General features: G+C 42.2%; 1 protein-coding gene across 2 annotated transcripts; it reads right to left on the bottom strand.

Moving 5' to 3' along the window:
* Positions 1-870: 870 nt before the first annotated feature.
* Marchf6 (membrane associated ring-CH-type finger 6) lies at positions 871-58950 on the bottom strand. Of its 2 annotated transcripts, XM_048368038.1 has the most exons (26): positions 58718-58950; positions 47775-47871; positions 47017-47090; positions 44211-44354; positions 41493-41565; positions 38968-39136; positions 37466-37655; positions 34112-34173; positions 33522-33554; positions 29797-29848; positions 28928-28986; positions 27542-27622; positions 27237-27305; positions 27088-27162; positions 26404-26538; positions 25587-25706; positions 24551-24651; positions 23561-23698; positions 19673-19874; positions 17778-17847; positions 16586-16767; positions 14389-14523; positions 12146-12235; positions 10536-10668; positions 7698-7833; positions 871-4313 (listed from the first exon to the last, which is right to left on the bottom strand). In XM_048368038.1, the coding sequence occupies exons 1-26, from the start codon at positions 58734-58736 to the stop codon at positions 4223-4225; spliced, it is 2730 nt and encodes a 909-aa protein (XP_048223995.1). In that variant the 5' UTR covers positions 58737-58950; the 3' UTR covers positions 871-4222. The 2 variants fall into 2 exon arrangements, with proteins under 2 accessions (XP_048223995.1, XP_048223997.1); XM_048368040.1 differs by lacking the exons at positions 871-4313; positions 7698-7833; positions 10536-10668 and adding an exon at positions 11079-11100 and having other exon boundaries at positions 12126-12235; positions 58718-58899.
* Between the last annotated feature and the right edge of the window lie 1998 nt (positions 58951-60948).

Below are 60948 nucleotides of genomic sequence, written 5' to 3'. Positions count from 1 at the left end.
CTCATATATGATATAGACCAACTTAATTTTGTGCTCAATGTCCAATGACTCCACATTATTTATCAAGATCTTTGCATCTGTCAAAAACCATTTGTCTACACATATAGGTCAATTCTGCTCTTCTGCTCCATCAGACACAGGCAGCCACAGAAGGATCTGATTAACGGATCAAAGAACAGATGGGCAAACGAAGGGGTTCTGGGTAAGCAGCATCTTTTTCCAGCTTGCCTTAAGAATTACTAAGCCAAGTGGAGAAGTGGGAAAACATGGGTCTGAAAAGAAAGACATTTCAGAAGGGCATCAGGCAATGTAGTGTGCAAAGGGGGCCTCTACCGTGGGTCTCAGGGAACTGCTGCATACAGGCGGGGTTACCTATACATCCAACAGTAACCAAGGAAGCAGCTGGGCCTTGCCTGGCTCCTTGCTGAGTCGTTTCTCATGGCCTTTCACTTGAACCTCTTGGGTCTCTGGCTGTCCAGTTTCCTGAAGATGACGACAAACCTCACTCGGTTGCAGGACAGGCTGAGTGCACCAAAAGCCAGATGAGGACATGACGCTTCACTAAGCCCCCGACACAGTGGCTTCCCTGACCACTGGTGAGCTTGCACAGTATGAAAACTTGTACTTAAAATTGAAGGAGGGACTAAATTATATGCAAGTTGTTTTATGTAATAATCTCTGTAATTTTGTTTTGAGATGGGGGTCTTGTGGTCCAGGCTTTGCTACCAACTTCTGGAGTCACATAATCCTCCTGGCCTGGGCCTCACCAGGAGCGGAGACTACAGGTGTACGCAACGACACTCAAGACTCACATTTCTGTAATTTTAAAACCATCTTGAACAGCAAACCAATTAAAAAAAAACTCGGCTATAACTACAACTAACATTCACTTTATTCAATTTTGTTCTCTCCTCTCAGAAGGCAACAGATGACCACATTAAAAAGGGAGCATTTTTAAATATATACACATAAAATTGGTCTGGGTATCTAAGATGTTTGATGTAAAAGCAAACTGACATTCCAAATCACTAAATGTTCTAGTGAGACTCTACACAGTCATTCCTACGCCTTAGTTATTACATTTTCGTCTAGCATACTCAATTGCTTTCATGACTACAAAAAGGCACTCAGACAAAACAAGACAGGAATAGAAACATTACCTCTATATCTATCTACATACAGAGACATAGTCTTCATGTTATTTTTAATGCCAAAGGTATCATTGGGGGGTTATTTAAAAGAAGCCCTTACTCATGATAGTTTTTTTAAAAAACTGGCATAGAACAGTAACAGCTGGAGAAAAAACTGACAGGTGGAAAACTTAGTGAGTAGATAGGTACAAGACAGCTTATCAAAGAAGAGCAATCTCCACAAATGAGGCTTTTTAATAATACTCCAGTGGTAAGACACTTTAGGGTTTGTCCTTTCTTGATAATAACTGAGTAACATCCTGGAGGGGTACTTTAATTGAATTTTACAATGTAAAAACAATGTATCACAGTAAACAACTTGATAACCCTGAAAATGAAAAGTAGCTTGCTTGTGAAATTAAGTGCCAGTCGTTAACATAATGGCACTAGTCTAGTTTGTGTTTGTATATGTGCACAAACATAATACAGTATAGAAATGTCCAGTGTTTTTGTTTTGTTTTTACAAAGTCATCAATTCAATTTAAATTCAAGAATTATTCTTTAATAGTATTTTGCCAATACAGAAATGACATACCTGGGATCAAATCATTGGAGAGAAAGTTATTCTCTGTTATTTGTATGAGGAAAAGAAAAAGATTCCAGTAACAGCAGTTCTATTAAGTGTTGAAATAAAAATAACTTCTTTACATGTGGAGTTGAGATGTCTCCTTTGTTTCACCAGAGAATAGGCAACAATAAAAATCAAAACCTAAAAACATGGAGCTCTAAGGTTATACAAACACTTCAATTGGCATTTTGCTCCTTTTCGTCTCGACTATTAGTACTTTATAGTTTAAAAATCAAACATAATTTCCTAATAATGAACAACTGCAGGCTTCATACCGTGACCATTTGATAACTGGACCTGAAACCCACCCTAAAGGTTGATTTGTCTTGAGTTTCTACACAGTAAACAGAAAGCAAAGAAGTCGTCTTTTCTAGTCGATAAGCCTCCTGCAGACGGGTTAGCCTAATGGAAAAGTGGGGTGACCCTGCCACGGCTGCTCGTCCTGTGTGGAGAAGGGCAGCACGAGCCCCTTCTCAACGGTGGCGTCTGAACACTCAGGACTGCCGGGTGGTGGGCAGGCGTGCTTTCCTCCTCACCAGAGGAGCCATCTTTCTGAAAACAGCAGGACGGCACACGACGCCTCGGGGCATTCTTCACTAAGACAACACAGAGCTATCTGCCAATGGAAAACGCAATGTCTGGTAAGGATTCACTTAAAATGTCACAGCACAAACAACTTTTAACTTGTGGGATCTGCCTAGAGCTCTGTTAATGCATTCTACCAACTTTTTATCAAGACTTAGAGAAATCCTTTAAAATTCCATTCAAAAAGCGAAATTAAGCCACCTGCCCAAATCACTGATTTTCAAAGAGATCAGCTTATATGGACATACACCACCAGGCATCACATCTAAAACGCTGCTAATCGTCTGCAGGGGACGACATTTCTGAATGAAGGCAGGGCTGGCTAGCAAAGACCTCATTCCCAATACAAGACAAAGGCCACTAAAAAGTGACATGGTGTTAAGTAACACTGACTCCTATGTCAACCATTTTCTTATATACTGATGTTCAAAACATATTTTAAAGCATTTGCTTATTGCTTAGGGAAAAATCATTTTTTAAAAACCCCACGTTTCCCTCATTTTTAGCCTGTAATACTATATGGAAATCCATTTATAGTTCCTGAAGAGCCACAGTGTCACTCACAAACCAACACTATCCTTTCCTTCATTATATCACTGAATACTTAGATCATGTGCTAAGCATTCCAGTCCTCTACTCTTCAAACCAGATTTTAGCACTCAGCCCTCTTGAGATTGTATAGCACAGTCTCAATGAATACATTCCTATGTTAAAAGGCCAGCTCAGCCAACTTCCTTCTGGGGAAATAAAACAGAGTTGGTTTTTATTTGCGGTTTTATTCTGTAAACAAAAAGCTGTGGAAACTTTGGGATCACTGGTGCAAATACAAGAGAAACGTCCTCTCCTATTTGCCCTCCCACTACTTCACTAAGCAGCAGGGCAGGGCTCCAGCCTGACTTCTCTAGTTCTATCAAGACCACAGCCAGGATCAGTACTTCCTAGGAATCCAAGCACTGCCCCATCCGGCCAGGAGTGGCGTGACTGGCCCTGTCACGCTTGAGATTTACGATCGTGCACGCCTGCCTGTTTCGGTGGCTGCTAACAACAAAAGAAGGAGAGCTGCATGGAAGGAGGAGGGAAACTAATGGAAATCTCCACTTGTACTTTTTATCTTCCTACGTTATAGACATGCCCCTAACAAGCACAAAACCCAACTCCCAATGCCGATCATTAGGAATATTAAATTATCAAAATGTAAAACAATTTCTTCACCTAGCACAAGATACTATACAATATTACAAACACAGACACATGAAAAAAAATCAGGCAGTAGAAAATGTACAACAGCTTTGGTGTTATACAAAAGAATTTCCCCCAAACGACTGCCAGTGAAGCACAAGGTTCACGTTTGCTCACCACAGACACTCACTCCCCACGGCAGAGCTCTGCTCGCTTCCATCTAGGTCCTCGGTAAGGTCTGGACAGTGGAGAAAGAACAATGGACAGTTCACCTGGGATTGCTACACCACCACCCACCGCTCCAGGGCGCCAGTGGCAAGTCTCGCCTGTGCACAAACTGCTCTGTGGCACATTTCCTGTCGAGATCACAGCAGGTCCAAAATAAAGTGACAACCAGATTTAATAAATTAATATACATTTTGTTTAAAGATGTACAATGCACATTCTGTTTAATCCAAGGTTTCGGGGCATCGGGGAGCTTCTATTTACACATATACAGATCTCAGACAGCAGTGATGGCGGCAGGTGCAGGGAGAGCAGCGGAGCCTGACAGCTGCTCTCTGAGTGCGGAGGACGTAAGTCAAGTACACGGAACTTAAAAACAATGCTGAGAGATCACGGGGGAAATCTCCAAAGTGAGAAGTCCACAAAAAAGGACACGTAAAGGCAAGGGGAAGGTCAAGGAGTTGAGACAACCACTTTATTCTTGGGATGACTGTGGAGGTGGTGCGGACGTGCCTTGCTTGCCAGATTTCCGTTCATAGTTCACCAGGCGTTGCCCAACAAGGTATCTAGGTGATAAAAACAGCGAGGTCACCTCATGGAGGCCTTTACTACAGAACAGTGTTCCAAAGGGCGGCCAATGAGCTTGGCTTTTCTGCATAATGAGCTGGCTCTGCACTTGAACTATGCTCTGTCCCCAGCACCCACACCATTTTATTTTTTTTTGCAGTACTGAGTAAGGGTCTTGTGATGACTAGGTAAGTACTCTACCATTGGAGCCACACCTCCAGTCCTTCTGTCCTTCTCCATTATTTCTCAAATAAGAGTCTAGTGTTTTTGCTGCTGATGCTGTCATGCCCACCCCGCCCCCCGGCTGCCAGCTTATTTCTTCTGCTTCCCGGCTGAGATGATAGGCACATGCACACAGACAGCTCTCGGCTTTTTCTTTGTTAGGATCATAAGTAGGCTTTGCCCTAGCTGGCCTTAAACCAGGGTTCTTTTCATCTCAGCTCCCTAAGTAGCTGAGATTACAGCCATAAGCCATACATCTAGCCTTTTCTTTGTCTTCTTTATTGTTGGTTGTAGGGCTTGAACTCAGGGAGTGGGCACTGCCCCTGAGCTCTTTTGCTCAAGGCTAGAGCTCTACCACTTTGAGCCACAGCTCCACTTCCAGTTTTCTGGTGGTTTATTGGAGATGAGTCTCATGAATTTTCCTGCCTGGGTTGACTGAACAGCAATCCTCAGATCTCAGCCTTCTGAGTTGCTAGGATTACAGGAATGAGCCATCTGCACCTGACCTTTCATTTGGTTTTTAAGGTAGGGAATCACTAGCTTTCTAGAGTTGGCCTCAAATTTAAGGTCCTCCTGCTCTGCCTTCTGAGTAAATGGAATTTAAGTGTGCCACAGGCATTACCCCACCACCACTCTGGTTTATTTAGTGTGTGTGTGCGCGCACGCATGTACACACTGATACGGGGCTTAAATTCAAGGCCTGAGCTTTTAGGCTTAAGGCTAACACTCCACACTTGAGCCACAGAGCTCCACTTCCTGCTTTTGGTGGTAAACTGAGGTAAGAGTCTCAAGACTTTCCTGGCTAGGATTCATATTTTATAAACCCACATTAAATGTGGAGAAAATGGACAGGGTTATCAGTAGGATAGGTAGTGAAAAAAAGTAAGACACAAACTGGTTGTGGAGAAAAGGAGAAATCAAGGGCAGATCTCAGGGCATCAAGGACGGTGAGAGGCAGGAGGTGACGGTTCATCAACACGAGCTAGGCGAGGTCGCGAAAGGGGTGGGGCTGGGAGAGGAAGGCGGGAGTTGCTGACTGGGATGATGGTGCTGATGCGGCTGGGCATCCACAAGGAGATGGACAGGCCCCCGACCGGGGCGGGGGGATGTAAGCAGATGGCCGGGGTGCTGGCTGGCCCCCCGGGGGATGGCAGGGGACCGGGCTGAATGGCGCCCATGTGAGAGTGCAGCACGTGGAGGCGGGGGGCGGGGGGCGGGGCGGGCTCAGCACACCTGTGCACAGCGCCTAGGAGCCGCGGGTTATCACCCGGCAAGGGGACGGCAGCACCCATCTCAAGGAGCGGATGCAGGCGCAGCCCAGCTTCTCTGGCAGGCCTTGTGCCCGGACACCCTCGGTCAGCACCCAGAGGCCTCCAGTGTCCTATTTCACCTTCTACGGAAGCACACGAAGCCCCTGCGTCTTTCTGTGTGACCTGGGGCTTAATCCCTCTCTGTCTTGTTCTATTCAGGTTTACCATCCAATCCCACTATCCTCCAATGAACCCGTTTCAAACAGGAAACACTCGCTGCTTCATTACACAGCCATAAGGAAAAATGAAATCATGTCATCTAAGGAAAACTGATGCAATTAGAGGACATCATATTGAGCCAAACAACTAAAACTCTAAAAAAAAAAAAATCCTATGTTGCTGCTCATGTGTGGAAACTTCACCTAAAAGACATGCATATGTCTCTATATATCCACGCATTATTAATATGATAAACAGAGTATGAAGCAAACTAAGGTACTACTTAGGAGAATGGACTAAGAGGGCAAATGACTGTAATACTGCAAATAAAAATGCACCACCACAGACTCAATAAAGGTTGCTGATCAGGAGGAGGACGGGGAGAGACTTGATGGGTAGATCCAAGTGACAGAGGGTTGGGTTGGTAAGAGGACGAAGGAAGTTGACTATTATTTTTAAAATGTTATTTGTAACTATGAAAAGTGAACATTTTCTGGGGTTGGGAACTTTTTCTGAGAGGAAGGATGGGGCAGAGAGAGTGGCATGGGAGGTGAGACTGACAGAAACACAGTGTAACACCTGTCTGCAGACCTAACGGCTTTAAAAGGATAAATGAGGGGCTCGGAATGTGGCTTAGTGATAAGAGCGCTTGCCTAGCATGCACAAAGGCCTGGGTTCGATTCCTTAGCACCACATAAAAAGAAAAAGCGGAAGTGGTGATATGGCTCAAGTGGCAGAAGTGCTAGCCTTGAACAAAAAGCAGCTCATGGACAGTGAGTGCTCCGGCCAAGTTCAAGCCCCAGGACTGGCAAAAAAATAAAATACACACAAATGAAAACAACAAAAAGACCACAGGGGTTTTGTAAATGTTTTTTGACGACAATATCTGACTCACTACACATAGCTGACACAAATGAATTCATCAAACATAGCGAGTTATGTCACGCGTGTGGACAGCATTGTGGAGAGAAAAAAGGAAAGAAATGGAAAGCACATAGAGGACCGTCATGCTAATTTGCCCAAGAGCAAATTAATTTAATAGTAGAGAAAGGAGACTGAAGACATCCCCCCTCTCTCCACTCACCCGCACACCAAAGGCAAGCTCAACAGCAGACACAATGGTATTAGATGCCAAAGAAAAGCATGCTCTGAGCTTCAGGAAAGAGCTGGAAATCAAGAGTGGGAAATGTGGGCGCTAGAAGGGTATCACTACTGAAGGGTGAGAGGGGCCGATGCCAGCCAGGACACAGGTGTGAAGGAAGCAAGCAGGCAGGGCGTGGCTCCTGAGAGCAGGCGGCAGAGTTTTCAATGATTTTCCCAACACAGTACCCACGGGCGTTTGCAGCCACTTTAGCGCCTTTCTGTGCAATCGAGGAACCTGGTAGTTGCTAATGGTAACATCTAGTTTTTACCTAAAATAACATTATATGTTGTCAGTCTAAAACAACCAAAATCAGGCTGAGAAGTGAATGGGCAGTCCCTCAATCTTCCTCCCCAAGCCAGCTAAACAGAGAGAGCTTCCTGGCTCTGCCGCTTGAGCCATTCGGAGCGCTTGCCCACCTGTTACTGAGTCCTACGCGCTGCCTCGACCCATCTCCAGACCCTCTCATGCCCACCTACCACGCTAAACACAGACACAAGAAGTGAGAGGTAATACCCACACAAGAGTGGCAAAATGAATTCGAGACTTACTTGTCATTTTTAATATGTTCATAAAGGCGCTTAAATTGGCGGACCTGGAAGGACAGGATTCCCATCAGTACCACAACCATGAGTAAAAATGGGTAAATCCGCCGGTGGACTAAGTTTTGCATTTCCGCAGTAACCCCTGGAAAAACAAGGAAAGGAAGATTGTAAATATTATGCTGACATGGTATGAATATGCGTCGTGATTCTCAAGGGTCCAATAATCGCTGCCCAGCACCGGTGGCTCATGCTTGTAATCCTAGCTGCTCAGGAGGCTGAGACCTGAGGGTTACAGTTTCAAAGCCAGCCAGGGCAGGAAAGTCTGTGAGACTATTATCTCCAATTAATCACCAAAAAGCCAGAAGTGGAGCTGTGTGGCTAAAGCATTAGCCTTGAGAAAAAAAATTGGCTCAGGTATCACCACAGCCTTGAGTTCAAGCTGCAGAACCAGTACAAAGAGAAAGAGAGAGAGAGAATTTCAACAAGAAGCTCCATCACTTTGAACCTGGCCCTTGGCGGGGGGGGGAAGGGGGGTCACCACCGTGGGGCTTGAAATTGGGGCCTGGGCGCTGTCCCTGAGCTCTTTTGCTCAAGGCTAGCACTCTATAATTTGGAGCCACGGTGCCACTTTCAGTTTTCCGGTGCTTAATTGGAGATAAGAATCTCAAGGCTTTTCCTGCCCAGGCTGGCTTTGAACCTTGATCCTCAGGTCTCACCTCCCGAGTGGCTAGGATTACATGCCTGAGCCACCAGTGCCTGGCTGAACCTGACCTTTGAGTGCTTCTGTAAAACACTTGAGAGCCAAAAAACACATTTACTACTCTTTTTCCAACAGAGCTCACAATGAAATTTCTTTTTTTCTTTTTTTTTGGCCAGTCCTAGGCCGTGAACTCAGGGCCTGAGCACTGTCCCTGGCTTCTTTTTTGCTCAAGGCTAGCACTCTGCCACTTGAGCCACAGCGCCCCTTCTGGCCATTTTCTGTATATGTGGTGTTGAGGAATCGAACCCAGGGCCTCATGTATACGAGGCAAGTACTCTTGCCACTAGGCCATATTCCCAGCCCTCACAATGAAATTTCTAAAGTGCAAAAATGAAAAAGTTTAGGTTTGGAAGCCTAAAAAGTAATTCTTAACTCTATATACCATCAATGTGCAAAATACACTATACATTAATGAGCAGAGTATAAAAAAGTAGCTCATTCCTACTACAGCTGTAACAGTAAACTAGAAAATAATCTACCTTTATTTAAAATGTCTTTTCCAATGAGTCTAAAAGATTACTTTTAATAAAGTGGTCTGTCAAGTAAGTAATAAGCAACTATGCAGTATATTTTAATAGGATGCACATATCACTTGATAGTGACAATTCAAATGCAATGAAAATCTGATGTTTTGATTCACAAAGACCAGAAAACAATGTCACTTGTTCACTGTAGTCCCCTGCTCTGCAGCAGACCCAAGGACAAATGCCAGGTTTTGCTTATTACAAAGGTGCCTAAAGCTTGCTACCTAGCCAGTGTCTATTTGCTGACAAAGAAGGGGGTTGTTGGAAGTTATACCAATGGTGACCCTAAAGACTTTTATAGGGTAGTTAAAGGTCTATTTCTTTACCTGGAAAATGTACATAATTATATCCATGCCACAGTAAAGCTTGCTAAGTCTGTCATGTGGTTAAATGAGAGAGAAAAGACATTTTTTGGGTGGCTCACACCTCTGAGATCTGAGGATTGAGGTTCAAGGTTACTCTGGCAGGAAAGTACATGAGACTTATCCAACTAACCACCAAAAAACTGGAAGTAGAGCTGTGGCTCAAGATGGCAGAGTGGTAGCCTTGAGTAAAAGAGCTCAGGAACAGTGGTGGCCAATCCCCACAACTGACAAAAATAAAAGGCAGAAAAAACGAAAGACAAATGTAAGGAAGAGTGATGTAGGGAGAAGCATGTTGGAGTAGATGTCATTTGGTGTGTGTTTAACTGAAAGTCAGAGTGCAACAGAGTGAGATATAGTTAGGTATAACTGGAGCCAAGGTTAAAGCAAGAGGGGGGCCACAATCTATGCTAATGAGCTAGATTGAATTTTATAGGCTACAGAGGAACAAATGAAAAACTTTTCACCAAAAAAAATATAATGAGAGTAGTTTGTCTGAAAGGCCATTAAGGCCACAATGTGATCAGTAAGTTAATGGGGTAAGTTCAAAGGCTGGAAGTGGAGACCAGAGGCTGTTCACCTTAAGGTGAGAGAAAAGCCAGGACAAAGGTGCCAGAGGTCAGAGCAGTGGGACTCCTAACAGCAGGAAGTGACATGGCAATCTTCAAGGTTTCTCCCTTGGGCAATTTGTTGGACAATAATGTAGTTCTTAAGAGAGAGAAATCGGGAAAAGAAAATCATCTATGAAGCGATTTTGGATATATGCTAGGTTTAATGTTCTTTGAAGATTCTTCAGGGCCAATGAATAAGAAAGAGAACCAAATTAGTCTCTGCTCTTTGGTGTTCCCTTTTGCCGACATATTTTAAAAATTAAACCTAACAATATTTCACTTAAGTTTACGTGACTACTGAACTAGTAAGGAGAAAATGTGAAGGAAATCGGATTCTACCTATAAATGTCATTACTTTCTCACCTATCTAGAGCAAAAATTGTACCAAAGAGCTTTAAGATCCTTCTAATCTTATCCTGTGTGGTCAAATGTAAGAAAGGAAGTTATTTTAAAGGTACTCGTTTCTGGTGTTTATTAACAAAAAATAAGGTATCTGGAATCAAACAGCCATTGTTTTGCTGAGTGACAAGAATGTCATGATGCCAATAAAAGCTCTCTTTCAAAGATTTGCAAGCAGTATTACCTACCTAGTAGAGGGACAATGCCAGAAGCGATGACATAAGGTACACAGAGGGAAAGCAAGAGCACAGAGATCACTGGAGCTGCCAATTTACGAATGATATAGTGAAGGTCAATGTTCCGGATGCCATTTGCATAGACCTGAAACAGTGAAGAGAACAAAAGATTAAAACAAAGACACAAGACAAATCCTTAGGTTAATATAGCAATCTACTGAATCACAGCCACAAAGAACTAAATCAACCTGAAAGGATTCAAACTGGTTATTTTTCCTAAATCAAGGCAAATTCTAAGGCCCAAACTTAAGCCTTCAGAGGTGCATGTATCTGTTATCCCAGGGAAGTGGAGATTGGGAGGATTGAGGCTAGCCTGAGCTAACTTTAGCCAGATCTTATTTCAACAAATAAGCCACAAGTGGGATTATGCCTCTAATACCAATTACATGGGGGGAAAAACAACAACAAAACAGGTAGGGGACCACAGTTCAGGGCAAAAAGTACAACATCCAATAAAACTTAAGCTGGTATGATACCCAAATTGTTTTATTTTGTTTTTAAAGAAAATTATTAATTCACTAATACTTTATATTGTCTTTCTTTTTTGGTACTCCTGGGGAGTGAACTCAGCGCCTTTTTCCTAGGCAGATACTCATACCATTTGAGCCAATCCTCCAGTCCTTTTTCTTTTTTTTTTTTTTTTTTTTGGCCAGTCCTGGGGCTTGGACTCAGGGCCTGAGCACTGTCCCTGGCTTCTTCCCGCTCAAGGCTAGCACTCTGCCACTTGAGCCACAGCGCCGCTTCTGGCCGTTTTTCTGTATATGTGGTGCTGGGGAATCGAACCTAGGGCCTCGTGTATCCGAGGCAGGCACTCTTGCCACTAGGCCATATCCCCAGCCCCCTCCAGTCCTTTTTCACTGGTTATTTTTTTAGTAGGGTCTTCTTTACGCCTGGGTTAGCTTGGGCTATAATTCTCCTACTTAGGTTTTCCTAGTCCGGTAGGGATAACAGGCCTGCACCACCATGCCCAGCTATTAGTTGAGATGGAGTCTCTTAAACTACTTTTTTTCTAGAGCTACCTTGAACCACCATCTCTGTCTGGTCTTTGCTTCCAAACAGCTAGGACTACAGGCTTGAGCCACTATGCCTGGCATTTCAGTTAAGTCTAAGTGACTGAACACAACAATACAACCTGGGCAAGAAAATCATGAGTCTCTTATCTCCAATTAACCACCAGGAAACCTAAAGAAGAGCTGTGCCTCAAAGCGGCAGAGTGCTAGCCTTGCGCAAAACTCAAGGGTGGTGCCCAGGCCTAGTTCAAGCCCCACAACTGACCAAAAAGAAGAGAAAAGAAAAGAAAGAAAAATAATCGAAGATAGAGAAAACTCATCAAAGGAGGAGTCAGGAGAAGAATTAAAACTGGGAGAGAATGAAGGAAGGGGTGACATTGGTTAAAAGGAAATGTACTCTTTACCTGACTTACACAACTGTAAGTCCTCTGTGTATCACCAAATATAAAATTTTAAAAATAAAACTCATACAAGTAGACACATGAAAACTAAAAATCCTACTAGCCAAACAATCACGAACAATGTGTGTTTCTCTGAAAACTCCGTGCTTACCTGTTCAATTACAGTTTTTAGCCACCACTGCGGACCCATCAATGTGATCGCTGCGATGATTTTGGCATGCAGGACTCCCAGTGCCCAGTCCTAGGGTAACAAACAACATTCTCATCTTTATGTGCTTTCACATCAACTCCGCAGAGCGGACTCTCTTACAACTATTGTACTTCTGGTAACCATCTTACAGAAGATCAATACATAAATCTACATTTCCCCACAGTAATTAGAAAAGGTCTGGACACAAATAAGTAGAGAAAGTCTATTAGTAAATCAACTCTAGTTTTATTTCTTCAACCTTTCTTAGTGTACCACCTCCTCCCCTTTTTTAGTCAGTTTTGGGGCCTGAACTGAGAGCCTGTGCACTGCCCCTAGTTAGCATTTCCCTAGCCTCAGGTCCTCAGCTCCTCCCACTAGCCCCCAGATCCACCCATACCTAATGAGCCACTCCTACTCACTACCTAACTACTTCCCCTTTATCCCCAGAGAGAGAAGCTGCCACCTGGATAAGGTGCAGACTCCATGTAGCTCCCTCTCCCGTGGGAACTATGGCCCCACTAATAAACCTCCTTTTGAACCTTCTTCTACCTGTGATTATCTCCGCATGGTCCTCTGCGATGGCCAAGATATATGCTTTCACCCCTGAGCTTTTGTGTTCAAAGCTTACACTCTACCGCTGAGCCACAGCTCTAGCTTCTTTAGTAGTTTATTGGAGATAAGAGTCTCATGGCCTTTCCTGGCCAGGCTGGCTTCAAACCATGATCCTCAAATTTCAGTCTTCTGAGTACCTAGGATTATAGGTGTGAGTCACTGGCACCTGGCTCTCTAAGATATAGCATTCACTAGCTGTGCATGGGTTATACTAGATTTTCAGGTGTGCCTTCCACCTCAGCCTTCTGAGTGCTGGGATCATTGGTGGGCATCAGCACACTAGGTCTTGTGTTTATTATTCATCCTAGCAAGATAGAAGACAGAACACCAGGAATGTCAGGGTTCTCAGCATTAGAAAGGGCTTACTAACTACAGGTTTTCAGCTTGTGTTAGGAATGTATGGAGGCACGGTTTTGTTCTGTATCAGACACTTTAAAATCAAGGAATCTAGGACTGGGTATCTTAATAAGAGTTTCTGTAGAAAAGAGACAGACGAAGGCTAAAACTGAACTAAGCTGGCACCGGAGGATCACACCGGTAATCCTAGCTTGTTAGGAGGCTGAGAGTAGAGGACCATAGCTCAAATCCAGACAGTGCAGGAAAGTCCATGAGACTCTTACCTCCAATAACTAAAACACACACAAGGAAGTTTTGCTGTGTGTGGCTGAGGTAGCCGAGCAGTAGCCTTTAGAGAAAAAGCTGAGGGACAGCATCCAGTCCCTAAGCCCAAGTCCCAACACCAGCACACAAGGACTAGTCATAAAGCCAAAATGCGCAAGATACTTCACTCCAGAATTTAAAAGATTAATACACATTTAAATACTGAATACGCCTAAATAGTGTTATTTTTAACCTTTAATGTGAACAAAAAGGAATTCTGTGACCTTTAACATTTTCTCTTTTTTGTTCTTGTGGTATTCGGGTTTGAAACTCAGAATCTTGAGCTTGCTAAGCCTAAAAACTACCACTGAGCTATGCCCACGTCCTTTATGCTTTAATTTTCATGTAGCGTTTCTCCACTTATGCAAGGGCCTGCCTGGATGGCGATCCTCCTAGTAGCACTTCCCACACAGGTGGATGACAGCATGGGCCACCATGCTCGGCTCTCTACTGGGTGAGATGAGCACCTCATACACTCTTTGCCAACACTGGTCTCACCCATGATCCTCCTAATCTCTATATCCTATGTAGCTACAATTATAGGTGGAAACCAGTACATCCAGTGACCTTTAATTTTTAAAAGCCCACGATTAGCTGGGTGCCCATGGCGCATGCCTGTAATATCATTCAAAGCCAGCCAGGGTGGCAAAGTCCTTTTGACTCTTATCTCCAGTGAACCACCAAAAAGCCAGAGGTAAAGCTGAAGCTCAAGTAGTAGAACACTAGCATTAAGCAAGAGTTCAGAGACAGCATCCAGATACTGAGTGCAAGCCCCAGAACTGGAACAAACTGGGACAGGGACACACAGACACAGACACACACACAAGGGAATCTTTCAAAGATTCCTCAACAATAAAATCACTTGAAATAAGAAATTTTCCTGGTCCCAAATATCTAAATATCTCTAAGATGAGGCAAAGAGATGTACTTACCTGCCATGGATAAAAAAGAGGCGTCTGATCCAAAGGAACCCTCAGGGGAGCAACAATAACCAGCTCAAACAGGAGCCCCAAAAGGAGTGGAACCACTCCAGCCAGCAGTACGGCGACTATTAAAGTCTTCATTATCTATCAGGAAGCAAGAGACCATGTCACTGGAGACTCTCCTTGACTCACACTATTTACTTCCAGGTTTATTTTTCCTGTTAATGTAATGCCTAACAGCTCAACCATATTACTTTTTTGTTGTTGTCATTGCCAGTTCTGGGGCTTGGACTCAGGGCCTGAGCACTGTCCTTGAGTTCTTTTTGCTCAACGCTAGCACTCTACCACTTGAGCCACAGTGCCACTTCTGGTTTTTTCTGTGTATGTGGTACCGAAGAATCAAACCCAGAGCTTTGTGCATGCTAGGCAAGCACTCTACCACTAGGCTGAACTCCTAGCCCCAACTATATTCCTTTTAGGTAATTGACCTCTACTTTATCCCTGTTTCTCCTCCTCCCTCCTGGAAGTACTGGGCCTTGTGGTTTGCTAGGCAGCCGTTCTGCCAGTTGAGCCACAAATCCTACTTATATACATTTTCATGCCATGTCCTTAACTACATGAGTTCAAACAAAAGTGAAAACCTGAAATTACTAGGCACTGTCATTACAAAAGAGACTGTACAGAAGATGCATTTTTCCTGTATGCTATGAGCCAGGTGGCTGTGCTATTTCCTCCCAGTTTTATTCTCAGTACTAGGCTTTTGTCTGCCAAATAAAAAGCAGTGATGGAGCCGGGTGCCAGTGGCTCATGCTTGAAATGCTAACTACTCAAGAGGCTGAGCTCTGAGGACCGCGGTTCCATGCTAGCTTGTGCAGCAAAGTCCACGAGACTAATATCACCAATTAACTACCAGAAACTGGAAATGGAGCAGTGGCTCAAAGTGGTAAAGCAATAGCCTTAAGTGAAAGAGCTCAAGGACAGCGCCCAGGCCTTGAGTTCAATCCCCAGACTAACACACACCAAACACAGGAGCAAGGGAGGGAGGGAGGGACAGACTAAGATAGAGAGGAGAGAGGGAAGGAAGAAAGAAAGAGAAAACAGAGGAGGGGAGAGAGAGAACAGTGATTTGTTTTTTTCTCCTGGCCTAACAGGTTCAATCTATGATCCCTGAGATGGACTGGAAAAGAGCTCTAATTTTATTAATGTAATTAACCAAAATGATCCACCAGACTTCCTTTAGAACAGTTTAGTCCAAGAAAACACACTATGATAAACATGTTCTGTATCTGTCCCGACAGAGTGGCCACATAGCCACATAGGTATTATATTTGGCAGTGCGGCTCTAGAATTTGGACCATGTAGAAAAATGAGAAAAGTGATACAAAATGAATCAGTAACTACAAAATCCTGACAATGGAATCCGTTTTTAAAGTAATCTTGGGCCAGGCAAGGTAGCTCACACCTATAATCGGAGCTACTCGGGAGGAGAGAGATCATAGATGCAGGTCATCCTGGGCAAAAAGTTAGCAAGACCTCATCTCATCCAACAGGCAAGGTGTGATAATGCACATCTGTCATTCCAGATATTTCGGGGATGTGTGTAGGAGGACTGAAGTCCTAGGGCAGGCAAAAACACAAGGCGCTATCAAAAAAAGAAAAGAAAACAAAGCAAAGCAAAGCAAAAAGGGCTGAAGGTGTGGCTCAAGAGTTATAGTGTCTGCCTAGCAAGCAAACCAAGAGGCCCTGAGCTCAAACCCAAGTATAGTCCCAAAAATAGTGGCCGAGGATTCTGATAACCTCTCTTCTTAAGCTAACCTCAGGGAGTATAGCTGTTTCAACAGAAAGCCAAACATGTTCTATGTGGAAGAAACAGTATGTGCTTCATGGTAAATTGTGACAATATATGTTAGACTATCAAATGAAAACCAGATTTAGCTGATTTTACACTTTAAATACAGTGAACAGTCTCAGCTTATCGATTAAACAGCATTTAAACCCCTATGCTCCTTAAATACAACAAATCCCTCTTTACAAAAATGGGTTCTATTAACATTCATTGTACCTAAGTAGAAATATGGTGCGCCAATTGGACTAACACACACTGTATATCTGTACTGAATTATCTCAAGGTACCACATAATTTATACAGTTATTATACACTGTTTGCAATTACTAGAAAAGATCATTCTGTTATGACAAAACCCACCATGAGGGACCATTCTTTAACCTTCTGGAAGATGACTCTGCGGCCCTGGGGCATCCAAGCCACCAGCACCGTCACGGCCCTGATGGTCAGCCAACACACGTAGAGGCCGCAGGCAGCTGTGTACAGCTCGTGGATCTTGGCAGTCCCCGTCCAAAACGACATTAACCAACGGCCAGCAAATACTGAAAAGAGGAAGGCCGACGGATGAGACAGGTGGCTAGGTAAAGAGAGCTAGTATGGGGTATCTAATTAGGGAGGAAACTTTAAGCCTAGCTGAAAAATAACTAAAACAAATGGAAGCCAGGTGAAAGTGGCTCACGCATGTAATCCTAGCTACTCAGGAGTCTCTTGAGCACAAAGCAGCTCGGCGACAGTGCTCTGGCCCTGAGTTCAAGCTCCAGGACTGGCAAAAACAAATTAACAAATAAATAAATGAACAAAACAAATGGGGGAGGGGGAGTCATGGCTCATGTGGGGTGCCTAGGAATGTGGGGTGTCCTAAGATTAAGCCTAAGCATTTAGGGGAAATTAATTCAGGCAAGTGAAACTAAATCACCAAATAAAAGCATGAAGATTTAGTTTCTTTGTTCTGTTAATTTATAAAAAAAAAAAAAATTCAAAAGGTGGGTTCTGGTGGCTCATGCCCAAATCCTAACTATTCAGAAGGCTGACATCTGAGGATCACAGTTCAAAGCCAGCCTGGGCAGGAAAGTCCATGAGACGCTTATCTCCAATTAACCACCAGAAAACTGGAAGTGGAGCTATGGCTCAAGTTGTAGAGTGCTAACCTTGAGCTGAAGAGCTCAGGGACAGCATCCAAGGCCCAGAGTTCAAGTCCCACGACCAAATACAAAAACAAAAAAGTTAACAAAAGTTAACAATAAAAATGCATTGAAAAAAACCAGACTGCAATACAGCCATTCAAAAGGAGTGATTATTGCTTTATTCCCAAACTCAATTCATCAATTTTGTCTTTAGTTTGTTTGACTTTGATCCAGTATGGAGTCCAGTGCTCCAGCATGAGTCAATTAAGATAAGGGATTCTAAATGGATCCTTAACCCATATGCAACTGAACATTAGAGGATAATAAATACTTAAATTTATATTTGATTAAAAAAATCAAATCTTGCAAAACATAACTATAAACTAAAATAATCTAGATGTTAATAGTTGAAAGCGAGGTAAACATACCTGGTAAAGTAAGGCAGATGAGGCTGGCAATCAGTAATGTTATGCACATGAAGACAATCAACAGAAATATCTGCAAGGTAAAATACATGGTTCACATGTTCTCAATGTAGCTAATGACAGTCCTTGAAGAAGCAACACCATTCTCTTATTAAAAACAAACTGTCAGCCATGTAATCAATAGTGGTTCATGCATGTAATCTGAGCTGTTCTGGGGGCTAAGACTTGTGGGTTGCAGTTCGAAGCCAGCCTGGGCAGAAAAAGTCTGTGGGATTTTTATATCCAATTAGCCACCATATAGCAAAACGCAAAGCAGTGATTCAAATGGTAGAGCACCAGTCTTGTGCAAAACAGCTCAGAGACAGCACTGAGGCCCCAAGTTCAAGCCCCAGAACCAGCACAAGGGGAAGCAGAGAAGTAGGGAAGGGCAGGGAAGGAGCGAGGGGAAGGAGGGAGGGAGGAGAGAAGGAAGGAAGGCCACTGTTGCCCACATGGTGGTGCACACTCCTGCAATCCCAATATTCGGAGGCAAAGGCAAGCCACTTTGGGCTCAAATGTAGCAAGATATTATCTTCAAAAACAAAAACACAAAAAACAAAGACTAGGAGAAAGGACAGAAGGAGAAGGAAGAACTGTTTGTATTTGTATTTCTAGGGTTCTTTCTATTTCACATAAAAAGAATTTAAAAAAATAAAGGGTTCTGCTACGTTTCCCAGGGTAGCCTTGGGGCTCTAGGCTCAAGTGATCTTACTGCCTCAGCTTCCTGAGTGTTTGGGATCAAAATACATACCCCACCATACCTGGCAAAAGGGAAATTTTCTTTTAAACATTATCTATAAATTAAGATCAAAAGGAAAATAAATGTCCATTTTCATATCAGCTGATACATTCGTAAGTAACAAACCCTAAACAAAATATTAGAATATTCACCTTTTTATTATTCTTTATTCTTAAAAAGACTATCTACCTTCAAATAATTGTACAAAAGTTATTGTTGTCCAACAAATCAGTTTATAAGGTACAATGCATCTTGAGCAATGTTACCTTTCCATCATTCTCCCCCAGCACTTACCTTTTTAAAATCAAGTATCCACTTAGAATGCTATGCGATGATAAATAACAATATCTAGTTTTCTTATTGTCCATCACAGTAGTCACTAACCATGTGGTTACTGTGAATGAGTAATGGAATTTTTTATTTCATTTCATTTTAAACTACAAATAGCCACATGTAGCTAGCAGCTTCTATACTGATAGTGCAGATAAAAGAATGAAGCTGGATACCTAGCTACTAACGAGATTGAGATGTGTGAAAATGGAGTTCATTCAGGCAGGAAAGTCCATGAGTCTCTTATTCTCCCATTAACCACCAAAACTCTGGAAGTAGAAGCATGGCTCTGGTTAAAGAGTACAGTCATGAGCAAAAGAGCCAAGGAAGAATTCAAGGCACTGAATTTAAGCCCCAGTACTGAGGGAGTGGGGGAGCGTCCATGTGGTCACACAGTGCCCTTCGCATATCAGGGGGAGGAGGGGAGGAAAAGAGGGAGGTAGGGAGGGTGGGAGGGGGAGAGGGAGAGAGAAGCAGGAGGAAGCACAATACAGGACTGACCGGTATACATGATGTTCAAGGCCCTTCACTCTGACTCCTAACTACCCAAGAGCCCCATCTTTCCATGTTCTCCTTGTCTTTCCTCTCCCCTTGCTCTCTAAATATACTTCAATTTGTGGGTGCAAGCTTGCCAAGTCTAATGTGCTTGTTCCTCATATATGCTGCATCATAAAGGTAATAAAATGTGAGCTTTCATCAAGAAGTTTAAGACAGTTATACAACACTAATACCAAAAGCATTATTCTCAGCAAATTGAAGGAAAATAGATGCTGGCTCCGTCTCCACTTACCCTGAGTGGGAAATTTAAAGGCCGGCGGTAAGGCTGAAAGCCGACAGGACCGCCTTGCTGGAGTATGGCTTGGTGGGCTGCATGCAAGCCTTCCCCAACCACAGGAATAGCATTATTTCGAGCATGCTGGTTATTGTTAACTTGTTGATTTGCACTGTTCTCATTTTCTTCCTGGTCACCCAGTAAGTAGGAATGAAGATCCCTGTGCAAAAAATTACATTAATGGAAAGTGTCACTTCAGGTCAGAATAAAAATGACAGACATAAGACTTAGTGTCCTCCTAAAAATTTGGAGTAATATATATGAGAGGAAAGCAAAAAGGCACTTTTACCAACACAAAATACTGTCTCTCAAAGAACATTAAGAATAAGAGCACCAAGACCAGCGCAACAGAGGTGGTGGCGGGAGGATGGGGAGGATTCAATATGCGTGGGTGGTGGCAAGTTCGGAGGAGGAGCTCCTGGGAATCGTGCTGGTTTCAATGGGAGGGGCAATATGCCACAGTGCGGGGTGGTGGTGGGTGGCATTGGCTATCCAGACCCTCGTGGCCCACTGGTGCTTCCTGGCTGAGGAGGCTCAAAGACAATTCTCAAAGAGGCTTGCAATGGAGGTGGAATGCCCATCAGGCTTTTGGAGGACGAGGAAGCAATCATGTTACAAAAATCAATCTGAGGACCACAACCTGTGGCCAGCCAGGGCAATTCTGGGGTCAGAGGGTCTGGGGTCAGCATTGTCACCAAGGACATTCAGTATTGAATCCCAAATAAATCAAACTCAGTCACAGTTCTCAAAAGCCCTGACAAGAAGTTGACTGTTTTCTTTAGTAAGTTAACTTTTGAAATATTCCACAAGAGGAAGTGCCCGCAGGTTTCCTTTTTAGAAGCTTTGTGGGTGGATTTGTAATGGCAGTTTTAAAGTGAATCCTAAGAGAATCTCAGCACTGGGCACAATGCGAAAATGCACCAGTATTTCAGGGTTCTACATTTTATCTGTAAAATGTGACCTTTTTAAAAAACCACTATAAAAGTAAAATGTTATCTTGGCCCAGTACCCTTCATATTGTTCCTAGTAGCTTCTTGGCTGACATGATATGAAGGCTTTTCACTAAGCCTTTTTGAATGAGGTGCTGCCTTTTATTTATTTATTTATTTTTAATTTTTTAGTTTTTGCCAGTCCTGGGCCTTGGATTCAGGGCCTGAGCACTGTCCCTGGCTTCTTTTTGCTGAAGGCTAGCACTCTGCCTCTTGAGCCACAGCACCAATTCTGGCCATTTTCTATATTGATGGTATTTGGGAATCGAACCCAGGGCTTCATGTATATGAGGCAAGCACTCTTGCCACTAGGCCATATTCCCAACCCAGGCGCTGCCTTTTAATGGGCTTGAAATTTTGAACCTGTCAAATGGACTGAAACTTCTGAAACCATGTACAAAAATAAATCTCTCCTTCTTTAATTTCTCTTACAGGTATTTGACACAATGACATAGGTCTATATAATTCATACTCATTTGAAAATGTGTATTTGTTCATTTTTCTAATAGTATCTTTTCTAAATCCATATTATTCTGTATCTTATACAACAACTAAGAAGTTGGCAGTTTAACTATCAGGTATAACTTACTCTTACTACAATTGTTCATGCTACATTTTTATAAACTAAAATCATGTTTATTTGGAGCATGGAACCTTTGAGTGTACGTGGGACATTTTAGGAATAAAGTGATATTTCTGAGCATGAAAAAAAAAGTAAAATGTTGCCTTGTGCTGGGTGCCTTCTCACACACAGTAACAGGAGTCCTTGTCACAAGATAACAAAAATGTTAGCAACCAGATTCATGGAAGGACTAGTGGTCCTCATCAATTTTGTAGGACTTTACAATGCTCATATTACACTCTATCCTCTCTCCAGTTGGCTGGGTAGTAGGCAGGAGGGTAAGCTAAATGGTAAATTCTGACAAAAACTGGGCAGGCCTTTTCTGTTTAAATAACAATGCAATTGGTATAATTGGGAATGAAAGTGAAAACTAGAACCCAGGTGGAGGAGATGGGAGTGTATTGTAGAAGGGCTGTTAAACAATGTAAAACTGGGTTGCAACTTGTAAAGGTTAAATACCACAATTTTTTCCATTTGTTCTGCATTTTGATTCTGAAACAAAGCTGGCTCTGCCTATTGTTTATTAGAAAATGTGCTATACATTTTAAAAAAGTACTTAGCTTTTTTAACATTTACTAAAGGTAGAAAATGTGCATGGCCTCAATGTTGATGCCTGCTTCAAACTAAAACTTCCTGAATTAACATTTGTCAATTTGTAGAATATCCTACAAATGCAATCTATTTTGTGTTTTCTTCAGCCAATATCTGGGAAGAAATCAACAGCTTGAAAAGAAAAGGTACAACATATAAGATACTCTTTGTTAAGGATTCTTAGAAGTGAAAAAACAAAACAACAAACCCTTTTTCTGTTTCTTCTTTCTGGATAACTAGTATGTCTATTACACATGGCTCAACTAAACTCTCCAAGGTACAAGTCAATTAAGACACAAATGAGAGTCCACGTTCAGCCAGATGCTGGTGGCTCACACCTGTCATCCTAGCTTCTCAGGAGGCTTAGATCTGAGGATCGTGGTTCAAAGTCCGCCTTGGCAGGAAAGTATGTGAGACTCTTCTCTCCAGTTAACCACAAGAAAACCAGAAATGGAGCTGTGGCTCAAAGTTGTTAAATGCTAGCCTTCAACAAGAAAGCTCAGGCCCTGAGTTCGATCCCTGAGTTTGAGACAGAGACAGAGACAGAGAGACAGAGACAGACAGACATGTTCAAATAAACACAGTCAATTCCATGTTAAGAAATCTGTAAGAGGCCAAATCTATTCTGAAAAATATCAATAAGAAAGTTCTAGGACTGGAGGGCATGTGGCAGAATTTCTGACTAGCAAGTTCACAGACTTGAGTTCAAACCCCAATAAAGCATTGTCACGGGTGGGGGGGATGCGCAGGGAACCTGAGTAAAAGGTAAACTGGGGTTTTTGTGGGGGGTTTTCTTGTTGTTTTTGTTTTAAGTACCAGAGTTCTTAACTCAAGACCTCACACTCACTCAGTTTGCTAGGCTGACTTCACCATTGGAGTCACCTCTAGCCCTACTTATTGCTGATTACTTTGAAGATGAGTCTTAGGAATAGTCGCCCCTTGCTAATTCCCCTTTTTGGATAATGACATGAAAGAATCTGGAGTAACAAACCTCCAAATGGCAAAGGATCATGCATACAATACAAATCAGAAAATTTAAAAATAGCTTATATAAGTATTATATACATCAGCAGATATTACTGAACTGATTCTTATTAAAACTAATTTTTAGTTTGAGTGGACCCATGGAAAATATATTTTTCAGAAAGGTTGTCATGGGGCTGGGGATATGGCCTAGTGGCAAGAGTGCCTGCCTCATATACATGAAGCCCTGGGTTCGATTCCCCAGCACCACATATACAGAAAATGGCCAGAGTGGCGCTGTGGCTCAAGTGGTAGAGTGCTAGCCTTGAGCAAAAAGAAGCCAGGGACAGTGCTCAGGCCCTGAGTCCAAGGCCCAGGACTGGCAAAAAAAAAAAGGTTGTCATAGTGTCGTAGTATACTCCTGTAATCCTAACATGAGCTAAGCAGGAGCTGGGACAATCACAAATTCAAAGCCAGCTTGGACTACAGAGTACTCTGAAGACCAATTTGGGCAATTTAGTAAGACCGTGTCTCAAAAAAAAATATTAAAATGGTGCTGGAAATGTAGTACTTGCACAGCATGCATGTTCTGGCTTCAAACCCCAGTACCAGAGAGAAAGGAAGGTGGGAGGAAGAACACAAGTGGCATCCAAGGCCAGGGAGCTGGCTGCCCATACTCACAGCAAGTATCCAGCGGTAACCGTCCATGCTCGCACAAGGCCCTTCAGCCACTGCCTTGTGTGTCCCTGCTCCAGTAACGCTGGCAAGACAACCTGAAGCAGAAGCAGCTCAAGGGATAGTTCGCTCACTGGAGCATCACTAAGACAATTATAAAAAAACCATGACTCGATGTGAATTATGTTTTCCATTAGAACTGTAACACTCCAAATATTTAATGAGATTTTTTTTTAAAGTCAAATGCACTCGGTGTCTCATTACATCTTCCATTCTCTCTCCAACTCACTAAGGCTTTCCCCACAAATTCCACTCAATCTGTTCCTGGTAAGAGTTGCCAATGAACTCTATGTTGTTACATCCATGCTCAAGTTTGGCACTCACTTTGTTGTACTAGTAGTATACTAATAAATACATATACTATATGTATCTATTAAGCTTGCCCTCTGGGTAAATATGAATATTTAACACAAAAAAGATTTTCCATTGGCAAACCTTACCACCTGTTTTCTTAGTTGGTATGTATTATACACAGAAGTTCCATCCTAACAGCTACACATAACATACTTTGATCATATTCACACTCTATTAACTACTATTCCCTCCTTTACTCCTATTCTTAATCCATAATCAAGTGTGTACCTTTGATTTCATTCCTTATGGCGTGCTTTTCAAAATAAAAATGATGCTATTAATATACTCCCATTAAGTGGTAAAACACTCCAATGCTGAACACACTATATGCAGAAAAATGTCTTCTGAAAAACATAACTAGCAAACTAATGTTCGTGTGATCTACAAGATATAATTGTGAGATGATTTCTAAAATGTGTAAGAAATGTATTAGATATTTGCTGTAATCTGAGTATTAAATCCCAACCAATGCTAAGTAATGAAAGCTATTCTAAGTTTTTAAAACTTAGTTGTAGGGATGCAGGCACAGTTGCCAAACACACGTGAACCCCTGGAACCACAAAAAATGAAAACAAAACTCACCTGTAGAGCATGACATTGTAGGGAAGAAAATTAGGCAGTAGGCTTTTAATTATACGTATGGGAAGCCAAAGCATCAGGAGTACGATGGAGCCAAAGACAATCTGCAGTTAGAAAGGACACAACCCCACTGTAAGAGCCTGTCATTCTCATGAAGAAAAGCAGGCTTTAGAACTTATGCAATCAACTCCCAGACCGTCTCACTCAACACTGGAGTGATCTTCCCTTGTACAAGAAATCCTTGGGTCACAGTGTGTAAAACTGTAGGCCGATGACGGCTGCTCCCCTCAATGCAAGAGTCTGCCCCGCTCTCTAGTCGCAAGAACTAAGACAGGAATCACAAGGGTAATCAATGAACAGTGTGCAAGGAGGGAGCTACATACTTACAGTAGAAGAGTACAACTCATTACAACTAAATAAATTACCTGTAACCACGGAAGACATGACCTATACTAAAGGCTATAAACGTTTCCAAAAGGGCTAAGGAGGCAGTTAGAGGCAGAGCATCTGCTTAGCACACATGAGGGTTCAGTTTCCAGCATTGACATCAAACCAATCATTAAGTTTACAAAAAAAAGCAAGACTGCCTTTCGAATTGCACTTTGGAAAAACTTAAGATTTAACCAGAAATTCTTTCTTCCAGTTGGGATAGAGTTTTTAGAGTCTGTTAATAGGTTTATTTTTTATTGATTTTTCCCCCTTTGTCCCCTTTGCTTTTCTGAGACAAAGTCTTGCTATATTTAACCCAGTCTGGTTTCCAATTCACATTCCTCCTGACTCTGCTTCCCAAGCACTGAGAATATAGGCATGTACCACCACACGACCTATTACCACCACACAACCTATTAATAGTTTAATTTAGAAACAGTAATAGCTACTGCAAATTAAATGTAGTACACAGACATCTGTAATTTGGCAAATTCATAAACTGACATTTTGGCTTTATTAAATTGTATTTATTCTTAAGAAAGTAAACAATAAAACAACTACTGAACAAATGAACCCTCCAGGAGTTTAGGTAATCTAAAGATTTACTCACCACTGACAAAATAAATCTTCGGAGATGTCTATAAATAGGTAAGTGGATCATTTCCTGTACTGGGTTAAAATCTGGATCATTCAAATTCCTTAGAAACCATAAAACACCAGGTCGAAGTACCTGCAAATATATTTTGTTATAAATATTCAGTAATATCTTCAGGCTTTACAGGAGATACAATACTGGAAATACTCCCACAATCTGGCACCGAGCTTGATGGGTATTTTAAATACTAATCTGCTTTCTCCATCTTCAAATCATTAAGAAACACACTCTGAAAAAGGCATTAGTAAAGGTACCCATGACAAGACTAGAATCATAATGGACCCTTACATTGCAATTACCTATTAGAAAATCCTTCCACAGGTTCAATTCTGTAAGTCCTTATCCTTTGAGAGTATTTCAAGTATTGTATCTCCCTTAATCTTAGCACACAAACTTAATAATTTACATTAGAGAATGAGTATGATAGGTACCAGGATAAAGTACTTTGTTTTCTCAATCTAATCACCTTTAAAACTTTTACCTCAACAACTTATTTTTTGGTGCCAGTCATTGTGCTTGAACTCAAGAGCCTGGGTACTGTCCCTGAGCTTTATCTGCTCAAGGCTAATGCCCTACCACTAGCCACAGCCATATTTCTAGCTTTTTGTTAGTTAATTGGAGATTAGGGTCTCACAAACTTTTCTGCCTGGGCTGGCTTTGAATGGCAATACTCAAATCTCAGCCTCCTTAGTAGCTAGGTTTACAGACAGGAGCCACAGGTGCCCAGCTTACACAAATATCTGAAAACAGTTTAAGTCCCTGCTGGACTTACCTCTCTCAGTAACAGTATGAAGGAGGCGAAGTAGAATACATACACCATCCCAACAAGCCAATGAAGAAACATTGTAGTCCCTGGAGCTGACTGAAAACTCAGTTCTCGATCTTTCAGCGTAGCATCAAACATTTCCTAAGGCAAAATTGAACACGTAAGATTCATACTCCCTTACATTTGCCAAAGCATTATTTCTACCTTCCAAGAACTAAAGAATCTATCTACACAAAGTACAGCTCTCTTACTGCCATTTAAATATATAGCACACTTTAATTTTTCAACATAAAGATTAATATACCAATTGGCATACAACAGCTTAACACTGGTTTTTTTTTGTTTAAAAAAGCTTTTTTGGTAGTAGTAGGGTTTGAACTCAGGGCTTCAGGCTTGTTAAGCAGGCACTCTACCACTTAGCCATGCCTTCAGCAGAAAGAGAGCAAAATGAGTAAGAAAAGTGTCCAATGGTTATTAAAATGGCTCCTATCAAAATATCCTCACACTAGATATATGCACAAAATTTAAAAATATCAAGTACAGAAGAATTAGCCACTTAAGATTTTACAGTGATAGGTTTAAAAAAATAAGCAAACTATCAAATATTTACTTTCCTTTAAAATACAAGCATTCTACATATTTCCTCTTTTGAAACTTTGAAATTATGAAATCATTAAATAATAAACTCACCAAAGAACAGATATCCAGCCACCAGCCACAAATGAGAGGAAACACTCCAATTTCTACCACCACTAACAAAGAGACCTTAAGCAAAAATAAAGGTCATTAATATCATCCAATGAGAAAGAATCCATTTCCAGTTTTAACTTAGAAATTACCTTAACAACAATATAGCAGACTCCTAGCAAGCGACGAGATCTATGAAATTTCACAAGCGTTGCCAAACCCTGCAGCATCTAGTCAAGGAAAAAGTGACCGTCCAAGTATACAAGGAAGCAGGAAACAATTTAGACCACACTTAATAAGTTCCAAGGATCAGAATTCATTTTCTGCACATTTTGTACACACACAATCTTTCACAAAGACTTCAACTTTTACTAAAAGAACAAGGTGAAAGAAAACAGCTTTGTTATTATTTCACATAAATATTACTGTATTTGCAAGGTGGCTCATTAAAGGATACATGACAAATTATCAGTGTTATTGCTAAGAGTATATATCCAACAATGGTTGTGATTAAGCCTTCAAAATGAGATGCTTGAACCTGCAGATGAAACATAAAGAGATATAATTTAGCTTTACTACATGGCTTACACTCTAGTCACTGTATTAATGTAGATGGCAAAAAGTGAGCTTTCTTAGCAGTATTTAGCTAGAAAATACCTATGAAGTCCCCTTTGGGCCAGGCACTGGTGGCTCACACCTGAAATCCTAGCTACTCAGAAAGCTGAGATCTGAGTGTTGCATTTCAAAGCCAGCCCAAGCAGGAAAGTCCCTGAGACTCTTATCACCAATTAATCAACAGAAAACAAGACATGGTGCTATGGCTCTAAGTGGTAGAGCACTAGCTTTGAGAAGAGCTCAGGGTCATTGCCCGAGCCCGAAGTTCAAGCCCCATGACCAGCAAAAAATAAATAAAACCCCTTTGGACTGCCAAATGTTACTAAAGGATGAAGAAATATTATAGAATAATACTTAATCCAAGAACTGAAAATAGTAAAAAGTAAAATTTGACAAACCAAAACAACAACAAAAAATCCCCACTGGATTTTAACTTGTGCTGCTAACTCACTAGGAGGAAGATTTGCTAAAGGCTAAACACTAAAGCAATAGCATACTGTCCAATATGGCCACTCACCTGATAATAGCCTGGTTACCACCCTATTTCCTATCCTTAAAAGTAATTGCCACACTCTTAAAATGACTTAGAATAGTTTAGAGAATGACAAATACTTCCCCTGTATACCTTTTTGTTCCACATTCTCAATAAGTAAAAGGCAACAGTTTTGTACAGTCAAACTTACCAAAACACTCATATGAACCTTTCAGGTTCTTGAATGAAATTCCTATAACCTCAGTGAACACAAGATCCAAGTCAGGTCTAAGACCCCTAAAATAAACAGTAATCTAAGGAAATATTTTTCTACTTTAGAAATTAAGGATGGAAAACGTAATCAAATTCTTTAGAAAACAAGATAGCCTATTATTATTCTGTTATTCTATTCCCTTTTACAAATTGATCAGTATATTACTACTTCTCTAAATCCATTATGGGTCCCCTGAGGCAAGGAGAGAGAGGAACACGTGAGTTCACACACCGGGCAGAAGAGCAGTCCACCCCACAGGAACACAATGCATTATGGGGTAGCACATCACATACCTGTTAGCTAGCAGCAGCAAATGCCGCCTTTCTTAAAAGAAAAGAAAAAGAACCAAACAATAATAGGCTGGCAATTCCTCTGCATAGAGTAGACTGAGAAATAAAGTAACTCTTCAGAATATTACTAGCTCAGAAAATACTGTTTGAGGATAACTAATGAAGGTAAGCTTGTAAAAGTATTATACTCACATGTTCTTCAAATCCCAAACCAACAAGAGAGAAGTGACCAATATGATAAGGGCAAAATGCTAAAGGAAGGAAAAGACTCTGTAAGTCCAATAATCAAAGCAGTAAGTACCTATTACAGTTTGTTCACAACACATGAATGGTGCCCAATAACTGATGAATGATAGAGAAAAAACTATGATACACATATACATACACAATAGAAATATTAGTCATAAGGAAAAAATTATGTTATTTGTAGGCAAGGAGAAGGAGCTGAGATCATGTTGGACAAGACAAACCAAACTCTAAGAGCCAATTATTTGATATATTTAATTGGGCTACTTTACTTAGTAAGCTGCAGTTAAGTGTTATAGGTAAACTATAGGCAAGTGGATAAAAATAATTTTCCCTCTATATGAAATTCCAATTTGGCAATTTAAGTACAAGTTTTCATTTTTCATTAAACAGTGCAGAAAACTCAATGTCCATAATGTTACATGTAGAAAAAATAAATTTATATAACCATCCCCTCTTGAGAAATATTTCACCAAATTTTCATTCATTTATAGACTCTAGACTTCATATACACATATACATAAGACCTTTTATACTATTTTCCTCAAGCTTTCTGGACATATTTTACTTTTTTAATTAAATATAATTATTTAAAATTACAGTGAAAGTAATTTAACAGCATAGTAGATTAGTAAGAAAGAAGACTTCACCATTGGGTCAAAAAGTCAGAGTGAATCTACTAGAGATTTGGTCTGTACACCTCCACTGTATACTCCCTAATATTCCTAAATTGTAACAAACACTTCTAACAAGACTGATAGAAAACCAAACTCCTATTATAATACATAAGATGTAAAAGCATAAACACAACTTACCAAAAACAAGAATGAACAGTGTATTTAAAGATACCACCCAGAAGACATGTTCCTAAAGGAAGAGAATAAGGCAAAGTCCATTCACATTTGATATTTAATTGGACTACCTTATTTATTTAGCTATAGCTAAGTGTTAAAAATAATTTTCCCTCTACATTAAATTTCAATTTGGCAATTGAGGTAGTAGTACACTTTTCATTAGAAACTCTATGTTCATAATGTTACATGTAGAAAAAATAACATTTCCTTTTGAGAAATAATTCACCAAAAACTAGATTTTTTTGTATTTTTTTAAACTGGGGTATGAACTCAGAATTTTCATAAATAACATTTCATTTTAAATAAATAAGACTGAAAAAAAACCTGAAATCCACACAGATGGTAAACAACATATTAATGTAAACTGCAGTATCCATTCTGTTTCCATGACTTTGGCAAGGTCAACGCTGCTTGGCCTCCTCCCTTTGGAAAACTCTACCTTGCTCTTCTCCGTTCGGTTTCCTCTCTTCCCTATGTGCATGGGCTTTTGTTTTCCTTTGGGGGAGGGGTGGTAATGGAGTTTGAATTGACACTCAAGTGCCCTACCACTTCAGCCACATCCTGAGGAACAAATTCTCACTTGTCACTTGGTCCGCTGAGTGATACATTACCACCTTCAAGATGACGGTCTTTCTAGCCATGTCACAAACACTGCAGCCGTGCTCCATGCTGACAATCACTAGGCGCCCCATCACGTGGGCCTTCCTCCTTCCAGGAGGAATGACACAGTACAAATTTTTTTTTTTTTTTAAGATTACTCTCAGCACTGGGGATATGGCCTAGTGGCAAGAGTGCTTGCCTCATATACATGAAAGTCCCAAACATTCCCCAGCACCACATATACAGAAAACGGCCAGAAGTGGTGCTGTGGCTCAAGTGGCAGAGTGCTAGCCTTGAGCAAACAGAAGCCAGGGCCAGTGCTCAGGCCCTGAGTTCAAGGCCCAGGACTGGCCAAAAAAAAAAAAAAAAGAGAGAGAGAGAGAAAGAAAAGATTACTGTCAGCCTGGTGCCAGTGACTCACACCTGTAATCCTAGCTATTCAAGACGCTGAGATCTGAGGATCACAGTTTGAAGCCAACCCAGGCAGAAAGTCCCTGTCAGACTCTTAGCACCACTTAACAACTCAAAAACCAGAAGTGGCCCTACGGCTCAAGTGGTAGAGCACCAGTCTTGAGCAGAAAGAGGCTCACAGTCAGTGCCAGTTCAAGTCCCACATCAACTTTTAAAAAAAATTATCTCTTTCCAGGTCTAATCATCCATAAATCCAACTACAATGGTGTCTAGTACAAATAGCTGTTAACCTTTCTACAAGAGAGTCTGGCAAATGTTTGGGCTCTTGGCATTATTTATACAGAAAAAAGCAAAGAAAATAAAGTATGGTTTAATGATGTCCCATTTACTGATAGCACCCCCCCCCCAGTACTACAATCCACTTTCTTTTGTCCCTGAGTGTTCTGAGAGGTCATTTAGGGAGCACTGTTACGATGTTAGCTAATTCATCTACAAAGCAAGGTATATCCCAGACCCAGCCTAAGAAGAATACACAAACAAATATAGGAGTCTCTTTTTAAATTTTATCTCCAGGAGCTGTCCCCTGGTGTACAATAAAACTCAAAATTATTCAGTAAACAAATTAATATTGTTTTCTCAGGAAGTTTTTCTCCTTTAGTCAGCTCTATCTACCACACATACACAATCTTCATACTGACAGGACTATATATTGAATGTCTTTTTGGAAGATAAGCATTTAAGATATCTCAAAACCTGAATAATGTACATACTGTCACATGATGTACACTTGTCACAATTCAAAAAACTTGCCTTAAGGAAATAACTAAGCATGGTGGTGTGTGCCTATAATCCCAGCTATGTTTGAGTTCAAGGACAACCCCACAAGCCTTGAGACACTACCAAAAAAGTAAATAAAACAAAAGGTTGGGAGTGTGGCTCAAAAAGTAAGAGTGTATGCCTACCAAGAACAAAGCCCTAAATTCAAACCTCAGTACCACAAAGTAAAAATAGTAACAACAGAATATATGTATAAAATGCCATGGCTATACAGAGAAAAACAGAAAACGTTAATATGAATTTTATTAACTTATAGTATATTCACAGAATTAAAATTGATGACAAAAAAGGGATAGATAGGTGAAGGGGAGTCCTGTCTGGGCCCAAATCCTAAGCTATTTTTCAAGCCCAAGCAGAAAGCAGTTTTATATTACGTGACCTGAACACAGCATTTCTCCCTCAAAGAACTATTCCCTTAAAGTTGTAATCTTTATTCATAAGCAGAGTTTCTAGGTAAAGTTCAGTGGGATTTCTTTTTTTTTTTTTGGCCAGCCCTGGGCCTTGGACTCAGGGCCTGAGCACTGTCCCTGGCTTCTTCCCGCTCAAAGCTAGCACTCTGCCACCTGAGCCACAGCGCCCCTTCTGGCCGTTTTCCATATACGTGGTGCTGGGGAATCGAACCGAGAGCTTCATGGTGTAGGAGGCAAGCACTCTTGCCACTAGGCCATATTCCCAGCCCAGTTCAGTGGGATTGAACAAACAATAACAACCTGAGATCAGACTGTGGCACTCACTGTGAAAATACACAAAGCTGCTTTGCTTTCATGAGCACAGGTATTAAAATACTGCTAGAGTGAACTTTAAAGAAGATCAAGACCTTTTAACTACCATTAGCTTTGGACTTCATTTTCTCTCCTAAAAATAAAATATTTAATAATTTCCTTTTAAGCCAGGCCCTGGTAATTATAGCTGTTCAGGAGGCTGAAAACTTAGGGTAATAGTTTAAAGCCAGCCCAGGCAGGAAAGTGCGTGAGATTCTTCTCTCCAATTAATCACCAGAAAACCGGAGGTGGTACTGTGGCTCAAAGTGGGAGAACATTCGCCTTGAGTAAAAAAGCTCAGGGGACAGCACCCCTTAGGCCCCAAGTTCAAGCCCCAGGACCTCCCCAAAAAGGTTCCCTTTAAAATATTACTATCTTTATTAATTCCTAATATTTTCAACATAAAAAATACACTTTCATTAACTATGAAGTAATCAAAAGCCAAAGGGCACTTTGACCTTAAACATACACACACACACAGTCACACAGAGACACACAGACACAGACAGACACACACACGGCAGGTACAGGTGCAGATGGCTCATACTTATAATCCTAGGAAACTGATATCTGGGAATCAAGGTTTGAAGCCAACCTAGGCAGGAAAATCCGTGAGACTTATTTTCAATTAACTACTAAAAAGATGGAAGTAGAGGTGTGGCTCAAGTGATAAAGTGCTAGCAGCGAGCAAAAAAAGCTCAAAGCACCCTGGCCCTGAATTCAAACCTCAGGAAGGAAGAGTCCATGCATGCAAACAAACAAGTACTATACAGTTGCTGAATCACTAAAACAAATAAACAAAGTCATAATTCTGTTATTAAAAATAATTTTTAGCTGGGCACTGACAGCTCACGCTTGTAATCCTAGCTACTCAGGAGGCTGAAATGTAAGGATCGTGGTTCAAAGCCAGCCTGGGCAGGAAAGTCCATGAGACTTACTTCTAATTAACCACCAGAAAACCAGAAGCAGAGCTGCTCAGAGTGGTAGACCACTAGCCTTAAGCAAAAGAGCTCAGGAATATAATGCCCAGGCCCTGAGTTCAAGCCCCATGACTGACAAAAAACAAGTTTTACTTACCAGAAAAACTAGTGACCCATCAAGTCCTAGCATCTAAAATAAATAATAATAACACACATTAAATGAAATCACAGCAGGACTTTCTACTATTACAGAAAGGTTTATTTCCATTTCCATATCTTTACGTACAATTCTCCATATTCCAACAATGCTAATGATTTTTATAATAAAAAGTGTTACTTATGTTTTACCTCAAGTCTCCTAGTATTCCAAAGCGTTACAATTACACCAGTTTACTCTGATTCTATCTTGGGTTTAATCTTTACATTAGATAGAGAACCAGTTGATGATAGAACTATATTATTATATGCAAAGTATGAAAATATTAAATTGCTATTTCATTTTTCAAAGTTCACAATTTCAAGTAAAACACTACTCATACAGAGCAGTATTTGTGCTAAAGGCCAGAAGATAGAACAGACATCAGTGTCACTACAACCAGACACATCACTTGATTTCTGTAGAATGAAGATCCATTAACTGTCTTCATCAAAAGCCAACTGTGACATTAATACATATAATCAAACATGCTCAACTTTAAAATACACTAGTATCAAAACACCAAATGCACTGACAGAAAAGCCTCTTACTCTTTCCCATGTCAGCTCCTCTGCAGCCCGGTCCCATTCTAAAGCGTTCCAGTTCATGTCATCTAGAAACAAATTGCACATTAAAGATTACTGATGAACAACAGTGAATAAGTAATATAACTTTCACTTATAAGCTAATTTTTGAAAAGCATAACTATCTTTTTCTTTTGTTTGGTCACAGGGCTTGAACTCTGGGCCTAGGCACTGTCCTTGAGCTCTTAAGCTCAAGGCTAGTGCTCTACCACTTGAGCCACTGTGCCACTTCTGGTTTTCTGGTGGTTAACTGGAGATATGAGAGTCTCACAGAGTTTCTTGCCCTGGCAGGCTTTGAACAGTGATCCTCAGACCTCAGCTTTCTGAGTAGCTAGGATTACAGGCGTGAGCCACTGGTGCCCCAGCTAATCCTAACTACCTTTTAAATTGTTATTTGTTAGCAGTAGAGAGTTTGAACTCAAGTCAGGGCCTTGCTCCCACTCGGTTTGCTTGCTCGGCTAGCACAATATCACTTAAACCACACCTCTTACCCTGTTTTGTGCTGGTTCATCAGAGACTTTTCTGCCTATGCTGGCCTTGAACCTCTGGATTTCAGCTTCCTGAGTAGCTAAGATTATAGGCAGGAGCCACTGGCACCTGGTTCATATTTAAATTTTTATACCATTTTCTTATTAGGTAAATACTATGCATCAATTGTGTGTGTGTGTGTGTGTGTGTGTGTGTGTGTGTGTGTGTGTGAAATCCTAGACTGTGAAAGGCAAATTCAGTAGCTCTTAGTCAGAAATAGATTTGAGAAGAGTAAGGAAACCAGGGGACTAGAACTTTCTAAGTGGTGTGGAGGACAGTAGGAGATAAAAGTATAAAAGGCAGGGCTACACAGGACAGCACATGTCTATAATCCTAACATAGAAGGATCAAGAGTTGAGACTAGCCTGCTTTCACAGTGAGAATATGAAAAGTAAAAAGGTGGGAGGGAAGAAAGGTAAGGGGAGGGGGAGGTAATGGGGGCTAAGAGTGGTGATGGTGCATGTCGAGAATCCAAGCTAAGTCAGAAGGCCTGAACAAGAGCAAGACTTTATTTTAATAAACACTAAAAGCAGAAGAAATAGTGGTGTGGCTCAAGTGGTCGCCTAGCAAGCATTAGGCTATGAGCTCAAGCTTCTATACTGGGAGGAAAAGTATGAAAGGCAGACAGAAATCTGGCTTTCATTTTTTTCCTTAAACCTCTCTCTGCTTTTTTCCTTAAGCCTCTCTCTGCAAATGCCCATTTCTTCTTCTCATCCTTCAGGACTCAGCTCAAAAGTCACTTACTCAAAAAATTAATAAGTAAATACCTATTCTGAACTTCCTGGTAATCTTCAGGCAAACTAGATCACACCTGAGTAGTATGTGCAGAGCAACCTTTATCACCCTTACCATAATGTACAGAGAGACTAGGACCTCCAGCAAGGCAGACACCTGCTGTTTCATTTGCACCTATCTACCTTAAGTCTTAAGGAGGAGACAAAGAACACAGTCAAATGAACTGAGAGACAGTATAGCACTTGTCAGGAAAACTCTAGTGGTATGAAGAGGGGAGAGACATGAGCTATTACTAACAGAGTGGCTGATCTGGTCTTGGACCTTATTTTTACATCCTGGAGTTGACAATGCTAGAAAAACAAAAAATGCTTTCTTCAGGTAGCACCTTGCCTGTTGTGTGTACTTCAAATATTCTTTTCAATTTTAGAGTTGTGAGGTATGACAAGCTCTTAAGAAACCCAGGGCCCTTCCTAAGCTGGTATTCCCTCAAAGACAAGGCAATATTGAGTGTCAAAATCGTAAAGCCCAGCAGTCTTCTATACTCAGGCGGCTGAGAACTGAGGACCGTGGTTGAAAGCCAGCCCCAGCGGTAAAGTCTTTTACTTCCAATTCACCATCAGAACACCAGAAGTGGCACTGTGGCAAAGCACTAGCCTTGAGCAAACTGCCCCAGGACCAAAAAGACAAAAACTGTGAAGTCCAATAGCAAGAAGCCAGAGACATTAACTCAAGTCAGTTGCTCCTCAAGCTAAAGCTAAACTCAGAATTCAAGGGCCAGCTACAGGAGCTCAGTAACAAAGTGCAAGTGGCATATATATATATATATATATATATATATTTTTTTTTTTTTTGCTCCTCAACTGAAATTTTTCCTGAAAATCCATTACTTACTTGCACCTATTTCCGTGGAGGTAGTATATCTTTAATTTTTTCATTCCATCAAATACATTTTATTTAGTCATTTTTGTTTACAAGTATGAAAATTCAAAATTAAAATCCTTCCCCAAGAGATTCGTGCAGACCTCACAAACTACTTCACCCAGTGCTCCTGGCTGCCCTGCTGGGCTGTATTCACATGACGCTGCGGGGCGCGGTGTGCCCAGGCTCACACGGGTCCTCTCATTCACTTGGAAACCCCAAGCTCTCAAGAATGACATCTCTCAGAGTTGCAAGAGTGGGGCTTCTGAGATGCTTCTAATTTTTGTGGGGCTTTTAAATTCTCCTTTGAGCAATAGAAACCTCATGCTTCCCAAGAACATCCCCCCCCCCCCCCGCACACACACAGCAGTTTATGGCTCATTAAAAAAAAAAAAAAAAAGTTGTGGGGCTGGGAATGTGACCTAGCAGTAGAATGCTTGCCTCGCATGCATAAAGTCCTGGGTTCGATTCCTCAGCACCACATACACATGAAAAGGTAGAAATGGTGCTGTGGCCCAGGTGGTAGAGTGCTAGCCTTGAGCAAAAGGAAGCCAGGGACAGTGCTCAGGTCCTGAGTTCAAGCCCCAGAACTGGCAAAAAAAAAAAAAAAGAAAGAAAGAAAGAAAGAAAAAGTTGCACTAATTTCATGAAAATAGAAGCAAAGAAGAAAACTACACCGAATTTCTTCCCTCAAACATAGATCTATTCCTTTTTAAAAAGTAATTTTCGCTGGATGCTGGTGGCACACACTTGTAATCTAGCTACCCAGGAGGCTGAGATCTGAGGATCGCAGTAAAAGCCAGCCTGGGCAGGAAAGCCTGTGAGACTCTTATTGGCAATTAACCCCCAGAAAACCAAAAGTGGTGCTGTAGCTCAGAGTGGTAGAGTGCTAGTCTTGAGAAATAAAGCTCAGAGAGTCAGAGATAGTGCGTGCCCAGACCTTGAGCTCAATCCCCACAACCAACTGAAAAAAAAAATCCAAAAAAGAACTGTAAAGCAAAAACTTCCATACTTCATAGAAAAAAGAACATTTATTAGTGCTGATATCTATACATGCTATTTTGACAAAATAAAACTTGACTTGAACTTGCCAACATCAAAATGCCAACCCTCACAGCAAAGCACACAGCAGCAGCATACCTTGGGCTCCATTGTTAGCCTCCGCAGCATCTTCCGCACCTGCATCATCTTCCTCCTCGTTGTCTTCCTCCTCCTCTTCTGCCTGGTCATCCTGTGCTTCTGGGTTCTCCCCAACCACTGCATTCTCAGCTGGCGGGTTAGCAGGCTGGTCGGCAGCCACATTGTCTGCACCATTTCCTCCTGCTGGAGCCTAAGATGAGAGAAGAGACCCAAAATTTAGCTGGCATGTCTCAGCTTTGCTCTATTTCACACTCTGCTAGAAAAATGAAATTACCGAACACAAACCCCACTAAGATTCAAAAAATAAATACCTTTCAGAATCACTTTGCTTTTTTTTTTATTTTTTTCAGTAAAAGTCATCTTTTCTAAATGTATTTGGTTTCAGATCACCTTGTTATATAAAAGCAAAAACTCACACATGCAATTTAAAGTCCAAAGACCACTAGCAGGTGTGCCAATGGTGCATGCTGGTTCAAAGCCAGCCCAGACAAGAAAGTCAGTGATCTCATCTCCAACCAACCATCAGAAAATAGGAAGTGCACTGTGGCTCAAAGCGGTAGAGCACTATCCTTGAATGAAAGAACTCAGGGACAGTGCACAAGCTCTGAGTTCAAGTCCCACAACTGACCAAATAAAAGAGGGAGAGAAAAAAGAAGTCCAAAGACTCTTTTTGCTACTTAGCAAAACTGCAAGGGGAGGTGTGGCTCAAGTGGTAGAACACCAGCCTTGAGCAAAAAAGCTCAGGAACAGTGCACTCAGGCCTTGAGTTCAAGCCTTGGAAGACATGGACACACAAAAAACTGTTAAAAAAAAAATCTACCTAGAATGGGGGGGGGGTCAGTGCTCACACCTGTAATCCTAGCTACTCAAGAAGTTGAGATATGAGAATTACAGTTTGAAGTCAGCCCAGGCAAGAAAGTCCAGGAGACTTATTTCCAATTAACCACTACAAACCTGGAAGTGAAGCTGTGCCTCAAGCGGTAGAACGCTAGTCTTGAGCACAAAAACTCAGATAGTGGCCAGGCCCTAACACTAAATTCAACACCCAAGACCATCGTGTGTGTGTAGACACACACATTTACCATCTAACCTACCTTCGCTTAACACTTCCACAAATATCCTTATATCACTCATAAAGAAAACACTGGTCAAGGTTCTTTTTCTTGGTGGTACTAGAATTTGAACTCAAGTATCTGTGCTTGCTAGGCAGTCATTCTACTGCATGAGCCACCTTGAGTCCCTTTTTGTCTTTATTTTTCAGTCTCATTTCTTTGTGTATGTGGGGTAGCAGGGACCAGGTTTAGACTTAAATCCTCCCCCCTAATACTCCCCAAAGTCCCAAAGCATGCCTTCATTTCTCATCTTTCCATAGCCTTTTCCCAAGCCTACCACTGTCCCTTAAATGACAAGAGCACAATGTATGTGGCACATGGGAGTCAACGGTTTGAACCTCAAGCCCTTATGTCCTACTTAACTAAAACCAATTTAGGGATGGAAGTTACCTCATTTTGATGGTGCCCGGCAGCATTGAAGGGTGGGGCAGCATGCTCCAGCCAAATGGGTGCTCCTCCATGGACTATCTGCTCTCGTAGCCACACCAGGCTGATAAATGCACACAGTGTGCATGTCACCACAAAACAACCTTGCAAACAATCCGCCAACAAATTCTCCCTAGTAAAACACAACAGAGAACACTTGGAAAAACAGCCAACAAAATAAGCTATAATTTGTAGGGTAAAAATCAGTTTCTCTAAAAGAATCACTTATAATGATGGCGTTATCTTCTAAGCTGGAATACACACACACACACACACACACACACACACACACACACACGTTTGTATTACAAATGTTTTATAAGGCAATGAACTATTTTTTGCCAGTCTTGGAACTTGAATTAAGGGCCGTCTGGGTGTTGTCCCTGAGCCTCTTTTGTGCTCAAGGCTAGCTAGCACTCTACCACTTGAACAACAACACCGCTTCTGGCCTTTTCTGAGTAATTTAGTTTATTGGAGGTAAGAGTCTTATGGATCGTCTTGCTCCAGCTGGCTTCAAACCACAATCCTTGGATCTGAGCCTCCTGAGCAGCTAGGATTACAGGCCTGAGCCACCAGCCGCTGCCTCTCCTTTTAAAATGGCCAAAAACCTAGAGGGCAGCAGGCATTACATTTATATAATCTACTAAACGTGAACCTTGTCTAAACCCTGAACAAAGAACTTTCTTATTGCTTGTTTTACATACAAATGTAGAAAACTTAGCTGATATCCCAAATCCACACAAACAAAATCTTCAAATCAGAAAAGCAGAAATTTCTCCCACAGATAGGCTGTGACAATGTAAGATAAAAATCGAGGAATATTCAATATACAAGATATAAGACAGTCTGTAATATATTGTACAGGAAAATTTCACTTAGGAAAAAATATCAAGTTTTGTTTCTAATGAAATACACATCACAAGTATATCAAGTCCTCAATAAGTTCAAAGAAGCAAAGTAGGGTCCCTGTAGTAATCACACCTGAAAATAAAGGAATTGTTTTGTAATACTGAGGATCCTTCTGCCCCTTCCCTATCCTTCAGTGTAACTCAAGGGGAATTGGGAAACATCCGCAGCCTTTGGAAAACTTACTACTTCCATGTAATAAGAAGGATCAGCCTGGAAGACCTCATGCTAGAGGCTCCAAACCTGAACTGCAATGGTTCCTAAGAAAGTTCAAGCCACGCGACCCATGGCTCAGGCCTGTAATTCTAGCTACTCAGGAGGCTAAAATCTGAGGATCACAGTTCAAAGCTAGCTCAGACAGGAAAGTCCTTGAAACTCTTAATTAACCACCAGAAAATCAAAAGTGGCGCTGTGGCTCAAAGTGGTAGACTACAAACGAGCTGGAGAGCTCAGGGACAGCACCCAGGCCCAGAGTTCAAGCCCCATGACCGACAAAAAAATAACATAAAATAAAGAAAGTTAGGTCTTTAGTATCTCTTAAATCAAAAGAGGAACAGTAGGGCTGGGGATATAGCCTAGTGGCAAGAGTGCCTGCCTCGGATACACGAGGCCCTAGGTTCGATTCCCCAGCACCACATATACGGAAAACGGCCAGAAGCCGCGCTGTGGCTCAAGTGGCGGAGTGCTAGCCTTGAGCGGGAAGAAGCCAGGGACAGTGCTCAGGCCCTGAGTCCAAGGCCCAGGACTGGCCGAAAAAAAAAAAAAAAAAGAGGAACAGTAACCATTGCTTGTTAAGGAACTTTTCAAACTATTAAAATTTTGATGCTAGGACTAAAATATTCTGTTTCTTTGTTACCTTCAGCAATGAGAAGAGTTAACTGCTTCTTACAGATTTTATTATTAAGTAGTTGTATGAAGGGGTTATAATTGTCAGGTTATGAGTAGAATACTTCTTGGTCAATGTCTCTCCTTCCTTCCTTCCCCTCATTTTTCCCTTCCTGTCCCTACCCTCACTAATCTTTGATTAATGACAAGCCCAATGATGTGAATGTCAAATTGATATACAGTAAAACAAGTTTTTTTATTCATATACTTTTTTTTTTGGTCCGTGGGGCTTGAACTCTGGGCCTGGGTGCTGTCTCTGAGCTCTTCAGCTCAAGTTTTGTGCTCTACGACTTTGAGCCACAGCACCACTTTCAGTCTTCTGGTGGTTAATTGGCGATACGAGTCTCACAGACTTTCCTGCCTGGGCTGGCTCTGAACTGCGATCCTCAGATCTCAGCCTCCTGAATAGCTAGGATTATAGGCGTGAGTCACTAGCACCTGGTTATGAAACATTTTTAAATTAATGTCACCATGGGAATTTACTAGCATATACCTCAATCTGCAAGATATCCTGTTTAACAAGTCATCTTGCCATTACCAAAAGGTCTTTTATAATGAGTGTTTGAAAAGAAAGATCAGTTATTTGTATCAGCTACTTCTAGAGCTATAATTCTTACAACATAAGAATTTTCAAATTATAATAAATATATGAAGAAAACAACAGTATCATTCACACTGTGCCCAGGTTCAATACTCACGTTGACAACATGTCTAGTGGCAGTGTCAGTAGTGAGCTCACGGAGCCAGTAAACAAGCACTTGTAGATGCGGCCTACCAAAAGAGAGCATGATGGCTTTCAGTCACAAAAGCATAGTGAACTCATCCAGTTGCTTCAGAAAAGCACTGTAACACTGAATGTCTCTGAAATGAGCATTTGGTTTTTGCAGACCTGAATTTCAAGATACTTCATTTAAAAAGCCATGGTCAAGCATAAAAGTAGTGACTGAAATACTCTGCAACCTTGTTTAGATTCTTCCTAGGCTTGCTGTCTGACTCATCTATTGGCTTCAGAGTGGCATATTGGTTTTCCATTGTGACTATGAATGTTTTTCTTTCTCCTTTGCTTTTACTTCCCTCCCTCTTCATTCTCCTGCTTTCTTGCCTTTGGTTGGAAAACCTCTCCCCCTTTTTTTGAGACAGTTTTGCTAAGTAGTCAAGGCTGGCCTCAAACGGAAGATCTCTGGACTTCCCAAATTTGGCTTCCCAAATGCTGATATTCCGGGAGAATATCACCACATCCAGCCTACACAGCAAACTTTATTTGTTGTTTCTCACTCTCTAGAATGAAAACTAATCTATCTGTTATTTTTTAAACTACGGTATGATTTCTATATTTATCTTAAGTAACCAGGTGAATTCTTTATTCTTTGGTGCTGGTCCAGGAAGCCAGAACTCGGCCTGGCCGCTATTCTTGAGCTACTTGAGTCGCCGCTCCACTTCTGGCTTTTTTTTTTTTGGGGGGGGGGGTAGGGGGTGCTTAATTGGATATAAGAGTCTAACAGACTTTCTTGTCCATGCTGGCTTTGAACCGTGTTCCTGATCTCAGGCTCTTCACTAGCTAGGATTACAAGAATGAACCACCACACCCAGCTTCCAAGTGAACTCCTACATATGCATCTATCTTTTTAACAACCATCTGAAATAAGATGGTCAACATTTCTAGCTCCCCAGACGGCTCCCTCAAAATTAAAGCAACTATAATGTCTCTCATTTCTACGGACTCCTCACAATTTCCCCCATGTTAATATCATCTGAGATTTAGTTCCAGGCTATTGCCTAAAATGATTAGTTATTACAGATTAACAATAATAGAGCTTACCTATTGTTCTTCCTAGCATTCTTTTTTCTGTGAATCTCACATATTTCTTGAATTCCTTGTTCAAGTCGCAAAGTGTAATTTCGAACAGGATTTTCATTGAACAAAGCTTATGGTAGCTCTTTCTGAAGCCCTACATCTAATGACATATCTATCACCAGCAGCACCCTATGCAGCTCTGGACAGCCTAAGGTTAAGTTTCCAAGTCCTTTTTCTTTCTCATGGCCAGTTTTGTCTTTCAACATAAAAACAACATGTTCTCGTTTCCACTGTCTCTTTTTACCTTACAGAACTACGTATTTGCTAAAGTCACTAAAACGACTGGATTTAGCCTCTCTCAATTTTAGCCAACACTTTCTTCAATTTTAGCACAGTACATAAAATTTCAAATGACAAACTTAGATCTTCGTACATCTATGCAAAATGTACTTCAATACACTCCAAAGAAAATTTTTGTCATAATTTATGAACAATATCTGTTTAAAAGAGTTCTAATGGGGGGCTGGGAATATATGGCTTAGCGGTAGAGTGCTTGCCTTGCATGCATGAAGCCCTGGGTTCGATTCCTCAGTACCACATAAACAGAAAAAGCTGGAAGTGGTACTGTGGCTCAAGAGGTAGAGGGCTAGCCTTGAGCAAAAAAGAAGCCAGGGACAGTGCTCAGGCCCTGAGTTCAAGCCCCAGGACTGGCAAAAAAAACCAAGAGTTCTACTGGGCAAGGTATACTTGCTCACTCCTGTAGTCCCCATATTTGGTAAGCAGAAATTGGGAGATCTCAGTTGGGGGTCAAGAAAGCTCAGGGGAAGAAATTACTGAGATTCCACCTCTACAAATGAGTGAGCATGGCAATTCACACCCTCTATCCTAGCTATGCAGGAGGCACAGACAGGACAATCACAGTCCCCACTAAAAGTTCAAAACCATATCTGAAAATTTACTTTTTTTTAGTTTTGATAAAAATCACTGGTGGCTCGTGTCTATAATCCTAGCTGCTCAGGAGGCTGAGATCTGAGGATCATGGTTCAAAGCCAGCCCAGGCAGGAAAGTCCATGAGACTCTTATTTCCAATGAACCACCAGAAAACCAGAAGTGGCACTGTGGCTCAAAGTGGTAGAGCACTAGCATTGAGCCAAAGAGCTCAAGGACTGCACCCAGGCACAAGTGACCCACCCCCCAAAAAAGAAGATGAAAGGACTTGTCCCTTTGAATAATATTCTAGGAGAAGTTCCTGGCTCAGTCTTCTGATTCATCAACTCACTCTCTTCAAAGGTATCTAGTACTGCTATTTTGTATATTTTTCAAGATTTTCATTTTCATAGGTAATCATGCCAACTTCTATTAGTAGTCTCTGCATGTTTTATTTTTCTTTCCCACACTCGTTCAAAAAAATGGAAGTGTTTAAAACTCACTCTTGGAACATAGCTCAGTGGTAAAGTGCATATTCAGGATGTGTGAGGCCCTGTATTCAATCTCCAACATCCCCATCATAGAAAAAAATATAATATAATTGCAAATGATTTAGACAATGAAGCAATATTTTTGTAATATTAAGTAGGTCTACAAGATTTAAATAACTCCAACAGGAGGCATGAATACTCACATGCTGTAAGAGGAACAACTCCCAACCATGCAAAGGCAACGAGTGTATAATGAAACCAATATCGTATTGCAGTGCCAATGCTTGTAACCAGTCCAGCAAATATGTCTTGGATTGGAAGCCGTGAAGGCATATCTGGAGAATAAACTATAAGAAGAGAAAAGCATACAGAATTTCATAAAGACTTAAAAATGGCTACTTCAGAACTACAAAACAGGCATACAAAGCTATCTTAGCTTTTAAGTACTGTACTTACTTTTCAATTTATTAGATTAAATTTTCTCAAGAAAATCAACAACAAAAAGCTCTAAACTAGAAAGAAAAACAACAACAACAACAAGACTCAACTGGACAAAGTTCACACGCCTGCCCATAGCCATGAGCCTCGTGCAATGTTTAAACACATTTCAGCATTCAGACAATAAGGTATCTGGTTTCCTATGCTATAAAATAACAGGTAAAGAAAATCGGAACAAAAGGTGAAGCTGATGACAGGTCATCAAGAAAGAACTCCCCCAAATACAAGCATTAGAAACAGCAGCTAAAGGGCACAACAATCCATAGTAAATTCCTTTCATGTAGTACCCCAAGAGCCCACTGACATCCATTTGCCAACTCTTCCCCCAATTTCATTTAACACTGTACTTAACATTTCAAATGACAAATTCAGACCTTATCATTTCTCTGAAAGATATGGTTCAACACATATTGAGAGAAAAGTTTTGCTGTATTTTAGAAAAATAACCTTTCAAAATGATTCCAAGACTCCTCTCCAAATAACACAGGAAGAACAAATTCCTCTTTCTACAATGAGGCTGCACAAGAAATGACAATATATAAAGTCCAAAATCAATTATGTAAAAATGCTAAGACAGGGCTAGACATATATGGCTCAGAGGTAGGGCATTTGCTTAACTAAAGGTCCTAGGTGGGTTTATTTCCAGAAGCAGAAAAAATAATTAAGTAATAAATATAAAATGTATAAGAGCACTATACAACAAAGCTGTTCACCTTTTAGAAACATTAAGAAGCAATCAACAAATGGTAACGTTTTATGAAACACTCATATAGAATCATTAATTTCAATAAAATACTTAGTATTAAAAAGAAGTCATGGGCTGGGAATGTGGCCTTGGAGGTAAAGTGCTTGCCTAGCATGCACAAAGCCCTGGGTTTCATTACTCAGTACCATATACACAGAAAAGTGGTGCTGTGGCTCAAGTGGTAGAGTGCTAGCCTTGAGCAAAAAGAAGCCAGGGACAATGCTCAGGCCCTGAGTTCAAGGCCCAGGATTGGCAAAACAAACAAACAAACAAACAAACAAACAAAAGACTCTCCAATTAACCTTGAAAAGCCAGGGGTACAGCTGTGGCTCAAGTGGTAGAGGGCTACCCTTGAACAAAAAAACTTAGGGCCAAACACCCAGGGCCAGCACTAACTTACTAAGTAAGTAGAGCTTTTATACACTAGAGAAAACTGAAGATTATAAAATAATAGAACTGACATTTCTAAAGACAATAATTATAACCTTAATCAGCTATATTTATAAAATACAAAGTAAAGCACTAATTTATGGTACTTATGAGAAGCTCAAAATTTAAGAGGTGTAAAGAAAATAAAAATCAAAAACACAAAAAAAAATCAGAAAAGAAAAGGATAATATATTAGGATCCCAACATAAAATTACACTTCAAATTTGGCTCAAAGGGACACAAAGGCAAAATGCCTATGTGATTCTGGTCATATAAAATATTTATTGAAATGAACTCCAAGAAACAAAAAGAAGAGGGGTTGGGTTGTTGTTGTTTTTGCTTTTTGTTTTCTTTTCCTTTTGTCTTGTTTTTTCATTTATCTGTCTTTGGGAGGATAGTGGGGGGGAGGTCACTAAAATGGCGGAACAAATTATGAATAAAAGCAGCAGTGATATTCACTAGACACTATGTTGAAAATGAACTGTACAATTTGTGGGTAGGGAGAGAAATTGGGAGGAAGCTGGGGAAGGGGTGACATTGTTTAAAAAGAAATGTACTCTTTATTGGACATTTTTATAACCGTAATCCCCATCACCTCAACAGGAGCAATAAAACATGTATTTAAAGAAAAAAAAAAAAACTTGGCCAGGCACTGGTGGCTCTCATGCCTATAATCCTAGCTACTCAGGAGGCTGAGATTTGAGGATCATGGTTTAAAGTTAGAAAGTCTGTGAGACTCTTATCTACAATGAACCACCAGAAAACGGGAAGTGGTGCCATGGCTCAAAGTTGTAGAGCACTATCATTGAGCAAAAAGGAGCTCAGGGACAGTGCTTAAGCTCTGAGTTCAAGCCCCATGGCTGACATCCCTTCCCTGCAAAATTGGCTCAAGTGGTAAAGTGCTTGTCTAGCACTCATGAGGTACTGGATTCAATTCTCAAGTGGGGGTAGGGGAGTTACATATGATAAAATTAGTGGCTTGGTAGTATAGTCTTCCATTTATTTAAGATGAAATATGCAGATGAAAAAAAGACAAAAAAAAAAAAAAAAAAGAAAAGTGAATGAGACCATAATCTGGACCAAACTCCTAAAAGACAGGTGAAACTAAGTGGTATGTTCAATTTGTCTATAATTAAAGGGAAAGAAATGAAATAAGAAAAAGAATAACCTACAAAATGCGTATATGTGTTAAAAGATGAAAATTTAAAAAAAAATTCCCTAAATACATTTTTCTATTAGTATGGAGAGACGATAAAGTTCAATATTGTTGCTTTGAAAGCATTTAAACACCTTTGTTGCCAGAAGTAGCTGCAATGAAAACATCTAAAAGAACTTACTTGGTGTAAAAGCAAATCTGTGCTTGCATAATTCACAGTATTCTTTCCGACTATGTTTCAGCCACTGAACTAAGCTGTAATTACAAATACATTAATAAATATTATGTTTATAACAAATGATTTCATTGAAAACTTGAGTTGTTTATAGTACAGAACTTACAACAGCTAAAGATATAAGCATAGTCTACTATAGTATTAGGAAGATCCTAATTCGTATAAATTATAATCTCTTCAGAGCATGAAGAATACAAACATCAATATCGGTTCTAATACTGGTCTGAAGATCCGGGGACCATGTGACTGGGTCTGCTGGCCCACAGGTCTGATTCATGTTACTAACTGGTGGGCTACAGGGCCTTGGCCAAGTTTCTTTAATGTATCTAATTTCATCAACATGATATTAGTCCACCACCCAGGTTTCTCTCAAAGGCTAGTTAGAAGATGTATAAAGAGGTGAGAATAATTCTTGGCTCCAAGTACACCATAAATGTGAGCTATTACCAACCACTCCAAACTAAAAAAGCACAGTATTTCCCATAAGCAAAATAAATTCTCCTGGCTAGAAATGAACAAAGCAAACTCACAATCTACCAAAGTAACAAGTTGGGTATTAAGGATTACAGGCAACTTCTTCCTTTTTTTTAAACAGTAATTTCTAAAAGCAACTAACTATAGAGTAAGTTCTTTTGATCATTCCTATCATCTATTTGACAACAATGGAGCTCAAAGTTACATAATTTTCTAACTGCAGGGCTTACCATTCCTGATGGATGAACTTAATACTGCCAGTGCACACACAAGGATGATAAAGAGGTTTCTCAGGTGTTCCTTCTGACCGACACACTCTGCATATGTCTGTTAATAAAAAGAAACAATGAATTATCTTTGGCCAAAACTTTTATAAAAAGCAGACCACAAAAAAAGTTTGTGTTAATAAAGCAACAATATGCCACTTGGCAAAATATTAATCATAACACAGAGAACTAAAAATTGTTATGAAAATTATATACACCTGAAACTGACAGTTTCCTTTAAAAATATAATAAAAGATAAATTGTTTCTTAGCACCCCTGTCACTCTAAAGCCAAAAACATTTAAAAGTGTGCTTACCCATAACAAATACTGAATGAAATATGCAAAATCAGGTAACTCATAAGTGTCCTTAACCAGTCCTAATAGTTTAACAGTTTAAAGTCCTAACTAAATCTAATCCTAACAATGTAATCTCCATAAAAACACACTTGAGCAAGCTCGGTGGATGCCCCTTTTCCTCCCTTAATCCACAAGAACAAGAGACAGAAATAAGCTCTAAATCGCTCTCTCAGTATCCTAGGGGGTCCCCCAATACACTGAAAGTCCAACCAGAGAATGAACGGTGAGCCAGAGGCTGCTTTAAGTAGAAGGAAGCTACAGAAGCCTGAGGGTCTTCAGCTCTCCAGAGCATGGCAGTCTCCCATCCTCACCCCCAGCAACAAGGAGTGGTAGGGACACATTTACCTGCCTGCCTTCCCACCTGGGTAGGCATCAATAGCCAGCAAAACAGCTGGGGGGGGAGGGGGGCCGGAAACAGCAACTGATCTTTCACACTTGTTCACTAGCTTACTTTTTCCTGAAAGCTCCCTCAGCAGGAGGACATCTTTTCAGCTATCCCTCAGGGCTAAATTCTAATCCCAAGAGGACAATTCCAGGAGTAACAAGCCTGTATACAGTGGTAAGAGATAGAGCGTTCACTTCTGACCCAACTCTTTCCAGGAACTCCTTATTCACTGAGGAAGAACTACACTCTAAATCTCTTTCATAAACAGACTTAACAGCCCCCTGGCACCCTTCGAATTTGAGAGTAAGTACCCGTCTATGATCCTGGACATTCATCACCATTACAAGTCTGTGATGCTCAGTTGTTATTCAGAATACTACACAACACACTCCCACACCCTCATTGCCCTCCACACACACCAAAAAAAGTAATTTTTGAGCTGTGCTGGTCCTGGTGCTTGAACTCAGGGCCTGGGTGCTGTCCCCGAGCTTTTGTGCTCAAGGACAGTGCTCTACTACTTGAGCCACAGCTCCTCATTGGCTTTTGGGGTAGTTAATTGGAGATTAAGAGTCTCATGGACGTTCTTTCCTAGCTGGCTTTGAATCACAACCTAAATCTAAGCCTCCTGAGTAGCTAGGATTACAGATATGATAAGCCACCAGTACCAGGCATCCTAAAGATTCTGACTTTCTAGGAGTAGCTGGTAAGGCATGGATCAGCACTGCCATCCTTTATGGTGAGAACAGACCTGAACATCTGTAGGCTTCTCACCTTCATCCTTGATTAATGAAAACATCTTTGGCAAAGCTTTTACTTTGGTCAGTCTCATGAGGTGCTCTGGTGGCACACTGTTAACACACCAGTGAGCTGCTTGCTTAATCAGATGCAAAATTCCGACACAAACAAAACAGAACTGTGTTCCCATTCCACAATTCCAAGCAATAGTATCTAGGCAGCCCACTTACTCCATTTCCTCCAAGTGTGCTCTTCAGTCCCAAAGAAACTTATCTCAGAACCCAGAGGGCTTCAGGGTGCAGAACTCCCTGATGATCCACCCTTTTCTATGCTTGGGATCCAAGCATAAGTGTTTTAGCTGTAGTGAATCCAATATAAGACACTGAAAATGGGGTTCCCAGGTTTGCCTTGCAACTGGATCCCCCAATTATAGCATCTTGGAAGTATCCTATAGTTTCATCACTGCCCTTTGGGGTTGGGAGTAAGTTATCCAGGTTAGGGCCAAATAATGCCCAAAGCCATCACCCATACTAAGTACTAACATGTCCAGAGAATAACTTTTGAACGGTATGTACTAGTAGTATAAAACCAACTAATTAGGCAGGATAGGTCTAAGTACAGGTAAGCCAGTACTATGAGGAATCCTGTCTCTACAGCCCACTCTGGAGCATGCCCCATGAGACATGGTACTGAGGAAGGCAATGGGGACAAAATGAGGCTCACATGAATGAGGGTGAAACCCTCCAGGGACATGGTAACTGGTAAGCTATCAATTGACTACTGGGGAAGGAAAAAGAAAGTGTTGGCACACCATTGCCACTCAGGAGGCCAGGTCAACAGAGAGCAAGATAATCATGTGTACATAGCTGCTTGGTCTCTTGGTGAGTTCCCTCTACAATGTAGACTCCAGCAAGACCACCCAGCTCTGTGTGACCAATGAAAGCTTAGGGTGAGAACAAGGCTGTGGCCAACTCCAGGAGTGATCATCTTCAAAAGGTACTGCTTACTCCAAATGATGGCTGGTAGGCAAGGGGCTGAAGAGGACTGGGGTAGGAGCAGATCAACTGAGAAGGGTAACCGAATCAGGCAAGACAATCATTTCCAAGGGAAGGAGAAAGGTACCTCACCTCAACCCACACTGAATGTCAGACAGAAGCTCACCTATTGCTTTAAGGAGCTGTGATTGTGATTTAGGGATAGCTTGTAACTACAACACAACTAGCCTATATAGCACCTTAGCAATTTCAAAAACAAGCCAGCAAATGAAAGAAAACAAAGCAAACACAACTGTTAAAATATAAAGTCAAGAAAGATAACTAAAATCAACTTTTCAGCACAGTAAACAGAACCAAGGTTACAAAAGGAGTGAAGTCAACAAAAGATGTAGCCTGAGGCCCTTTACTAAAAGTTAAGGCTCTCCTGCACATATACAATAAAGCTTAAAATGTTGCTTAGGCCAAAGTAAAACCATGTGTCTAATAATGTGGCTTTCTTGTCTCTACTGCAACCCTACTTAGAAACAGCAAGGCTCTTCTGGTTTTCAAAGACAATTTTGTTTTGTTTTATCCTAAGGAAACTTTGTGGCTTTATTTGAATACCTTGTAACTTCATACAATCATATCTTTTAAAGTTCCTGACAGTATTTAGCACAAGTAATAATAAACTTTTTAAAATAAGAAACTTCAAATCCTTAGAGACGTGAGCATGTAGATGACCAAGAGATGAGTGGGGAAAGAAAGCACTATTGGAATGGGGATTATCAAGTGGGTTAGAGTTTCTCTAAACCAACAATCCAGGTCCAAAATATTTATTGTGCCTACAATGAGGGAAAACAAAACCCAACTCTTAAAATCTGTGGGTATATGTCATAACTCTCAAGCCATTAGCAATTTTTGAAGTTCTTGATTTCAAAAACTCGCAATTCACCTTTTTGGTAATAAACTGGTGGTAATCTGAGGATTTTTATTACTAGTAGGCTTTATTTTGTGGAATGGTTTAAGATTTACAGAAATATGAAATTAAGAGTTCCTGTAAACTCAAAACACAATATCCCCTATTTTTGACATCTTTTCCCCTTGGCAGGTAGTAGAATTTGAACCAGAACCTCGCACTTGCTAGGCAAGTGCTCTATCATTTAAGATATACTCCAGAGCTTGCTTGCTAGACAGGTGCTCTACCATTTGAACATTGCCCCTGACTGTAAACACCTTATTAACAAGATCTGTTGTAATTTGTTTCCACTTGATAAGCCAACATTGATACATCATCAAGTCCACAGTTTAGTCAGAATTCCTTAGTATTTACCTAATGTCCCTTCCACAGTCCATGTACATTTACTTGTTTTGTCCTTTTCTCTGGATCCTTAGTAGACTCTCAAGTTTGCCTCATTTTTGATGATTTTGACTGTTTAAGAGTACTGGCCAGGGGCTGGGAATATGGCCAAGTGGCAAGAGCGCTTGCCTCGTATACATGAAGCCCTTGGTTCGATTCCCCAGCACCATATATATAGAAAACGGCCAGAAGCGGCGCTGTGGCTCAAGTGGCAGACAGAGTGCTAGCCTTGAGCAAAAAGAAGTCAGGGACAGTGCTCAGGCCCTGAGTCCAAGGCCCAGGACTGGCAAAAAAAAAAAAAAAAAAAAAAAAGAGTACTGGCCAGGGCCAGGCGCCAATGGCTCATGCCTGTAATCCTAGCTACTCGCAGTTCAAAGCCAGCCGGGGGCAGGAAAGTCAACTGCCAGAAAACCAAAAGTGGCGCTGTGGCTCAAAGTGGTAGAGCGCTAGCCTTGGGCTCAAGGACAGCACCCAGGCCCAGAGTTCAAGCCCCATGAGGGACAAAAAGAAAAAAAGTATTGACCAGGTATATTATTGGATGCACTTATGTTAGAAACTGTCTCCTTCATGATTCATATCAAGCTATGGGCTTATGGGTAGAAAATCACACAGGTACTCTGCCATCATGTCAGATTATCAAGGATATGAAACAACACAATTTTATGGCAGTGTTGATCTTGGTCTATCTGGATGAACAAAACAACAAATTTTTGTTACCTACCAACAAAATTTTTATAAATAGTAGCCACCACTATTAGACAAGTATAAAAATTCATTATTGAGGCTGGGCACCAGTGGCTCATACTTGAAATCCTAGCTAACTAAAGAGACTAACCATCTGAAGATCCCGGTTCAAAGCCAGCCAAGGCTGAGACTCTTATCTCCAATTAACTACCAAAAAGCTAAGTGGCCTTGAGTGAAAAAGCTTGGGGACAATGTCCAGGCCTCATTTATCTAGCCCAGCACTATTTCTTAAAAACAAAATAGCTGGTGGCTCCTATCTGTAATCTCGGCTACTCAAGAGGTTGAGATATGAGGGTCTTGATGCCAGCCCAGGGAAAAAAAGTCCCTGTGACCAAAAGTGGCACTGCAGCTCAAGTGGTAGAGTGCTAGCCTTGAGCACTAAGAGGCTCAAGGACAGCACCCAGGCCCTGAGTTCAAGCCCCAAAACCGTTTTAAGCATGTAGGCTTAAAAAAATAAAAAGAATAAATTTCATTGTGTGTAAATTACTCCTTATTAACTTGGCCCAACCTTTCTAAAATACACCACCAGGTAGGAGAAGGAGAAACAAATAATAAAAAGGATATTATAATGAGCTGTTGTAAGAAATCAAGGTACAGGAAATGTTTTAATGTCTCCCAGAAACTGTTATGGTCAGAACTGTGCTCTACTCCACCCCTCCCCCCGACACACACAAAAACTTACATTTTGAAGCCCTAACCTCTAGGAAGTTGGAATCTGTGATCATTTGAAGCAGTGGTTAATTATGTTTTTACTGTAGACCCTTGTCCAACAGGACTGCAACCTTTTACGAGGAGACCCAGAGAAGACAATGAGAAGACAACCAGGCCAAAGAGGTCTCAGAAGAAATCAACCCTGTGTGACACTTTGATCTCAAACTTCTATCCTCCAAAACTGTGAAAAAAAAAATACTTTTCATTTAAGGATCCAGTTTATGGTATTTTGTATCAAAACTCCTGAAAATTAAAACAATGGTCAAAACTGAATTTTTCCCATTCTTAGTTGATGAAACTACTCTAGAAATCAATCATTTTTTACTCCTCCCTAGATTATTTTACCAATTACTACGCTCTACTAATTCCAGCCCAGTCTGCTTCTTCTATATTCTTTCCTTTCCCACTGTCTTGAAGTCCCATGATACCTAGCCTAGACCACTGCAATAGCAATCTAAAATATAGCTGGCATACAAGTTTCCTTAGTTCTTCCTGTTCTCTTTTTATGAGCTTTCACTTTTCCTTTATGAAACTCAAGTAAGTGATCTTCGAGTCCTTATCTGGAAGAAAGGGTCATGGGTGTGTGGACAGGATATCCGATAGCCCAGCATTAACCACGTGCACAGCATTTCGTCCTAAGTGATCTAGTTCAACTAGCTCAAGAATAGACACAAGTCTGTCATAATATTTATCTGACATTACCTTTCCCATTACCACCTCCCAGAACTTTCCTGCTTAACAGTTGGTAGCAAGCAAGTAGGTACAGGGGAAGTAGCCAGTAACTGACTGACAATTTAAATGTCTCAGCTCTGCACAAAACATAGATTGATTCCATTACTCTGTTTCTAGTACTAAAGTAGAAATCAAGTCCAACAGGCTATATCCCTTCTAACTTCCTCCTGTCCCATGATCTCTCTGACCTCATAGTATTCTTGCCCGCTGCAGCTACACTGCTGTCCCAGTGATTTCTTTTTTTTTTTTTGGCCAGTCCTAGGCCGTGAACTCAGGGCCTGAGCACTGTCCCTGGCTTCTTTTTTGCTCAAGGCTAGCACTCTGCCACTTGAGCCACAGCACCACTTACGGCCATTTACTGTATATGTGGTGATGAGGAATCGAACCCAGGGCCTCATGTATACGAGGCAAGCACTCTTGCCACTAGGCCATATTCCCAGCCCCTCCCAGTGATTTCTTAAACATGCTTGGCATGCTCCTATATTAGAGACTGGCTAGTCCTTCTGCTGGGAATACTCTCTGCACAAAAGCATTTGCATGGGGGATGGGAACGTGGCTTAGAGGTAGAATGGTTGCCTAGCATGCACGAAACCCTGGGTTTGATTCCTCAGCACCACATAAATAGAAAAAGAAAATAGAAAAAGCCCGAAGTGCCGCTGCAGTTCCAGTGATAAGAGTGCTAGCCTTGAGCAAAAAGAAGCCAAGGACAGTGCTCAGGCCCTGAATTCAAGTCGCAGGACTGGCAAAAAAAAAAAAAAGCATTTGCATGGCTGTGTTCCTGCTCCATGAAGACTTCTTTTGCTGTCAGACTGAAAACCTGCAACCCTTGCTCTCTAATGGGGCAGTCCTTACTCCCTTCTGTTTCTGTTTTCCAAAGAACTTGTAACACTGGACTTATATGCCATGTAGTTACATTTTTTTCTGCCTTCCCTTCCTCCCATACTGAATTGAAATGTAAACATTTTTTTTAAAAGTGATTTTTCTCTGGGGCTGGGGATATGGCCTAGTGGCGAGAGAGCTTGCCTCGTATACATGAGGCCCTGGGTTCGATTCCCCAGCACCACATATACAGAAAACGGCCAGAAGTGGCGCTGTGGCTCAAGTGGCAGAATGCTAGCCTTGAGCAAAAAGGAAGCCAGGGACAGTGCTCAGGCCCTGAGTCCAAGGCCCAGGACTGGCCAAAAAAAAAAAAAAAAAAAAAGTGATTTTTCTCTGTTTTGTTTCTTCACTAGGTAAAGCACACAAAGCAATGCCTCATAATAGATGCTCAATTAAACAGTTCTCAGTTAAATGCATGTATACTTGGACACAAGCATGCCAAAGTAGTGAAAGCTAACTAGTGGTAAAAAGGATGTAGATATTTCTGAAAACAAAGGTAAAAGACCTTGTGAGAAAGGGGTTAACTAGTGGATCTGATATCTGCCCATCCTTTTAAGTAGTTTCTCCTTAGTTGGAATTACTTCAAGCTTTTGCCATGACAAAGAATGTGATCAACTGCAATACACTTCAACTTCCTATTTTTCAAATAATTGTCTACATGCAAAAAAGAAAAAGTACAAGTGCCTGAATATGCTATAAAAAATTACTGATTTTATATTCTGTTCTGCTAATGTAAGGAGCAATTTAGCAAAACAGACAGAAACAACTTTGGGTATCACTGAGATGAAATGTGAGCACTCAACTATGACAAAATGATTAATAATATGATGGCTCCATAGATCAGTTCTTACTCTCAACATCTAATCTGAAATTACAGTGTTCTTCCTTTAATAAAAAAAATGCTTAAGAAGAGATTTTTGTCTGAAACTGAAAAAATATCTCAATGCAATGCATGATCAAATTCCTTATAAAATGAAGAGATTACTAATACAAAGCAGTCTGGAGTCATCTACCCCCCTGCATTACAAAATTATAAATCTGATTTTTACATAAAAAGTAATCTGATATAACAATCATTTTAGAGACTTTTGCCCTCTGAAAGGGCTACCTAAGGAGGAATGATGGAGGGGATGACAGTGAGCAAGACACATTGTACCCATAAACTGACATGCTTAATTGATAATCCTCTGTACAACTCCTTAAAAGATAAATTTTAAAAAGCAAGCAAAGTTATAGAATTCAGTAGTTTACTACAAATATAAACATCCTGAACATAACACTATCATATATGTACTACTATTGGGGGGAAGGGGGAGGTGTGGGTGCTGGGCTTGATCTCAGGGTACAGGTGCTATCCCTGAGATTCTTTTCCTAAAGGCTGGTGCTCTACCACTAGAGCCACAGTGCCACTTCCAACTTTTTCTGGGTAGTTTACTGGAGGCAAGAGTCTCCAGACTTTCCTGCCAGGGCTGGCTTGGAACTCAGATCCTCAGGTCTCAGCCTCCTGAGTATCTAGGATTACAGGCATGAGCCACCAGCACCTGGCAAATTTGCATTTTTTTTTAAACATGAAATCCTGTTCCTTCCAGTCCTAGTTCAAGTTAAAGTTAAATTATAAATTTTTAAAAAGACTTCAAACTGGAATTTTACAAATTTGAAACTTTACAAAATCAGGCATTAGATAAGTATTAAAATTCACTTCCATGTGATAACCAACCAGAATACAAAATGAGGTTTTTATAAACTTTTATTATTCATTTATAGAAAGTGATAGAAACAAGTTATCTCTATAATAGACACTTGGGTTCCACTTACAAATATCTAAGTATGAGATCTGACATGAGTTTGAATCTTGCCCTTTACATTTACTGCTGGTGTGGCGTAGGGCAAATTACTTATCCAAATCTTCAGTCCCCTCACCTGTAAGCAAGAATACTGCCTCCCTAAAAATGCTGACAGAATTGAGAGATGTCTATAAAGCATGTAGTGCAGAAAATACCATACACTTACTCTTCAATAAATAGTAATTTAATATAGTACAGTGTTCAAAAGTCAATACTTGTAAGCACTACAAGTTCATTTCATAATACTACAGACATTCTGAGTTTCTGAATTACCAGATCATAAGTGTAGGCAATTACTGAGTGCCCAAACCAAAAAATAGAGTTTTTAATATGCTAGTACATATCTAATGATATCACTTATTACATTGATTCATTCAAAACTGGAGTCCTAGCTGGGCTCCATGGCTCATGCCCATAATTATAGCAACTCAGGAGGCTGAAATTTCAAAGATTGCAATTTGAACACAGGTTGGGCAGAAAAGACCCCGAGGCTCCATCTCCAAAATAACCAGCAAAAAGCTCAGCTAGAGGCATGGCTGGAGTGGAGTGCCAGCCTAGGTCCAGATGGAGTTTAAACCTAGGAACCTGCCAGGGAGAGGGAGAAGAGAAGGAGAAGGGGGGGCGGGGAGAGCTTGAATCCAAGCTAAGTGTGATAGAGCACTTGAAATTACAGCCCTCTGTAGACAAAGGGAGGAGAGTTCCAGGCCAGCCTAAAGAAAGGGGGGGGGGGTTGTTAAGCAGCAAAAAGTACCTTAAGTCCAAATGGATGTAAACCCTGTGTAGATGGAAATTTAGGGACAAGGTCCACCTTTCAGGAGGAATAGGATTGATTTCCTAATCTCCAACAGTTTTTCCTTTACGATTTTTATCAAAGGACTCTGAAGTGGCCAGTATACTGCTTAACGCATGCAACTAAACACATGATGAAAGGGGCAACTATTCTCAATCAGAATACCTAAGTTCAAATCTGTCTCCAACTAACTACCTGTGCGAACCTTGGACAGGCTGTTAAAATACAAGCCTCCATTTATTTCCACCTATGTAACACACAGTTAAGACCTATACCTCCTGACAGGGCTGTTACGAAGAGGGAAATGAGAACGTGAGTACACTTCGGAAACTACTAAAACGCCATATGTCGTCTACACGGTGAGGTTTTCATTTGGGAAAAGGCTTTGAAAAAAAAAAAATGAGGAATCACGTTTATTGGCCACCCCGTGACCTGAACCATCAAGCTTTTTATTCCTTTTTCTCCTCTACAACGCCCCCCCCCCCGAAAGCTCACTCCCACAACACGGAAAGGGGCCCTGATTCCCACGCAAGGAAACGCGCCCAGCGCGTAAAGCCGTTTCAGATCGCCCACGACTCCCTCCACAGACGACACAACTGGCTCTGAAACCACCTGTGAGAGGGAGGGAGCGCGGGGACGGGGTCGATCGCGTCCCAGCCTCCGGTCCTCCAGGGTCAGCTAATGCGAAACCACCACGTCCCCGAGTCCACGTCGTCGCCGGGGCCGCGCAGACCCAGCCCGGCCGGCTGGGCACCGAGGATCCAAGGAGAAATCCCGGCCACACCGACACCGGGAGCGATCGTGGGGGGGAGGGGGTGTGCGCCCGGTCCCCCGGGTCCGGGGACACATGCTCCGAGGCCCGCCGAGGGCCCGGCCTCCTCCCCCGCCCCGCCGTCCGCGGGGGGTCACCCGGGTCCACTCGGCCGGCCGGCGCCGTCACCTGCCGCCGCGCTACGGTCCGCCAAGTTCTCAAGTCCACAAAAACAAGTTTTCCCGGCGAGGGGGCGGGAGGACCGCGGGGGGGGGGGCGACCCCGGCGGGGGAGGGGCGGAGGAGGGGGGGCACGGAACCCGGGAGCGAGGCCGCCCGGGCCTCCGCGCCCGCCCCCTCCGCCCGGGCCGCCGCCGGGGGCCCCGGAGCCCACGCCGTGGCCGGCGGGAAACGGCTGGCGGGGCCTCCCAGACCCCCCCCCCCCGGCCGCCGCCGCCCGCCCGAGGCCCCCGGCCGTCCCCCCCACCCCCCCCACCCCCCCCCACCCCCCGTCCCCCGCGCCGCCCGGGCCACCAAACCGCCGAAGCTGCCCGCCGCCCGCCTCGAGCGGCGCGGACCCCGCGCGGGCCCGGCCCGAACCCCGGCGTCGGAGCCCCGGGCGCGGGCGCCCCGGCGCCGCCGACTTACCTTCCTCGGCGGTGTCCATCTTGTCTGGGGGGCGGCGGTGACGCAGCCGCGAGGCGCCCGCAGCCCGGCCCGAGCCTCCCGGCCCGGCGGGGAAAGGAGGGAGCGGGAGCGGGAGCGGAAGGAGCGGGAGCGGCCCCAGCAGGTGCGTGCGTGCGCCCAGGTGCGGGAGAGGAAGCCGAGGCCCCGGACGTGGGGAGAGGGGACCCGGGAGCCAGGCGGACGGAGAGCGAGCGGCGGGGGGTGGGGGGGGAGGGGGCAGCGCGCGGCCGAGAGGCGAGGCCTGGGCGGGGCGCGCGGCGGAAGGGGCGGGGCCGGCGGCGCGCGTCACTTCCGCCGCCCGTGGCTGGCTGAGCGCGCACGCGCGCGGGCGCGGGGCCGGGGCGGCTGGCGGGCCCGTGAGGCGCCTATTGGTGAAAGGCCGCCGCGCGGCGGCGGGGACGGGAGGGCGGGGCGGAGTGGAGCCTCCGCCGGCGCCGCGCCTCGCTGCGTGATCTTCGGGGACAAAAGAAGCGCGAAGCCGCCGCGGAGGAGAGCGGCGGGAGCGAGGCCGGCGCGCTCCCGGCCCTGCGCGCGGAGCTCCGGCCCCGCCCTCCCGCGCTGGGGCGCCCGCGTCGCGGCCGGGGGCGCCGGCCCCTGGCGCTGCCCCGGGGCGGGGGACGTGGGTGCCCGCGCTGAGGAAGTGCAGTGGCGTTGACACTTCTCCCGGGGCCACCGTTTGGAGGGCCCCCTCCCCCTCGTTCAATAGCTGAGGCTGGGTGGGGGGTCGGGGGTCGGGAACGGGGGTGCCGCTGAGAATTGGGGCCGCCCGCCCGGGCCCGCGCGCTCCGTCGGGTGAGGAGAGGCCGGCCTGGCCGGGAGCCCCGTGGCGGGCTCTTAATGGAGAAGTAGTGGGGAGGGGGAGGGGAAGGAGAGGGGAGGGAGGAATGGGAACAAGCTGGGGTGGATTTTGCTCCGAGCTCATTCATTAGGTGCATGTGTGGCAAACGATCACCATGAGGGCAGAGGCTTGGCTGAAGTGGTTAAGTGCCTGCTTTAAGCAAGCACGGAGCCCCGGGTTCAAACCCCACCTGGAAAAGGAAAAGGACTATTACAGTGCCGGGGATATGGCCTAGTGGCAAGAGTGCCTGCCTCATATACATGAGGCCCTGGGTTCAATTCCCCAGCACCACATATATAGAAAAGGCCAGAAGTGGCGCTGTGGCTCAAGTGGCAGAGTGCTATCCTTGAGCAAAAAGAAGCCAGGGACAGTGCTCAGGCCCTGAGTTCAAGGCCCAGGACTGGCAAAAAAAAAGACGATTACAGTGAAACCCAACTTAATACACATGCAAAATACAGGTAAGAAACACACATTTACAATTGTCTGATCAGAAGCCAGGAAAGCTTTGCAACCTGTGTTTTACAAGGATACGTTGGGATTGAAAAGAGATTCAAGAATACTAATATCGAATTGAGGAAGACCTGTCCTTGATCTTCATCAATATGCAGAAGGCCTAAAATTAAAATAATGAAATGGAGCCCTTCAAAAAGACAGTAGCCGGGGCTGGGGATATGGCCTAGTGGCAAGAGTGCCTGCCTCATATACATGAGGCCCTGGGTTCCATTCCCCAGCACCACATATCCAGAAAATGGCCAGAAGTGGTGCTGTGGCTCAAGAGGCAGAGTGCTAGCCTTGAGCAAAAAGAAGCCAGGGACAGTGCTCAGGCCCTGAGTCCAAGCCCCAGGACTGGCCCAAAAACAAAAAGACAGTAGCCCTTGGTAATGTCACCGAGTTGACGAAGTCATACCAATCAAGGCAAACTCATCCTGCCACAGTAACAAGGACGTACTGGTTTTGCAGGCTGACCTGAGCAGTTGAGCAGATGCTCTGTAGAGATGTTTAGACTATCTCCTGAGAAGCTACATTTGATGGCAACTTTTCCACAACCCTATCCTTCCCACCCAGCCCCGACAAGAACTCACACTCAGTATAAAGCCTGTGGTGATAGAACACTTTGAAAACAGTCATTGGGCCCATCAGATATACCACATGAGAGGGGAAGATTCTGAGAGGAATTTGCTGAAGGCCTGAGTAGGCTTAGGGTAGGTATGTGTCTCCTGACAGTAGACAAAGGTTAAAGTCTGGAGGTGTATTGTGGAGAGCAGGGAAAGAATGAAAACATGTCCTGTGGTCACTGGTGATTCTCAAAAAACAGAAAAGCCTGAGTTTGGCCCCCAACCACATTCTCTGCTCC

Source organism: Perognathus longimembris, chromosome 19 (assembly GCF_023159225.1).
Source record: "Perognathus longimembris pacificus isolate PPM17 chromosome 19, ASM2315922v1, whole genome shotgun sequence".
NCBI lineage: Eukaryota > Metazoa > Chordata > Mammalia > Rodentia > Heteromyidae > Perognathus > Perognathus longimembris.
This window is presented reverse-complemented; position numbering and strand designations above follow the sequence as displayed.

What these genes read in the sequence shown, in the direction of transcription:
- Marchf6 (XM_048368038.1), bottom strand. An exon ending in AAGTTCATCCATCAGGAATG is followed by an intron (nt 47,091 to 47,774) that starts GTAAGCCCTGCA and finishes TTGTAATTACAG; the next exon opens with CTTAGTTCAGTGGCTGAAAC. An exon ending in CTCTTTTTTATCCATGGCAG is followed by an intron (nt 12,236 to 14,388) that starts GTAAGTACATCT and finishes TTGTTACCCTAG; the next exon opens with GACTGGGCACTGGGAGTCCT.